The sequence below is a fragment of the Myripristis murdjan genome, chromosome 12, assembly GCF_902150065.1.
Source record: "Myripristis murdjan chromosome 12, fMyrMur1.1, whole genome shotgun sequence".
Classification (NCBI taxonomy): Eukaryota; Metazoa; Chordata; class Actinopteri; order Holocentriformes; family Holocentridae; genus Myripristis; species Myripristis murdjan.
In genome coordinates, this window is record NC_043991.1 from 14,047,932 (window position 1) to 14,120,020 (window position 72,089).

Genomic DNA, 72,089 nt, shown 5'->3' on the forward strand with positions numbered 1-72,089 from the left:
TGAACATCACATTCGGCCAAATCCACCTGAACCACGGCATCCATTGCATTTTTGCTTTCTTGTTTTTATCATTGAATACCTTCTCATGAAACATAAATATCATGCTGGCATCAACTTTCCCTTTCAAATTAAACCAATATGATATTCGCAGATGCTCAAAGTCTCTCTCTCTCTCTCAGGCACCAAATTATATTTTATTTGTGCTATGTTCTTGACAATAACAGTTATTTAAGCATTGACGCCAATAAGCCATTTGCAATGTGCCAACATGACATACTAGCTTTCAGTTTATAAATCAGCAATTTTGTGCGTTTGCATACACGCTAGAGCATTTTGCATACCCGAGGCATTTTGCATCTCTAGTTGTTGTAAGATGGAGGGAATTCGTTTTGTAAGCTTACTCATTCTCTGTCCAGTCTTGTAATTTTTTTTACAGTGGTCTTACTGATCAGGACTATTGTCTGTGCTGCTTTCATTTTCTGGTCTCTTCTACAATATTTCTGTCATTTACTTTATGTGCCAATTACTTGTGATGGGAATTACAGTTCTTTAACCGGAACTAGCTCTTATGGCTCTGTTCCTTCTAAAGAGTTGTTTAAAAGATCAGGGGCCCTATCTTGTGCCACCCGCTACCCGTTGCCACTACCCGCTACCCGTGAATTGCGCATTTAGGAGCTTCTGCTATCCCTAAACGGTATCTTGCGCCCATGCTACCCGCTATGCATTATGCCGACTCCGTTATTTGCGCCTGGAGGTGTGTCCGTGGGCGTGTTTTATGCGCTATCCCTAAAATTGCTATCTTGAGCACACACTTGAGGGAAAGCGGATAGCGGGTGGTCCTGACCACCCGTTACCCGCTTTTGGGCTTTTACAACAGCGCGCCCAGGCGGCTTCAATGTGTGCCCCGACGGTCGGACTGATACCAGGACACCGCCGGAATGGACTGAGTATTACTCATATAGACTGTTTAGAGGAAAGACTGTTTTAACTTGGACACTTACGCCAGCACGTTTTATTGTTTTATCATGAGCCAGCAGCTGTGCTATATTTTTATTTTTAATATTTTATTTGCCCAATCTACCTTGTCAATAAATTAGTTTACACATAGTTCCACCTCTGCCTCTTGTGTGTCTGTGGTGTGGCCCGGGGATTTTACTCAATCAGTACAACCTTGTGACACGTCCACTTGGACACATGTGGACATGCACATGCGGCTCCACCTCCCGAATTAACTCGCCTATAATATATAATATGTATATATATAAAGCCACCTTGCTTTAGCCTCAGTTGAACCCCTGAGAAAATCTACCTCTCTCTCTCCATCACGGGTTTCGGTTTGCAGATTTAGGATAGCGCAGCCTGCCCTTAAAGGCAATGGCACCTGGCACACTGATTGGTTTAACTGGTGTAATGCCCAACCACACCTATGCATAATATAGAGGGTAGTGCAGGTGTTTTACGGATAACGGGAGGTGCGCAAGATAGCAACTTTTGCGGGGGAACGCCTCTTGCGCAACGCTAAATCCCCAAATAACGGGTTTAGGGATTCTGGCGCAAGATAGGGCCCCAGATCTTTTGAACCAAAATCGTGTTTTTGATTGCCCTTATTGCTGAGGTGCATCCAAATTCTGCTACATTTTCTCATTTTCTTTCTTTTTTTTTCTACAAACACATTGTCTACCTTGGAGTCTGACTGCGCTATCCCATCTCAGATTGCAGTAATACGACTGGTTATAGTGCTGGTTGCCTCTCGTCACATCCATTGATTTAGGTTGGGTAAGGGTACACTTATGGTAGGGCTAGGGTTAGCCAGTCAGAGGCAGTAGGGGTGGGTCTTCCCTGAATTCCCGCAGACCTTGTGACTGTGCTCAGTCACTTCATGAAAAGGGAAGTTGATTAGGGTAGGTACTAGGTAGTGAAATTTCAGCACAGCAATAAAAAGAACAGCTCTCATCTACGACTCGGTTCCCATCGTTTGCTGTTCAAAAGACTTGGATCATCTGCAAACATAACATCACTACCAGTTACTGTCACTTGTATCACCCTGTGAAACAAACAAACAAACAAACAAACAAACAATAATTTCAGACATAAACTGATTCCAGTCAGGAATTATTGATTTGGTGTAATCAAATGAATGAATGACATATGGTGGTCAGTGACATGTGGTCAGTGGTTTCTTCACAATTGATGAAAGGTGAATAATCAGTGTAAGAAATGGAAAATGGGAGTAAATGGCCACAATGCATGTAATATAGCTGCTTGGTACACCAACTGAGAGCAGAGAACTGATGGCTTTTATCAGGATGTGTAATGTATGTGGGTGTCGTAGTGTTGTTTAAACAGTAATATTGACAGGAAGCAGGAGGCAAGATGATAGATTTTAGGTTCACACTGTTCATTATAATTTGTTAATTAACTGACTGATATTTGCCGCTACCAGCTGTTGTTTTACAGACCAAATCAATAAGATTATTATGTGACATAATAATCTTGCATTGCTTGCATTGACACAAGAGTGTGAGAGGAAATACAGTGTAAAAATGTGAAATCACTATTATTCATGTGTTTATCAAACAAATGCCACTTGATCTTATGACTTTGCTCACCTAATAGACAAACGTTAATGGTCATTGTTTAAATTATCATGCCTTAAGGTTAAAAATAATTAGCCCTCTTGGTCATTTCATCGTTCTAGCTAACTTATTTATCCAAAGTAACAGTGTTGTTACAGGGATTGGTTAATATGCGGTTTTACTAGACACAGGCACCCAATAAATTAGTCTCTATTTGATCCCGTGTCAGGCCCTAATGCCCGGCATGTTGACTCTGCTGTCAGGCAGCCAGTGATCAAGGCCTAATAGAGGCTTTCTGCTCCCATACCCGCTTCCAGCGACCCTGGGTCTAAGGCTAAATCACGCCAGTGGAGTTAGACAGGAGAAGGCCAACAATAACAACAAATATATTTTCATTTAGACTGCAGGCATTCCTCTGGAGAGTAGTGGGCAAGGGAGGGTGGAGGAGAGGAGAGGAGAGCAAAAATCACCAGTTTTTGGGCTTTGGTCCTGCTCTGGCTCAGGCTCTGGAAAATGTTTCATAAGTTTATCAAAGTCTTGACTATAAGATATCACTGTACATATGTTTACATTCTCAAATTCATCATTGTTTCAGCATATACATTAGGATGAAACACAGACTTTCTGAATGACTGAAATTCACATATTTTGAAGAGCAGTGTACCAGGGGAACTTTCCTGAATGTTTCTCACTCCCTCCTACATGTCCAAGCAGTGAAGCTGCTGGAGCCCTATTGTTTTTCTTCTCGCTCTCCTTCTTTCTTCTTCCTTTTCTTTCTTATTTTTCTCTGCTAACAGTGTTTTTGCAGTGAAAACCATAAGACCCAAAAACATGAAAATTGGCAGGTGGGTTGCAAATTCCAACCAGTACTCAGGAACACAAAATAACATGCATTGACCTTAAGACGGCGCTGTAATTTTAATGATTTTGAAATTACCTTGAAAACGGCTTGGCCTGGCATCAAAATTCTTTCATTTTCATCTCTCAAATCATAGGCATCTTTCCTCAAATGGTCCTCTGCTCTAAAAACGTCAAATTTTGCAACTTCTTCTCGATTTTCTCAAAAGACTATTTTCAGTCTCTCATCTGAAATTCCAGTGTCAGTCCATTTTGATTATATAATCATTCAATATTTATCAAAATAGCTAGTTTTCAAAAATTTGCCAATGAACAATTATCAAACTTAACAATGGTTGGTCAATTCAGAGGTCAATCACTCTATATTTTTCAAAATATACAAAATCAGTTAACATGTATACACTCAGTGGCCACTTTCTCAGGTCCACCTGTACAATCTAATGCAGTTCAGTGCAGCAGCTCTGCCATAAATTCTAGCTTTAAGAAAGTTTGGGCTATATTGCTCAGTTTTTGTTGACCTTGTTGATCTGTTTATTATTGGGGTTGTAGTTTGCAGAGGTCTTGTACTGGACTACATTATACTGAGAGGTGTTTCCAATGTTTTGTCCTCCTCATTTATATACATAAGGGGGGACAGAATAGTACGAACAAATACAATTCAGTCCAGTACAATAGCAGCACTAACTATGAGCTCAATGCCAAACATAGAACTGAATGAATACCTCTATTACTGTGACAAAAAGAAAACCTGGGCATTACAGGCATCATAAAAGTAAACTCTATTGCACTTGTATTGGATTGTATTAGATTGTAGAGGTGGACCTAATAAAGTGGCCACTGAGTGTATCTCCACAAGTCTTCACTGAAATGCTACCAAAACTGACACAGACACTCTTTAAACGCTATGTATCAGATGTTTCAAATGGTATTCAGATCTGTCAAACGATGAATCAGTCAGTGACCTTCACTGTCTCAATGCACATTTTCTATTTAACCAAATGTTTGAACAAACTTCACCAAAGCATCTGACAATACACCTCATATCAGCAGAATGTAGTGTAAATTTTTGTCAGAATTTTTTTCCAACACCTAAACTGTTGAGAATTTTTAAAGTTTAAACTGAAAAAATGCTCCTGTTTGTTCTGTTTTTATTTGAGAAGTAGAGATCTTCATGGGTCCACCCAGTCCCTAGGACCTGAGACCCGACCCTGGACCTGTATGGGTTCAGATCCACATTTTATACAGTCAGTCTGGTCTGGTTTGGGTCCTGTTTTATTGCTTCTATTACTGTTTCTATTGTTTTAGTCAGTTCTGTTTAACATTATGTGTAATACCCGACTGGCTCCGAGAAGATCTGGCTGGTTCGGTTCTGGGTAGTACATTTCTGTGTCTTTGGGTTCAGGCATGAACTGCTGGACCTGTGAAGACCTCTAATGAGAATGTCCATACCTGAGGACACAAAGGTCCTGGATTCAAGGCCTCCTTGTGAACACTGTTAATATTATCTAACCTATTTTTCAAGCTTTTCAGCCACCCTACATTTGAACTGACACTGATTTGAAAATCGGAGAGCTCCTAGGCTTTGTTTTTCCACTAAAGTTTACAATCACAAATTTCAGAATTCATAAACTCTTGTATGTAAGTATCAAAGCTCCTTAAGTTCCCATGCTACTTGGATCCCGATCATTGCCGCTTGTGGCTACATTCTTTTTTTTCGTTCTTTTTATTCCTCTCTTTGCCCTCCTTTTCCTACCTCTTCTCACTCTTTCCGAATCGATAAACAGAGGCCTTACCTCAGTGCAAGCCAAGGCAAATGTTTGAGCCACCTGTTGCAGGAAACCTGAAGCCCTCAGGAGATGTGAAGATGGAGCTGGAGCTAAGGCTGTGCTCCAGGTATTGGTCGCCTCTGGACCAGAAAGAGAGAAGGAGGTGTGTGTGTGTGTGTGTGTGTGTGTGTGTGTGTGTGTCAGGGGGTGCACTGTATTGGACCGGACAGGACAGTTCTAATGTGTGAGAGCGCATTCGTGACCGAGCTGGAACGATCCTTCACATTTCTATATATAAACTTCAAGTTGCCTAATTCTGCTGTCACCTCATTAAACGAGGATGAGAGCAAGAAGATGAAAGCGAGTTGGAAAAAAAGTGAGATTTACCCTTCAAAATGTGTTATGATCTCTGATACTTTGTTTTTCTTAACCTGGAATTATGTCACTGCATTGGCAAATAAGTTCATTTTTCAAGAGACTCTGACATGTTTTAAAACAAAAACGTTGCAGTGATACAAAGATCTGACTTTCTCTCAACAAGGCAAACCTTCTTCTTCTTTCTTCTTCAAACAGCTATAACGTAAAGTTTGTAATTCCGAAAATACAAGATCTTTGACACTATACAAGACAGAGAATTTAGGAGGACAGATGCTACAAAGTGAGCAAGACAGATAATGATAAATATGACAGGTATAAATGGGAGTAAACGGAAGAAAAAGAAAGAGAAGCGATGAAGGAAAAGGAGACGGTTGGAAAGTGAGAGGGAGGAAGAGGAGAACTCCTCGTTTTCTGATGTGCCACACTCTCACCTCCTGGGTTCCAGGAACTCCCTTGGTCTGCTTCCAATGATGGCCCCCAAGCCCCTTCACCCCCCACCCCCCTGCTCTGCAAATACCCCCTCACACGCCCCCACCGTCTCTGGCAACTTCTTTAATCACCCCCATCACCCCCTCTTCCTCTCAGCCACTCACCCCTCCTCTTGGCATCCCATCCAAAATACCCCCACCTTCTCTGCCTCCTCCTCCTCCTCCTCCTCCTCCTCCTCCTCACTCTGCCTCTGCAAACATCTCCCCTCCTCCCTCTCTTTCTCGCTTTCTCCCTCGACTGCAGTAAATGCCCCCAGGACTGTGGTTCTCTTAGTTATTCACCTCTCCTCCAAACCCACACGTCTTTCTCTGATTCAAAGCTAGCAACCTCTCTCTCTCTCTCTCTCTCTCTCTCTCTCTCTCCCCAGGATGTAAAATATTCACAGCTGCTGCTGCGGTCAGGTCGCACGGCCACAAGTCTCTCTGAGCAAACAGAGGAGCTGTGAACGTGTGAAGCCGATGGTGTACGTTTCATTTGAGGTCCGACACAGGTCCGATAGATCCTGATGTAGTCAAAACAGAAACCGCATACTGAGCCTCACCACATGCCTCAACAAACCAAACACTAACCAAACATACCCAAGCACAACACTAAAAAATGACATTGGCAAACAGTTTTTAGAAACATGTTAGAGGTGCTGGAGAAACGGGAGAAATGGTGCGTGGCTCGACGCCGCTGAACGGGCTAACGCACACATCACAGGGCCGATAATCGGTGTAAAACATCTGCCTCAAATAAATGCCCCGCTTTTTAAGTGCAGGCATGCTCGACGTAATGACGGAAGGTGAGACAACATTATTTCGGCCTCAACATCATTTAATGTTGAGATAAAGTTCTACAATACAGTGTCACATGAGGGCTCGATTCCAAAATCCTAAAAAAAAAAAAAATGTAATTCCAAATTTCCATGTTTTAACACTGGCTCAAATAGTGAGTCTAAACATATAAAGATCTCCGAAGTTGTACGACCAAATAATAAAGACATCTTGGCTGAGGAATGCCAGCCCTTGAACTTTATGGGGTGGGGTGGGGGTGGTGGTGGTGTAGTGGGGGGCGGAGGGATCAGTGTCTTGAACACATTTCAAAGTAATTGTACTTGATATGTCGTTTACAGAACACCCAAGTAATCATATAAACAAAGGACTGGATGCCCCGGGAGGATGAAAGGAAATTTGAATCTCCCTCATATGCATCATACTTACTCACGTTTTGACATGACTGTTAGACACTGAGGATTCCTGAGCACAAAAGAGGATCTAGGACCTTTCTGTAATAAACACAGCGGGATGGACCGACTCTGGTGGATTCCATCATACTCAGAAATTACCACGCACACACACACACACATGCGCACGCACACACACACACTCACGTACTCACTCACAGGAACAGATGGCAGAGAGTTGAAAGTGATGGATGCAATGCACAAATTACAACGACTGCATGCAGCCCTGGGTGGAGGCAGACTGTGTGTGTGCGTGCGTGTTTGTTTGTGTGTATGTGTGTTTGTGTGTGTGTGTGTGTGTGTGTGTGTGTGTGTGCGCGCGCGTTCTAAGCTTGCTCCAGGTCTGATCTCGCTAATTGCTGGAATGGATCTGAAGGTTGGACAGGAAAGGCAACAGTTTGAAAGGGGGAAAGAGAAGATAGGCGAGTGAGAACGCAAGAGCGAGAGAAAACACAGGAGCGGCGCAGTCGACGGCAAGAGAGAACGAGTTAAAGAGCAAGAGAGGGAAAGAGGGAGAATAAAGAAAACATGACATCATCGTTAATTAGAATCAGGTGATAAACAGGGGAGTGATATTTACGTTATACCATATGCCCTGCTCCATGTGTCTCTCTGTCTCTGGGGGCACAGCAACAGGTTTCAGACAAGCAAGGTCAAGGAGGAGGCTTTTCCCAGCTGCTAGACCACACTGATACACACACACACCTCTTTACTGAGCTGCTTGTGCGTGTGTGTGTGTGTGTGTGTGTGTGTGTGTGTGTGTGTGTGTGCGTGCATGTGTAGGCGATTGCTAAAGCCTGTTTCGTCTTTGTTGTTCTCACATAAAAGACATTGTTTATCCACTAGGAAGCCATGTTTGCCATGTGTACTTGTAAAGGAGAGACGGTATGAAAACCCTTCAACTCATCCACCAGACTCTCTGCAGGGACAAAGAGGCTTTTTCTTTTCTTTTTCTTTTTTTTTTCCTTTTTTGTTTTTGTGTTTTTTGTTTCAAAGGTCTACAGTAATGGCCTTAATAGGCCATTGTACGGCCTATTAAGGCCATTGTAGGGAGAAAAAAAAGAGTGAGTGGGGTGTGGGGGTGGGGGTGGAGTTATATTCCAAGAAAAAATAAGCTGAATTTCTGATATTAAAGTCATCAATTTACAGGAAAAAACAAAGAAATTTAACACACATACACACACACACACACACACACACACACACACACACACACAATGGCACTAATACACCGCTGTAAATCTCTCCCTCACTGGCTACTCAATTTTAAAAGCAATCCAGTGCAGTGCTCTAAGTTGGTAACATATCCTCATTACTTTTCAGTTATTTTTTATTTTATTCCATAATCATAAATTTTGAGGTTCTATTGAACTGACAGTTAATTTCAATGTAGCATATAATTCTTTTTCTTTTTTTTTTTTATTCATAACCAACCATTGCCATTGCGTGATGTTGCATAAATTTCCCTCCCCTGTTTATCACATTGCCATTGTCTAACATGATGTTTTCTTCATAGCTTCATAAAATGTGGCTGTCAGCCTATTAGAAATTCCATATTTGGTGTCATGTAATCTATTTAGGCTAGTTTCCGTATTCTAGCAAATTACAGTAAATTTGTTTTTCATACAACAATATCATCACATTTGCTTTATTCATACCAATCACATTTCTATGGTAATATTCATAGAACAGATACATATTGTCTTGGATCAGTTACTTAAAGGTGTTCTTTGAATGTTTATGTAGTATGTGGTTATTTGTAGCTCTATGTTGTGTTTGTACAACAGGGGAGAAGTCTGGCAGTCAGACACTGGTTTGTATGTTAACTGGTCCAGTTTCAGTCCAGCGTCTTCCAAAACAACTAGAGTGAATGGGGACAGTTTCTTTAGAGTTCCAAAAAGTGAAAATAAATAGATATATAGATAAAATAAAATCACATAAGCCATGTCTTGTGAAGCCAAATGATTGCACCATGGGTCCAAAAGTCGACAAGACATGGGATTGGAGTTTGTGCTAAGCAAGACCTAACCTTAGTTAGCTAAAGGTAGCTAACCCTATTATTAGTGAATGTTAGCTAATGTTTTGTAACATTAACCATGACTTTTTCCTAACCATAACCATTTAGTTTTGGTGGCTAATGAGGCAACACCGACTATAAGTCTAAATGTTGATATACAACATATTTTCGGTTCAGAAACGCTGAAATTTCAACATATTTGTTGGTGTGCAGAAACATAAAATGGTAACATTTTATTCCAAGTGGCACAAATTTGCATACCACTTGGTTTACTGTAATATGTTTATGGCTATAAGCTGCTGTATATGTGTGGGAACCACAAATTAAACAAAAACTAAGAATGTCACCTCTTAGCGTCTTGGGTATTACTGTATATAAAATTTGACTTTCCAATTTGTATTTACCATTTATTTATTCATTTTCCAATTATGTATTGGGCCACTCATGCATACTCTACCAACATTAGTATTACTGACAATATATGAATGCAGAGAATTAAATAGACTTTTAGACCTAATATCATAGGCATACTTTGGCATTTGCATTTTGTATTGTATTTTGTCTGTATATTCCTGCTCATGGCCCATGGCTGTGCAGGACATTGGAGGGAGTCGTGCGCTGAGCAGGCTGTACAGTACGCCTGTTAGAAGACAATATGAACAGCTGAGGCTGCCAATAAGGCCACAAGTCTGACCGCAGTGTAATAACTGTACTTTGAGTGATTCATGCACAATCATACACACATTTACTAGGTTTATGCAGTATTCAACCATAATGCTACATCAGCGTTTCTTTACATCATCAAAGGAATAATCACATGACCAAAGCTTTTCAGACCAATGAGTATAAATATTGCGATTTGTTGGTATTAAAAGTGTCACTAAACACAGCGGTGCCAAATGAAAAACAGCAGAAATTTAGGATGAATAGCATTATGTTATACAAAAACACACACACACACACACACACACACAATATATATATATATACACCAACAGCTTCGCATGCTGACCAACGGAGATTAAGACAAGCAAAAAAGTGTTTTTTTTTTTTTTTTTCCACTTTTTTTCTATTTTGACAAAATAATTGTCCAGGCTTATAGTTTTGTTTTTGATATGCATATGGAGTAAAGTCATTTTTATCATAGCCGGTAAAGCCAATAAAGAAAGCCAAAACAAAATGGTCAAACTGGCCATAGACTACAGGATTAATTAATTTCATCAGTCCACACCACTGATAATTTTCTCTAATACCCACCTTTATGACATGTTTTGATTTTTGGATTAGGTTCTCGTGGGGGGAAAAGTGACACACCAGTCTGTAAACTAATCAAATTACAAGTGGCTTGTGGCCAAGAATTCCAATGTATTTCGATACAGATGGAGAATAAACCTGATACCATTTTTTTATAATATGTTTACATAAGCGGTAGACTGGATAATAGAAGGTGGTTTCATTTGTTTAGAAAATAACATGCAGTGACATGTATCACCGACTAAGGGTCAAACTACAGAAGGGACCCGAAGTCTGCCTGTGTGTATTGTGCAGTTGTTTGGCATCAGCACACCTGGATTATGCAATCTGGAGTAAATTATGGTCATATATGTTTGCCCTTTTGGCTGCTTGGCTGCTATGCTGGCCAGGTGTGTTATATATATACAAGCTGACATCAGGGTGAGTGAATTATGTCCAAATTTTTGGTCATCTGAAAAGAACAGAAAGTCAGTCAAAGAAGTTAAAGAGAAATATATTTACTTTATTCATGTTTAAATGATAGATTAGTATTCAAAAAGAAAATGATAAATGTTAAAAAAAAAAAAAAAAAAGAATTTGTCCTTTCCATGTTTTTTGTCCTTTTGTTTTGTTAAATAATACACAAAATAAATAATTTTTTAAAGCAATCAGGTGAAAGGAATAAAGAAAAACCCAATGCAGTGACTGTTGCAAGTTAATAAGTGTTAGATTGGTTTATGTGTTGGTGTGTACTTGACTAAACTCTTCTGAATCTGACTTATTTTGCGCTCTTAGACTATTGCTAATCATCTCTCTTCGCCTCTCCTGGCTTTTCATCTGCTCCCCTCGGTTTTCGCTGTCCCACGTCTTGGCCTTTGTCCTCCTCCGACACCCGGCTTTCTATCAATACTTCCTCCTTATCTCCCATCCTCCTTTTTTGCCTCCTCTTTCTTCCCCTTCATGTTATTCTGTCATTTGTCCCTGGTCAAGTGCTTCCAGCAGGTGGCAGATGTATTGAAACTGAGTCATTCACATGGATACAAATCTGAAAATCTGCTCCATCCTCATACGAGTTAGTACAGTATAAATAACCCATAGGAGTTAGTATTGTATAAATAACTGCATCCACAGATCACACATTTACATGTAAAACACAAATTATACTCTTTCCTCATCGCCGAATTTCTGTCGATAACATTCTGCATCAATGTCCCTTAATCCATCTCTCCATCTATTTCATTCCGACTTTTCATCCACATATAAAACCGCGTTTTGGCACAGAATTCCTTTTTTCATATTTCCCCCTGTGCCTGTGTACTTTATAACTTAAGACAGAAAATAAAATATAACTTTTCATGTTGGTATCAGTTCTTTAACACAATATTGCCTTTCTTTAAAAAGTCTTTTCAACAGAAACAGTTTGATTCCTCCAATAGTGATAAAATATCTATAAGTTCCCGTTCCTTTTTCCTCAGTGCAGCAAATCCTTCTCATACAGATCTGTCCAATGTAACCACTACTCCAACCCACTGTTATTCCAAAAATCTTCAATAGCACGGTGGATCTCGAATCTTTCCAGTTTGCAGAGCCGTGCCATGGGTAATATGTTCGATCATCGTGGCTGTACGACAATGGGCAGGAAGTGAGTGGCTGTATTTTTCCTACGCGTCTTCTTCCCCCTCATTGGCTTGCCATTGGCGCTGAGTCCCACAAACATGTGTTTCTTCTTGTTACGCCACACGGCCGAAGCATAGGTGTTGTATTTGTTCTCCTCGATGCGTTCAATCAGGCGGCAGTCTGGACCAAAGTCCCTCTGGAGGGAAGAAACAGAGAGTGTAAATGGATAATATGCAATCAGACAAATCATAGCAAAAGTCCAGGTGCATAAAGAGTTTAGCCTCCTGGAATGATATTATTTGGTGCTCTCTGCCCATCTCACTGCAATGCACACTCATTGTTTGCAGTGCTTTTACTCTGTGTGTAGCAATGTGATTAGCACAGATGTTTGGTTCTTGGCGGTGTAGGATACTAAATAACATCAAACACAAAGGCAGCCGTTTGTGTATACCTGACTAATGAGATCAATTTGTTCGGTGGGTTGTACTCTGGATTGACAAAACTACAGTGAAAAGAATCATGTTCCCTATTTGAATGTAATTTCATCATGTGTATTTAAATCCAATCCCCTCTTTCATCAAAGAAAAAAAGATTCATGATAGCTGGACCAAATCTGCTACTTGAGGGATGATTTGAGTTTCTCGGTAAAGGTATTGAGAGAAGATAGAGAGAGAGAGCCGTCAAATATCACTGAGGAACTTTCTGAAAGTATTCACAGATGGGACAGAAAATGTAAGTAAGGATATAAAGTCTATGGCGGTCAAGAGCTGACACTATAGTAGTACAGTGAAAGAGCATAATCTTGATCTTAGTGCAACTTATCTCACATCTTCTGAGCCTTACTGAAGACCAAGAGCCCTATTTCTCCCCCACCAGTGACAAGATATCCCCTTCACTGCCCTATCCACTACTGATAAGCCCTGCTTTCTGTTTTTTTCCTCCATCTCTGTGGTGTCAAGATCTCTCACACTTAATTCAAACATGGGCATATGTATTGTGCAGAGATTGAGACACTTTTGGCAAGACCCTAACAGCAAGAATAAAGTCTAACAAGTACTTTGCCTGGGGTGCAAATTAAGGAAGTAATGACAGTGAGACTGTGGGGTCCACAAAACTCAATACAGGATAAACATTATGCCTTCAGATAAACCAATTATTGCATACAAAATGTGTGTATTTATCACATACATAATATGTGTGTGTGAAGCCTAGCAAGTACTTGTGGCCTCTGTAATGTTGGCAATTGGGCCTAAGACAGCTACCCAGGCATTGCCAGAACAATTTGCAAATGCAAATTAGACTGGAGTCTATCAGTTAAGGCGTGTCATCATTGACAGTCAATTGACGTTATCAATGGCCGCGGACCAAAATGCCTTTGGATAGAAGTGGATAGATCTACAACCAGTCAGAGCAACATGTCACAAAGCAGTGAGCAGCCACTGAACCTCCATGATGCTCCTCTGTCAGTCATCGTATCAAACCCGAACCATATTAGACAGATAAGGACACAACTGGATAAACATACAACCAATCAGAGGAGCAGAATGTAACACTGAGCGACCGTTAGGGTTAGGGTTAGCCTCAGTGCCTCAGTGACATCAGTCATTGTATCAAACCTGCCCCATATTAGATAAGTGGTTGTGACTGGCCTGAGCTGGACCAGGAATGGTAGGGGCACCAGACCAATCTGCTAGGGCAAATAACATGACTTTGCAGATTTGTCTGGTTCCCAGGCTATAAGAGAGCCTAACCAAGATTTTTTTTTTTAAAAAAATCACCAAAATTTACCACCTCCAGCTAAGCAATGACCAGATATCCCTTCACTTTCCACCACGTGGATGTCAGGGATCACTTCCTCTGTTTTATAAGAAAATTCCTCCTGTCTTCTCCCAGTCAGAGTTTTCGGGCTCTAGTTTCCCGGCGCAGCGCAGGGTGGCGCAGTGAGGCGCACCCCGCGCAGAGCTAGTTTCGACCAGCGCAACGCGCAAGGCGAACGGTTTCCAAGTTTCGCAGACGGATCTGCGCCGAGATGGGAGTGGCGGCGCAGCAGGGGGAGGTGTCGACAGATTCAGCTTGGCGCAGTGACAGTTTCGTGCCAAAAGGCTTCGCCGAGGTGCGCCAAAAGCTCGCCTCCTGAAACCACGTCTACTTTCGGCGCAAGGCGCAGCGTGGCTGGCGCAGTGGAAGTTTGGCTGACAGGCGGGCAGTGCGCACATGTCACCAAAACTTCACAGGCAGGTTTCCAGAATGTCAGGCACATTAACAATGCAATAAATACCCACAGAAGCCACTATTCAATGCTATAATCTCAGTCTGCACATAAACGTATCTCCATATCGACTGTGCCGTCACAACTGATGTCAGATCAAAGGAGATTGGCACCGTTTGGCAGCGTAATGGAAACCCAACCTGATCACCTGTCAGTCAAACAATGTGTCCCATACAGTGATGTCTTTTTTCCAGTTATGGTGTCTGGCGCTGCCCCTGTTAACTACACAGTTTTTCTTCCATATATATTTAAATATTCCACTCTGGGTTTTCGTTATCCGGTAATCACCGGACTATGACTGGTAAATCTGCCAAAGTCCGGTAATTTTTAAATGTCCGGTGAAAATATTCACAATTTTATTAAAACAGTCAATTTCCACGTAATTTTATTTATAATTTAAAAAAAAAAATAGACTGCGTGATCCCTGTCTCCGGTGTACCAGAGGTTGAGAGAGGGTTTTTTTCTGCAGAACCGGATCAAAACAGCAGCGAAGTCGCCTGGGGGAGAACAAGGTCACAAGACTGATGTGCATTGCAAGTTGCGGAGAGACACTTGAGACTTTTGATTTTAATTCAGCTGCTGAATTAAGTTTTTATTGCATCTATTTGATTTCAAGTTGGCAGCACGCCGCGTTATTAAAATGATATGAGCCAGTTTTTGTGTTTGCAAATTGCAGTTGCAATTGTTTGCAATTGTATGCAACGTTCATGTTAAAAGAGCACAGGCTTGTGCAATATTTATTTATTTATTTTATTTTTTTATTTATATAGTCAATTGACGGCACTCATTTAATTTGATACAGCCTGCTTTTCAATAAAAAGATTACGCTATAAATTGGCATGCCTTGATATCATTCTTATATAGCCTGCATATAATTTTAAGCTCAGTAAATTCAGATAATATTTGACCGGAATTTCAAACATTTGTCCGGTAAATTGAAAACCTGCCGGTCACGTTGTCCGGTGCCAATTTTTTCTAACGGAAACCCTGATCCCACACATATAGAAAATGTAAAATGCATCGGTTCCTTGCCAGACACTGGGCGTTTAGAACAGCGAATGTAAAAGCTTTCATGAACCGGATTTTGTTTTAATCTCTAGTGTGTTGTTGCATCAGTAAGTGATGGAGTCGAAAGTTGCAAAACAAACATGTAGGCTATTTATATGAATATGGCGAGGATTATCCTTTGAGGTAAAAACATTCATTAAAAATGGGGGCTTCACAGTAAAATTTATATTTGCTCGTAAAAATCAATAACTTTAACAGACGGTGACAGAGCTGGAAAAAAAGAGATGCGAGGCAGGTCGGTAATGGAAAGACAGGGGACTCAGGAAGACAAATTTAAGGATAGATGCATGGATGGATGGGTGGTTAGATGGATGGGTGGACAGATGGATGGCAGGTAGCTCCAGCAACATTGCAGCAGCCAAGACTGGCCTCACTGAGTGCGTGATGCGGCTGCTCTCTTCATCCATGTCAAATGTGTAGACTACCACTACGCCTTCGCGCAGCGCATTTTAAAGGCGAGGACAGGGGCTCATTTGATTGGTTTAAAGTGAATCGGCTGTGTCAAACCCACTCTACGCCTTCTCTCCTCCCTTGCGCCGGTAGGAGGAACGGCGCAGTAGTTGCGCCAAGGCGCACGGCGTGCCAAACTTGCAAAATCCACTTGGACACACCCAGTTGGCGCAGCGCAGCTGCGCTGCGCCCGCGCCTCGCCAAGTCTGCGAAACTAGAGCCCTTCATGTTTCTCCACCCATTTGCCAAAGTTCAGGGAGGCACTTCTGAACTCTGGGATCTCTGGAAAGAGATCCCAGCTCCTTCCCTCATTTACAACCAGACAGATCAGATTGCTCCACCATATCTCCAGAAGTCCAAGGGGAGTTGAATCAAGGGCAACTGGACTTATTTGTAGATTTTTGAAGACATTTCACTTCTCATCCAAGAGACTTTTTCAGTTCTTCAGTTGAAGAGCCTCTTCAGAGAACAGCAAACCCAGCTGCTGTCGATTCAACCCTCCTTAGACTTCCATGACCCGGATGACTGAGAACCCTCATAGATATATCTCCAGAAATTCTGAGTAGGGAAGGGCCCTCACACTAATTCCAGAGTTCCCAGTTTTCTCCACCTCAAATCCAAAGTTCAAAGTTGATTCCCTCATCTTTCCAGTGCTCCCAAAGACACCGGGTCTCTTTTACGATTTCCATTCCAAGACAATTTACTCTGTTCAGCCATCAGTTGACACAATATAAATGTTCTTTATCCCATCTGACTCTTGTGTCCCTACATCTTACTTTCCTACGTTCTTTACGTGAAATTAATGATGGACTATCAAACGCAATTTTTCACATTGCACCTGTCCTTTCAGTCTTCCAACATTTTCTCATTGTGAGTTTATGCAGCAGCTGTAGTGATGGAAATATTGCCTTTTGGAGATGCAAGCAAGATCTCTCATCATGCAGTTCATCAGAAAAATAAAACAATAGCATCAACTGTTCCAAAAACCTCCTCACATTGCTCTTTCCTTGTTCATGACAGGACACTGTTGCTCATTTCCTAGCTCTGTTTAACTCTTAATGGAACTCTGGTCTTTCTAATGCTACCTTATTGTCTATCTTACAGGAAAGATTATAAAAGTAAGATTTGCCTCCTTTACATTGGCTGTTAATCGATTTTGGAATCGGTAAGATTTTATTTCAAGGCAACTCCTTCTGTCCAGACACGTAGTTTCAGATCTATAGATGAACCTCCTTGGGCTGTTCCAAAACCTAGATTAAAGACAGATGATCAAGCAAGTCTGATCAAGCTCTACAAACACTGGAGAAACCTCAGAGGGGGAATACAATTAGTAAACATATGTTGTCTTAGAACAAATGCTGAAAAACGTAGTTTCATAAACTTGTATTTAGCTGCTAGCTTGTTCTTACTCATGTTATGCTTTTGATTTTTTTTTTTTTTTTTTTTCTGAGTGGATCTTCACAAACCTGAAATAACAGTTGTTCTTTTGGCTTCAGATCAGGAGCGTAATTAGCAGCAGATACTGTATATTGATGTGCCTATGATACTTTTTTTTGAAGTTATGATAAAAACATATACTCTGATTCTCTTATTTCTGTTTTGCTGAATGGAGCCAGCAATAATCCTGGTAGTCTTCTTGATATTTCAACTTTTTTCAGTTTTATTATCATTATTATTATTATTATTATTATTAATATTAATATTATTATTAAACCATTTTCTCTTCTTTTTATGCTTGTTTGGAAGCCGCAGCAGCTGTTTGATTACATGCTCCTAGTGACAACATTGATCCACAAATGGTCAGCCATTGCTTAAGAAACTGTTGTCAAATCCCCAGCGTAATCAAGGCCAATACTACAAACTCAACACTGAATTGAATTTGTTAGGGATGTTGTTTGTGTGTCACTCGGGGGAGGCAGAAGGAACTAGGGGCAGAGAGGTTAGGATGAGATGTGAGGTCTTAAAGGTTTGGGCTTTGTACCAGCAGGACCATTGTGACACTATGTTTGCGGCTTACATTACCACAGTGACCACCCACTGATAAATGAAGAGAAAATGATCTAAGAGAGTAACATTTGTCAGTTTACTGGAAGCTGCCCTGGCGCTCTAGGCAAGCGCCACTTAACCAGCCAGTTAACTGGATGCAGTTGATATTCACAACACAAGAATGTACCTTCCCTGAAACACACACATACACACATACAGTATACAAATTCATGTACACTCGTAGAGACACACACACACAAACACGCGCACGCTCTCTCTCTCTCTCTCTCTCTCTCTCTCTCTCTCTCTCTCTTTCTCCCTCTCCCTCTCTCTCTCTCTCTCTCTCTCTCTCTCTCTCTCTCTCTCTCTCTCTCTCTCTCTCTCTCTCTCTCTCTCTCTCTCTCTCTCTCTCTCTCTCTCTCTCTCTCTCTCTCTCTCTCTCTCTCTCTCTCTGGCCACAGCTGTTCAAATTGGTTCCAGAAGTAAAACTGAATGTTCCCAAAGCAAAATGAGAATATTTTACAGACACTGTGCAGCTTTTTAACTAACTTTGGTCTCGGTAAGACCAAACAGTGAGTGCTGGCTGCCTTTCAATTAAAATGGTGTGAAAAAGGCTTGTGCACAGCACAAAACTATAATCATGACATCAAATTATGGCAGTTATAATTAAGGGGGGAAAAAATGTCAGACCATACAATACATCATCCATCTTTCATTTTTTTGACATTTATTGGTTTACATAAATCCTGATTACAAACTAAAGGCCGTCATTATCATTTGTGTTACTCACATGTATCAATCTGGCAATAAAATGAAATAATGATTTCATTTGATTGCCACTGAATAAAGAAGGTACTGTTTAAATTCATCAAGTGTAATTGAATCCCAGCCCTTCACTAGTGTGCTACTATGGCTAGTGTTGCACCGAGTAGAAGACGTCATGGGAATTCAGTTTCAGGACATGCAACAGAATGCCTTTCTTTCTTTCTACCGTGTGTCATTTCATCTGTGGTGTGGCTCCAGAGAGCCACACTGAAAGTTAGGTCTTTCAAAGTAAGGAGAGAGAAAATGAGAGAGAGAATGAGATGAAGAAAGAGAGAGAGAAAAAACATGAAACAAGGGCTGCTCTCCCCAGAGGGACCGAAGCAGAATAGAGAAACTGAAGGATTGTGTTTCCTGTTTCTGAATGGAGTGGAGAGGAGAGGTAGGTAGTGGAGACGAGAGCCCGCATTGACTAGCTGTGGTTCCTATTTCTGGAATAGAGAGTCTTGCCGCCTTGTCCATTGTTTTAAAAAGCATTCAAGACAACTCAGAGCTGGGGAGTCACTGGTGTACAGAGAGGCGGGTATCCCTTTGCAAGCCAGAGACTCTACATTTACATGACACAAAGAGGAGAGGAGAGCAGAGCTGTGGATGTCATCACCTGAATTAAACAGTCCGAGAAGGATGTAAAATGGCTGCTGCAAAATGGTTATGGGACTTGTGAAATCTAATCAGAGTGAATGATAGCTGCTGCTGTGCTACCAAAAGGCTTGGACGGAGAAGAGAGGAGCTTTGTTTTGTTGTTGTCAGAGCGGACGAACAAAGAATAGATCGTACATAAAGAGAAGGAGATCAGGGTGAAATAGTGCTGAAGTAGCACTGGTGGTATGTGAGCAAGGTATCTGCGGCTGTACACTGGTAGAAGACTGAGGTACAGTAGGTACTCACCGCTCCATATAGCTCTCCCTTCTTGCTGATTGCCAGGTAGTAGTTACTGCTGAGGCCCCTGATGGCCACCACTCCCACATCCACTGACTTGATCTCCAAAACACCTGGATCAGGGAAAAGAGCAATAGAGAGTAGTTAGAAATCTCAGACAACGTGGAGCGATCATCGAAACTGAATGGGGGAAAAAAAGAAATTTTATTTCTATGGGTGCAATGCAACATTTTGGCTGGACTCAGCTCTGGTCCCAAAGATTGCATGGCCCTCGTTGATCTGACCTGACAAGTTTCAGCATTGTTACTAAGGGAACCTGACCTAGAGATTTGTGAGATCTGATAAAAAAATACCCCATATGCAAGTTGGCACACAAACGTATAACATAAAGGAACCCAGAATATTAAAACACCAACCGGAGTCAAGCCCTCTCCTGATCCTGTTAAAAGTCTGAAAAGAGAAATCCTGGAGGGCTTCTTTTATAACTATATTATCAGGATGTTCTCATTTTGCAGAGATGGCTTTTAAAACATCAGAAATTAAGAAACCTGAGTCATCTCAGCTTAATCCTCACAAGTTGAACCCCAGCCTTGTCTCTCCTTCTTCACCTCACTATGTGACAGTCAGAAGTCAGACCGGCCTCTTGCCCCCTGCTCATTTGCTGGTTAGCTTGTGGGCTACATGCCCTGGGACTGAGGTGTAAGCCAGGAAAAACCATTTCTCCGTCCCGTGTTTGTTTTTCTGACCAGGGGAGCACAGGCAGGCAGGCACATGGACAGGACGGAGAGAGGCCTTCTGGCTGCTTGACTGGCAAGGCGTCCGTATCAGTTTTCAGGCCTGAACCAATTACTGGTGTAAGCTGTGTTTGCCGGCCCTTTCTTCTCTCATCCTAAAGTCAATTACACCAAGCCATAAAGCTATCAGGGGTTAGAGAGGATTAGCTGAAGGGGCCTGGGCCGGCAGGAGGTGCATCTTAGTCGCAACAATGGAAGGAAGGATAGATTGAAGATGAGAAACAGGGAGATTACACGTAACCAAAGGAAAACAGCCATCACATGTCAGAAGATTTTGTAGAAGCCTATTATTTCTATTGATGAGCTATGCCAGCGTCAATATGGGCAGTTAGTGAGACATTAGACATGCTTATTTGACAGCTAACAGCAGTGCTCACATGCATTGCCCAAATTACCAAACAACTATAATCTGTGTGCTTCTCCCATGAAGAGAGAAAGGATGCACAGAAAAGGATATGGTTTATGGAGAGGTTTCAGAAATTGAAGGAGGATGGAGACAGCCTTTGGCAAAATACATTTAAATATTGTTCCACATAAGTGGCCTTGGTGCATTCATTTTTTTTTCTAGTTTCTTAAAAATACAGAGCCACTTCTTTGGAGGGAGTGAGTGAGGCAGCAAAGGGAAGCAAGAAAGATGCAACAAGAGAAGCAAGGAGCAGGGCAAACCGAAAAGCTTTGCTTTGCGCCTTGAATCTCAAACATACCCGACCATTCTCTCTGCCATGCCCCTTTCCTGCCCTTTCTCTCTCTCTCTCATTTTCATTTTGTGAGGGGAGAGACAGAGATTTGTAACATCCTGCAGCCCTGGTGTGATTTTATGGTGGCCATGAGACACGCAGACACTAAGGGACCAAGCTTTAGGAGGCTTGTTGCACCATTCTTTGATCAGGACTAAGCCATCGAGGCATTTTGAGGCATCCGGAAGCATCTGGCCACTAAGTGCTCTGTCTAACACCTATAAATCCTCATTTTTAATCTCTTTCCGCTGCTTTTCTTTCCCTCAGACTGTCTCTGAATGCCTCTTTATTTCATTATCTCTTTCCTTCTCTCTTTCTTTCCCTCTGGTTGTGCACAAGTGTCAGGAGTGTGTTTTATGCTGCTATGTTTTGTCCTTTCATTTTTTTTTTTTTGCTCCTTTGATTTCCTATTGTGACACACATGATCTGATCTGAGAGGAGCAGCAGCCCAGACTCTTTCTTGATGAGTGCAGCTCACCTGGCATTATATTGTCAGGCGGACTCCTACGCTCTTAGACACTTTTCTCTGTCTTGAAGCCTAAGGTGGACACCATTATCAAAGAAAAAAGGCCAAACACTCTCATTTAATCAATTTTCTCTCATAATCCAGGAAAGATAGCAATGTTTGATCGGGGGAAAATGGAAGAATTAAGCACCAATTTTGGTGCAGCTGATGTTGGAGCCAGAATAAAGGTTGATATTGCCTGTTACATTGCAATGAAAGACCTTCTCATCTTTGAAAACTCATGGATCTATAAGGCAGCTTTATGGGCTATGCGTGTCGTAAGTGTGTTAGTAGACGAGGGGATGGATGGGTGGATTTTTTTTATGTGTGTTTTGTTTTTGATTTAGTTTTGGGGTTTGCTCTTGTTGGTTGTTTATATTTTGTTTTCATTGTGTGTGTGTGTGTTTGGGTTGTGTTAAACATACTGCTTAGATAAAGGAAATCAGCTAAAACCCTGTCCGCTTAACTGGTCCATAAAGGGGTGGTCACACTCATTGTGTCTCTCTCTCTCTCTCACTCTCTCTCTTTATCCCTTTTACTTGCTCATTCACTCTCGTTCTCTCCTCTCAGCACATCCCCTGAACCCACAGAGCAGCACATAGGGTTGTTTGTGTTGTTGTGTACATTCTTTATCTGCACTGCTGCATGCTCCTCCATTTGTCAAATTGTCACAGTCTTGTAAGTGCATAGTTCTCTAAGACAGTGGAATGCAGAAAATGTATGGGGGGGGATCATTTTAACATTTTTTTTTTCTTTCTGGTTTAATCTCACCACGATTTGGCAGTGCTCAAGCAGACATCGAAACAGTTTCACTCTTTAAAACTTGATCAAATTCACCTGGTTTCCTTCAAAACATCAGTGAAAAACCAAACCAACTGGCACCAACCAAAGAAAAGAAAAGAAAATTACCAGAGAATTAGCCCCCACTTAAAATGATCAAACGCAGTTGTATTTTATGTTTTTACAATTGTATAATGTTTATAATTATTAATATGATATTTAAAGGTCAGATCAGTGATGCTGGACCAATGTCAGATTTCTTGTGTTTAAATTGTTGTAGTATTTAATACTGAACACAAACCAAAACATCTCCTGATATAAGGGTCCCTATAGGGCACAATCACTTCAAATTGGGGGCCACAGAAAGTCAACTTGGAGGTCTAAAACATGCAAACGTTTGAAGACCTGTGCCCTAAGAAAGGCAGCACTAAATACACACACAAATGCACACACACACACACACACACACACACACAAAGGGCCACAAGCAGTTACGACAACACAACACAACACACACTCCATCTTGCCAGCATCACAACGGACCTTCTGAGCTGAACTCTGTCAAAATAAAATCAGCCTGTGCCGTGCCGCGGGCTTATCCACCTGTTTAAACCCTTTTCCCTACCCCTGTTTGATGTGGTGTGCCAAAATCAAAGCACAGGGCTCTTTTATGGCCCGCTTTCCAGCCACCAGAAGCAGCCCATGTGCCTGTGAGCTGCAAGGCCAGGCGGCAACAAAAAGGCTTATGTTGCAACAGCGTGACGGGGGGACGGCAAGAGGACACAGAGAAGCAGGACCGGAGCTTGCAGCAGAGACATGCGCATCAGGTTTCTGTGGTCAAACACGCATACGGATCCAGGCACTTGCGCACATTAGGCTCTAAATGTTGTACTGGCCTTGCGGTACCTCGTTTGCAGTGGTCTTGCATTTTCTTTTATTTATTTATTTTTTTTTTTTACTCATTTTTTCCATCTTTCACTGACTCAAATCAAAATTTCAACCCATTTCCTCAAGTTTCAGACCTATCCTTCCTGTAGCGATATCTTACAACAATCAGTCCGTTCTGAAATGTTGCATGTTTCCTTTTCCACTTTTCTTGAAGGCAGGGGCCTGCAGGTCACTGTGCTGGTTGGGGAACAGTTTGGTCCACAGAGGCATATCTGCAAATCTACATGCTGGAATGTCTTGAATTTTGGTGACAACATTCATGTCACCTAGAGGATGAAACCGGGCAGTTTTGGTGAACCCACGACCTTTGCTTCATGTCATTCCCTGTCTCTCCCCTGCCTCTCCTGTTTCTCTCCAATGTTGCTATCGAAGCAGGGAAAAAAAACAAAAAAAAAAACAAGTGAAATGGCAAATGACCAACCTTTCGTCTAGCGGCATCAGCAGCTCAGTGGTCAAATTGTTAATGTTGCACACAAGTACTTGTAAAGGTTTTTGCATTGCCATGAAATTTGGTTCCAGCATTTAGGTTGGTTTGACGATGATAGTTGTCAAAAAAGTGTAAATGTAAGTTTGGTAAACAACATTTTATATTAAGTATTCCCTCTGGCTCACTTGAAGGTGTCAATGTGTGTGTTTGCGGTTTAAATCTGCAGCCTCGGTCGTCAGGCGAGGAAGCAAGAATCCAGAAAATGGATTTGTGGTGGAAGCACAGCAGTGATAAAGCTAAGAACCAGGAGAAAGAAGAGAAAAGAAGCAAAAACAGAAACAACAAAAATATTTCAAAGGAGGTACATTATTGCCAAAAGTTTGAGAACCATTTCTCTAGCGCCACCAGCAGGCCCTGCGGGGGTGTCAGAAATAACACGCCTCTTTCTTTTCATTCCAGCATGTCCTGTTTTACTAAACTGTTAAATGTACTTGTAAGTGTGAAGAAAAACTTTCATAACCAATGTTGAAAGCACAAATAAGATGTGAAAAAAAGGCTCTGATATTTCCACTATCAACATTTCTGAGAAATTACTGAAGGCAAACACCTGTGTGTAACAGGGCAATGCTACAACTTTCATAAAAACAGGTCAAGCGGGGTCTTTGCTGGTCAAATATAAACCGTAACACTGACAGAGCTTCAAGTAAAAATAAACAGAGCCTGGCGTTCTAACTGTAGGAAACTGTTCATGAATCGCTTCATAAAGCCTCTAACATCAGTTTCTGACAGATATCGTAACTTCAGGATGAATTACTGAAAGGGTAAGCCTCCGTCAGTTTTACACTGAACAGAAATTTGGCTTAAAAGCACCGTGGCAATTCAGTCTCAAGCAGTGGAACACAGAAAATCAAGTGCCAGCCAGGAGCAAAGATGTAGTTTTCGCAAAATGAAGCCATTTATCAGTTCTGCTTTTGTAGCTTTTATGGGTCATAGCACTGGTTACAATATTGGCCGCACGGTGAACGGCATTGCTTTGAGTTTGCTATTTTTTCATGTTAAATCCACATTCTACGGGTGGTCGCCATAACTTTGTTGTCTGGTTCCCTCAGACTTGGCTTCTAACCTCATCTCTGTAGGTGGGATAATTTCTCAACCCCAGTTTCTCTCTGCACCTTCCTTCGTGTCTCTCTATTCATTTTTTCCTATACTCTTTTCTCTTTCTTTCCTCAGCCCTCCCTCTCAACTTTTCGCTCTCCATCATTTCCCTTGAGTACCTCCACTTCTTCATAGTGCAATGTTATTTAAACTTTACACTCACTCGCCTTCAACCTCTGAAATCCATTTCCTTTTTATCCCGCATTTTGTTCTTCCTCTCTATTCTTCCCCGTCCTTTTTTCTGCCTTTTTCTCTCCTCTTCAGCTGTCATCCTGTGGTCCCAGATTTTAAATATTGTCACACAGAAGACATTAAGGGTCATGTCCTGATTGACTTGAAACTGCAGTGCAGCCTTTCCATAAAAAATGTCCCATTTTGAGCTTCATAGTACATGACTAGAGGGCTTCACACAAACACAGCAAACAGGAGAGAGGCTTTTGCTCCTCACCAGAGTTGCGGCCCAGATCAGGCACAGCGCCTGGGGCCCCACCTTCCTCGGTATGGGCCACCACAACCGATCCATTTTATTTGTTTGTTTGTTTGTTTGTTTGAAAGCTTGAGTATTCCTTAGAAACTTGAGCAAATTCTCTTTATTTCTTAAAAAAAACAAGAAGAAGTAAGAAATATCCTGAAGGAAAAAAAAAACAGAAATAGAAAATTATCCATAATATAAAACTATATTTATAACTATTACACTTATACATTTGTCTGATATTATAGGAAAAGACACTATAAATTGCCACAAAGTTGATCAAAAATTGTTAAAAAAAAAAAAAAAAAAAAAGACAAGAAAATTGCCACCCCCAGCCCGCACAAATAGAGGAATTTAAGAGGAAAAAAAAAAAAAAAGTGAATTTTTTTAAGGTTGCTCATATTTTGGACCTACAGTGATCTATTCAAGGCAGCAGTCAGTAAACAGTGCTGCAGACGCTCCATGTTGAGTCGCCTGCTCAGAGCCTCGAGAAAGGTAGCAGAGTGGCTAAAATCCTGAGGTGGATGGCTTCATGAATATGCCACACTGTAACACAAAACATGCGCTCAGTCCTTTCACTGACCAGTGGGTTTGCGCAGTTAAACAGGATCCTTGATGGCATGGTAATGATAGTCCATAGATGAGTCACAGTTTCTATGACAGACTTCCTGCAGACTGTTTTGCAATAGTTGGAGAAAATGGAAAAGTAGGGCATTTATTTATCCAAATATTAGATTTACTCGAAATGAGCAAAACATTCCTTGCAAGATAAAATGAGTCAAATCAACATTTTTGCGCTATGGAAAATAAACAGTTTTTGCTCAAGACTGCTGTAGTGGTGAACACACACACATACACACACACACTCCCCTCAATTCAGTTTAGTTTTACTTGTATAGCGCCAAATCATAACAGAAGTAATCTAAAGGTGCTTTACAGAGAAACCAAACAATTTTTGTTCATTCCATGACCCAAAATCCCCTGCATGAGCTCGCACATGGTGAAGAAAAAAAAACCTTTTAACAGAGGAAAATCCTTGAGAAGCCGGCTCCGGGTGGGCGGCCATCTACCTCGACCGGCTGGATTAAGTGCACAGGTACAGTGCAGACACAGATAACAGCATACACTATAAGCAGGCTTACAGGCAGGCAGACACAGGCATACATGAATATGGTTACACACACACACACACACACACACACACAGAGACAGACGCGCACAGGCACACACATGCATGCAGACCTCCCCTTGACCTCGTGCGTGCCCCCCGGCCGCCCCCTGCCTCTAAGAACATGGTCAGAGACTCCAGCTGAACCTAAAGGTTAAGGGAGGTTGTGAAAATGTTTCCACTGTTTATCCAAGGGCTTTTTTGAAGATTATACTGCGGCTGTTCACATTGTGACCTCTACACGGCGAATAGCTACGAGTGGGTCTACTGCTTTTCCTGCAGCCCGGAGAGGTCTTGGTTTGTATTGTGAAATAGCTTCACTTGTGTACTAGTTCATAGTGCTATGAACTCTCAGGAGAGAGGAATAGAAATGAAACGTTGTTGTTGTTTTTTTTTCCTTTTCTTTTCTAATTCCACTGCTCAGATATTGAGAATTTGGAGGAACCGCGGACTTTTCTGTGTTTTCCTACAGCAGGAAAGTCCTCCACGATTTTCGCTGTGAAATACAAATGTGACAAACGAGAAGCTGCATTTTTGCTACACCAAAGCTGCCCTGTTTTCTTTATAATATTAAATTTGATTTGCAGCTGAGGTCTAAGCACAAAGCTCGTTTTTCCTCTTTGAAACGATCGCAGCAGAGTGACCGACGGTGTGACACATTCACTGTGACATGGGAGTTTATGTCCTTGTAACTGCCAGAGACTCGAGAGGAGAGAAAATCGAAACCAGCGGCGGAGACAAAAGGAGAATTGATGAATTCACAGAGGAAAAATGACACTGTCACTTCCTCACGGTGATGAATCAGATAGTGAAATGAAAATATGAAAGGTTTCCTCTGTATTTGCGGCCAAAAATACAAATAATGATGAATTAAATGTTTTTTTTTCTGCGCACAAACCAACAGGTTTCCGCCACTGCAGCCTGCCAGCCCACCACTGGTTTTAACAGGATTAAAGTATTTCCTTTACATTATTTCTTTCCCAGAATGGGTAAATATTTCCCTGTGTATAAGATGTCGGAGAGAATAAACAACATTGTGGTGTGTACAGTTTGCTTGGTGACTGGTGGTGAAGATATTGGGTTGGAGTAGAACTGCTGTATATTATGTGTTCTGAGAAGTGGTGAGGTATTGGTTTAGACTGATGTGGTTGACAACAGTATCATCCTGCACTAACAGGCCACATCAAAGCTGCCCTGGCCAATGGTTTTGACCAAAGCTGAGAAAACACGGGCCTGTTTCTGATTTACAATATGGCCAAATTTTTTTTTTTTTTTTTTTTTTTTTTTTTCAGAGTTTTTGGTAAACTGATTTTTTTTTTTTTTCATATTTTGTTTTGTAATATTCTAACACCTATTTAATTGTTTGGGTGTAAAGCACGTATTCATGGAAAGCAGCTACGGCATCTGTTCAGCTGTCTGCATGGAAAGGGAAAGGGAGCATGTCAAGAGATGCAAAACTATTCTCTTGATTAACAAGATGTTTCTGTTTGACCTGCACTCGCTGTACTATTTAACTTACTCTTGCGTACATAATGGTTTTATTTCCTCCCCTGACAGGAACACTCACATCACTGTCTTTCTTGCTGGACAGAGATAGCCAAAACCGCACTGTTCAAGCTGTGTGTGATTTGAAAATTGGCCGAGGAACACAAAGAAAAACAAGTCCAGATTATTCAGAAACAGACAGAAACAAAACAAAATGGATCACCTGAGTGGAAAACCTCGGCTGAAAATACCAGAGGTCTGTCCTGCAAGCCAACAGATAGCGTTAAGTTTCATCTGCCCCACTCATCATTCCAGTCTACATTATTTGAGATCACTTTACAAAGTGCAATATTACCACCTTCACCACCGCAACAAGTTATGTCACACACATTTAGGGTAGCTGGGAGAAACCAAAAGAAATTCACAGCGATGCAAATGGTGAGATGATACAGACAAAAAAAAACAAAACATGCAGCCACCTGAGATATTGTGATTCCTCTAATGCGGTTGACTTTGTAATATGATAAAGTGCCAAGGCTGCCAGTTTCTGTCAAAACATTTCACAGGCCACTGACAGGCCAGGAATTATGTTTTCAGGAGAAAGTGCCATGGCGGCCGTCTGCATTTCGCACATTTTTCATTTACAGTTGAATTGCCAACGCAAAATTGCCCAATTGTTGTGGTTTGAGTTGCTGGCATTCAACTTTTTAGTTTTGGAAAACCTGTCATTTTACACCACAAATATTATGCCCTCACATGCACACACACTGCTGTCACACATCTCTCGCTGTTTATCTCTGTCTCTCTATCTAACTCATTCTCTCTTACACATCCCTACACACACACTCACACACATTCTTGTCTTTCTATCTTGGCGAGGACATTATATAACCCTGACTTCCATTCATTTTTTTACAGCCTTCTACAACCTTTCCCTAATCTAAACCATAACCAGCGCATGGCTCAAACAAACCCTTACCCTAACTTTAACCCAATTCAACTGCCCAGTAGATAGACAAGGCAGGGGGCGTCTTATCACTCCCTTAACCTAATCCTAATTTTAACTTTCCCCTACCCTTAACCTAAGCCTAATTCTAACCCTCGTATCTCAGAATCTAACCCTAACCTTAACCAACAAGCCTTTGTAGTTGTGAGGACCGGCCAAAATATCCTCACTTCCCAAAAATGTCCCCACTCTGTTGGTTAAAGATGTGTTCTGGTCTTCACTATGTAGTATTTACAAGTACACACACACACACACACACACACACACACACACTCACACACACAGATCTTAATTGGCTGGCATTCCTGGCCGCTCTGTTCAAACGGCCAGGCTGTCCAGATGCCTCTCTGGATTCAACTCTGGGCTCTCAGCTCTACCTTTGATGACTCCATTAAGACCCTCACCTCTCTGCACACACGTCTATCTGCCCCAGTGTGTGTGTGAGCACTTGTGTGTGTAACAAGGCAAGAGTGAAAGCATGAAAGAGAGGCAGAGGGAGAAAGAAGGAGCGAGATGTGTGAGGTGTGTGTGTGTGTGTGTGTGTGTGTGTGTGTGTGTGTGTGTGGAGGGGAGAGGGGAGGAGGGGGGCTTTCCTTAGGCACCTACTGGATGTTATCTGTCACAGATGCTATACTGCACCCCCCGCTGCTTTACTGGCCACGAACTCTGCACATTCCCATAGAGGACCGACACTGGTGCCAAAACCAAAATGACACACCAATATTTCAGCAGAGCTATAAATACGGAGAACCTATATCAGCATCTTTGCTGGAAGTAGGAAGTGCCCCCTCCATTACATTGCTGCGATTACACTGCGTTACATTCTTGCGATGAACTGGTGTAGAATCACTGTTTACTTAGCGATGGCCATGGAGCAAGACTGTGGTGCTGACACTGCTGCCAGCAAATACTGCAATTTCCAATTCTTAGCTGTAAATCAACGAGCTGTGGTTTCCACTACAAGGCCAAGCAGGGGATCATCAGAGCTCGCTCTTTTTTTTTCCTTCTTCATGTCACTCTGTTTACTTTCAGGCAAACGTTGCTGTGATTCTATTTTGCAGCTTGTTGTCAAATATAATGATTTGTTATTTAGACAACACTCTCAAATAAACAAATTGTTGCTGAACGTTTTGATTATCCCCGGTTCTGTCATAGCCATGCTTCGCCCCTCTGTGGAGAAACAGCTGTTGGCTTGTTGGTACGCTGCACAACGGCCTGCGCTGGCATCTATGAACGCCTCACCTGAAGAATGACTTAAAAAATGACTCTGCGGAGTAAAGACTGTGGGCATTTAAAAAAAACAGGTACTTCAGCATTAGTCTCAGATGTGTTCAGAAATGTAAATGAAAACTTGCAGACAGCATCAGGAATGCAAATATGAAAATGGCTGCAAAACACACACACACACATAACAGAAGAAGTTTGAAGCGCATAAGATAGAACCAACAGTTCTCCACACTGTTGTTTGGCAGTCTTGATAATGACTCAGAACCAGTCACAGGTCATAGCATCTCTCTTCCTCTCTCTCTCTCTCATTTTGTCTCTCTATCTCTCTTGCGGGATGAGTCGGCCAGGCAGGAATCCTCCACACAAAATAAACAATGAAAAAGACACTTTGTCAAAACAGAGATGTCCAACTCAAGATTCTTGCGGATAGTAATCGACTCTCGATGTTTGGAGCCATTTTCTCCTCGGAGGAAAGCGCAACAAAGCAGCAAAGGATCTGACATAAATTCAATTTGCTGCTGAAAGACTTTTGTTTAAGGTGGTGCCTGCCTGGTGGGGTTAATGGCATCGCTGCCTCGGGTTGCCTACAGAAATCTGGCTTTTATTTCAGTCGTGTCGATGCTGACGTATTAATAGACAGGAGAGTGAACTGATGGTTGAATATCAAGCAGCGATGACAGGGAATATGTAAACAGCGATCGAAAACCGAGACGTCCCGGTTCCGTCCTTGTCCCCGGTGACTGTGGGCAAAACGTTTAGCTTTGAAAAGTATGAAAACTACATTTTAACAATGAGGAAATGTCTTAACAAATATGCACTTGAGTAATGGGAAACTTAAAAAAAAAAAAAAGGAGAGAGAACTGATCAGGGACGGGTGATGGGTGTCTGTCTTGCTGCTCTCACCAGCATTCCTGACACATCCAAAGCATGAACACACACATGCTCCGTAAATGACCCTGTACTCTCAGTAATGGGGTCAAAGGTGACTCATACATCTGGACCTCTGGACCTTCGCGCTCGCCCCTCTGCGTGCATCTGTGTGTGTGTGTGTGCATGTGTGTGAGTGTGAGAGAGAGACAGAGACCTCAGCATAGTGCCCAAGAATGAGGGGCTGGTAGAGGTTGAGGTTGAGGCTGAGAGGTTAAAAAGTTAAATGACCAAAATGGTTTCAGGATGCTCTGTAAATTTCAATTTCAGATGTGAAAATGATCTTTCTCGTTCGGTCTTTAACCTGAGCCAAACTGCAGTCATGAAGTAACAATCGAAAAAGTACAAGCCATCGTGCTGCACATCTTGCCAAGCTGCAGGCGAGCGAATTTATTGCATAATAACTTGCATGGAGCCTTTGAACGTTTTGAAAGGAGAAATCCCCACGCATGTCATGTCTAATTTGTTCTAAATGACAATGCTGCATTGCAAATGTCTAAAACAAGTAAAAGCAACGAATGCCCACTCCCATGCCACATGCTTGTTGTTGTTGTTGTTGTTGTTGTTGTTTTAAATTGGAACCTGTATAACCGCACATGCAGCCCGTCTCACTGCAACAGGGAAAGTTTCCAGAGCCAGCGTCTCGTGAAGATTATTCCCTTTCTAGACTCAGAGGGCTTGATTTCCGGGGCTGAGCTGAAACACAATCCCAGACTGATCATCTCAATCAGCGGGAATTCTCTGTCAGAGTCATAATGATGTCATATACGCTGAGTGAAGTGATAAGATGCTGGACTGGTCTCCTTTTTAATGGAATAAATGAGAAAAACTCTTATATTTTATAATACTGACAACATTATCATTAATTTGACTTGGCTTCGTTATTCATGAAATATTATGGAAATGTAAGGGACAGCGCCATTTGTCAGTTACGGGAAAATGATAATAACATTACGTAAGATAAAATGATTATTTTGTGGAGGACACTGACAATATTTTTTTCCACGGACTTGCTATGAAACAAAAAATTGGATTGTCTAATATTATGCACACTTCTGGATTTGAAATGCCAACCAAATTCGATCACAAAGGGTGTCACAAGAAAAAAAGAATCATTTGTGTGAATTTTGTGTGAATTCAACAGCATAGTTCTTCACCACTTTGCTTAACAAACAGGTAGAGCCTGACTCACTTTGTACTTGCTGCCTCAAAATGTGACTTGCCTCTTTAGCCAATTACCTGAAGGACGAGTGCGAGGGAGTCCCTGTCTTTCTCATCCGTATGGGAGGGAGGGTGGGAATGTGAAGGGAGTGCGCTATGAGTCTTTATTGTATGTTTTCAAACACTGACCCAGTGTAATTTTTTGATGTCATACTTGGCTGTTGCAACTTTAAAACCACTCACTGATAGTTGATAGGTATTTCTGAGCAGCTTTGAGCTGTGGCATTTGCACAGCGGCTTTATTTATGCTTGTGGGAGAAGCGAGTCTATGAAGATGTCAAGGTTACTTTGAATGAAAAGCAACGCTGACACTAACCTCTGGTGCATCCAGTACCTCCTCATAACTCTTTTTTATGGGCCACACTGTTACCTTTTCCCACGAGAACCCTAAACACACTCATCAGCCTGAGAGAGAGAGAGGAGAGGGAGAGAGGGAGAGAGAGAGAGAGCAACAGAGAAAGCAGGAAAGACTAGGAAAAACTCTCCAAGGAAATTTCAAAACTTAAAAAAAAAAACACATCAGGAAGAGCAAGGAGGACAGCTAATGTGAAATGAGGATAATTCTGCTCCCATAAATGTGTATTTCACGCTAAGAGCCGAAATATGCTTTTCATTCTTTCCCTGGTAGGAGCAGTTTATGTTTATGGTTTTTGTTTATGAATCATTCCAACATTTGAGTGATTGCGTGATGGAAGAGGTTCCAGCTATATGTTTAATGTTGTAGAGAGTCTTCCAAATGTAACCAAAGCATTTAACAGTAAAATGCAGTTGCTGCTGTTAACTGCAGCAAAAAATGTATGATTTATCTGTCATATAGACCAACTAAAAAAAAAAAAATGTTGAGAGTTGAAAGATGAACTGTGTGCCCTTTACTGTTTGTGCATTTTATCTGATAAATATTCCAAACATTTGTTTCTTAACTCGCCTCCTGAGCAAGTCGAGTATTACTGCTTGACTGAAATGTGTTTGAAATATTAATTCCACCTGGATTCTGCATGGCATAACATAAAGTAAAGTGAAACAAAGAAGTTTGTCTTCCTTGTAATGTGCAGACAGTATGCTGCCTATTAACATTATTATCACATTAGTGGCATTTATTTCAAATTAGTCTTGCCACCTAAAGGAACATGAAATATGCACATGCGTAGCCAGCAGAACAGCTTAAAGTGACGCAGTAACGCGCGGCGGTGACCTTTCCATTCGCAAAACTTCCTGACTTGGGTCAACAGGGTCAACCCGAGGGGGGCAGTTCGGTCTAATTAGCCCCGGCGTGGAGAAAAATGTGCTATCTCGGAGAATAATGTATATCAGAGCATCTAGCCACGGGTTGTAGCATGCTGAATTCATGCATGTCAGTAATGGCTGTAGTGTGGTTAGTGTTAACAAGAACATATAACTGTGGCATTTTTTTTACAGTCTGGGTGGCCACAATGAGAATCAAAGCTCCATCTGTAGTCATGTTGGCACCATTCAGTACTAATTGTGCCATGCAGTACCACAAGGCTATGGTCAAACTACAAACACATGCCCATTTCTTTCATTGCTTTATTCGTTTGTTTGTAAACAAGATGTGACAGTCTGTGGACAACATAGGAGAGGAAAACAAGGACGGTTTTGTTGCTTATGGTCGGTGGCATGATCAATGCTAATCATGCGACGGGCCAGCAGAATTTCCATATTAAGATTATAAGTGCCCCATTCTGAACAAGGCGGGAGAAGGACAGATAAATGATTTCACACACACAAACACAAACACACACACACACACACATGCAAAATGGGCCTAACCCTCAAATGATGCACTACCCTCAGCTTTGACAACATGATTAGAAAGGCCAGGCTGTCAGGGGGAGTCCCGTGCAGCACCCAAACCATTGAGCTAAACCTGCAGCTTCACCGTCTCCCTAATCACCTTTGACACCATCTAATGACACTCATTTGCAATGCGCCCCTCTGAACACCACCAGACTAGAGTCTACCCTCTCTATAATAACCAGACAAGGGTCTGTCCCACCATAACATTTGCATTTGATGCTTCCCTGGAAGAGTGAAAGAATAGCTCTTTTTTGGGTGGATAAACGTCTTTGAGTCATCCTACTGATGTGTGGCAAGAACCTCTGGAAGCCCTGTCTTTATTTAGCATACTCTGGTGTGTGTTAGCACTTTTTAGCACACTGTGTGATAGAGTACTTTTAGTGGATGGTGCAAGGTAGTTCAGTATCATCTCACAAGCATCATAGGATACATAATACTGAACAAACTGATATCAAACGTATCAGTCTTCTTGGAAAAAATGGTGGAAGACAGATTTTTCCCCAACAAGTCTGTGTGTTTCTTTTAACGTGCCTGTCTTTTTAGGGACAACACATGTTGTGGCACTTTTCACACTCACATTGTGTTGTTACGTTATGTTTTGATCCTAACTAGACTTTACCAACTATTGCAGAAATGACTGAAAATGAGATAACTTTACACTGTGAGATAATGAGATAGTCAGCTGGTAATCTGCGAAACTGAATTTAACTAACTTGTCTTTGTGCATCTGTGTGAAAAATGCTTATTGGACCATGTTAACTGATTGGTGGCTAATTCTTACCACAGTGAGTCAGTGGGTGGGACTGTGATGTGTCATTTGGATTTTTCACTCTGATAATTTGAGGTGGACATGATGGAAATAAGTGAGAACTTGTTTTCTTGGTGGGCAATAGTGATAATATTACTGAAATTGAATATATATATATATATATATATATATATATATATATATATATATATATACTGTATACATTTTGAGGATTAGTGAATCTATGGAAATGATTGGTCAATGGACATATTTTATTTCTTATGAATATTAACATCATTACTATTTGTATTGTAGTTGACTGGCAACTGTAATATTAGTGAAACTGAAGCAATTTTTTGCATATTTATATATATAAACAGCATTAAGTGAAGGAGATAAACAGCTGAGATGTGGGGTGTGAGAAAAAACAAACATATAAAATATGGAAACAAACAAATTGAGAGTTTTTAGAGAAAACTCACATGTGCGTCTGTGCACACATGTACAGGCTGCACACAGACAGCCAAATGTCTCCTGATGATCAGCAGGTTTCCATCGCCCCATATAATTCTGCCTGTTTGATCTGAAACATGCTAAACATCTGTATGTGCTACCTGGTAAATATGGGCTGTTGAAATGCCTACTAAATGCGTCACCAAGACAAAATATGACCCGTAGCCAAGACCTAATATTTCAGTTTTTTTTTTCTTAAAGAATGTTCTTACCTGTGTAAGAGCTGCTGAAATTGATTGATTGTGCCTTTAATGCCATGACCTGATGCTAACATAGTCAGTGACTCTATCTGTGTGCATAAGTGTGTGTAACTTGCACCGACATCATCTACAACAACAAAACTCACGTCATCATTTTGTCTCACACTAATTTTTTAAGAACCCTGCACTCGATGAGGACATTACCAGCCTCACATATTCTGCTGTTTACTGCACGTAGCATGGCATGACAGCATTGGTGAACTTTTAACAGAAAACATATCACCTCTTCCGCCTCCCTCTGAGGGAATGTGCAAGCGTTCCTGTGTCAAACCTGCCATGTTCCACCTGTGTGATAATAACCCTGTTACGTTTCCAACTCTCTGCTCTCACTCCAGATGTTGTGAATGAGGGGCACTGGGAAGTGTTTGTTCTGGAAATAGGCTGTACATTTGAGCATAATCTGGAAGAAGCCTTTACTGTATGACCAGGGTCATTAAGAACCAACCTCTTGCTCGGTTATGGGTGCAAACGATTAGTCTTTGTATTTGGCGGCCGGGGACATGTGCACAGACTGGTACTGAGCCTGCAGCTGTTGACTGCCAAAAGAGCGGGCTAAGCAGTTGGCAAGATACAGCTCTGTCTTGCCTATTATTTGCAGCCGTCACATATGGAGGAAATGCTGTTATTTGTATTAATAAGCTGTTATTGTGGTCGACTTGCTCGTGAGAGACGGCCACAGTGCCACTGGGCAGTGATGTTTTAGTGCATCTGCTTCATCTGCACCCTTAGTATTTATGTCCTGTATTGCTGTTTTTTTATGTGAACATAAATACATTATTGAAAGGCATTTGTGTGTGTGTGTGTGCATGTGTGTGTGTGTATGTGTGTGTGTGTGTGTGTGTGTCAGAGGGCTGCAGGGGAGGGAGGAAGAGACGCTAATTGAAATTCCTTCAGCCATGTCTGGCAGAGCCTTGGTGTCTGAGTGGCATACACACACACACACACACACACACACACACACACACACACACACACACACACACACACACACATACACACTCACATGCACATGCATATACACACACACACACACACACACACACACACACACATTCACACCGGCCCTGGCCCTAATAAAAGTGGGCTTTGCCATATGGAGGCCATGTGCAAGACTGGCCCCTCTGTGCTCAGGCGTGTGTGTGTGTGTGTGTGTGTGTGTGTGTGTGTGTGTGCGCGCGCTCTCTCAGCAGGAGAGCCTTGTATAGCACCACAGATCCACAGACAGATGCATGATGATAGGTGTAGGTCGGTGTGTCAGTGATAAAGATCAGATTATGAATATGACATCCATGTGCTTCTCAGGGAGTGAAAGACTCTCACACACACACACACACACACACACACACATGTGCAGATCCTCGGGCATGTGGCGCGGCAGCAGTCAACGGTAACATGTTTGAGAAACGGCCTTGTGTTCTGGATGTCACTCGTCTTATTGACTGAGCTGGCAGGGAAAATGTGGGCAGGTAAAGTGCGGGAGCAGCGTTCTCCTCTCCCTCCGCCGCGACTGTCAATGTGGCCTTGAGCGCGGCGGGCAAAGCTGGATCGCTCCAAGGCCAGAGGACTGTCTGCACTGGGCGATGTGTTTAGCAAAATGTTAAGTATGTGGATTTTACAGAACTAACATTTGACTTTCTGTTCTAGTTTAGACAAAAATATTCATAATTCAAAGTGAGTGAGTGTTGTTTTGGAACGATGAACCAGAAGCTGAAGTACATATACACAATAATAAGGTAACTAACTTTATCATGGTCCATTAATGTAGTGATTAATTGCAAAAAAAAATAATCGAGTAATTATTTTGTCTATAAAATGTTAGAAATAATGACAAATGCCCATCCTAGAGTGAGCCTAATGGGATTACTTAGTCTGGCAAACAGGCAAAACCCCCAAACTATTAATTTTATACCAATACAAAAGGGAGGAAAGCAAACCAGCCTTAATATTTGTGAAGCTGCAACCAGGAAATATTACTCGATAGATGACTGAAACAACTGTAAGATTGTCAACATGATAATCATTGATTTTCCGTCATGATTAATTCTCTGGCTAATCGTTTGCTAATCCATTATTTGACTAATCGCTCCAGCACTAGTATGTAAGCTGTATTCAATATCAAGTTTGTCGCTGAAACAGTTGATTCAGAGGCTCAGGGTTTGCTTTTTGCCACTACACAGTCGTAGTACAGTGAGGTTTTTAAGTGGTTGTAAAAATAAAGGTATTAATTTATATTTATGCATATCCTTAGTGTGCTTCTTTAGCCATATTATCTTTTTTAAAAAAAATCCACAAAGTATACGCTGTCATCTTTTGTCTTTTTAGTTACTTATTGGGTTATTTTTGCTTTCATTTGGTTCTGCTCTCTCCTTCCCTTAAAAACTGATGTTGATGTTCCCCGGTTGCTCCGGTGGAGCTGCTCAGTGACCAGCAGTGTAACTACGGTTGTACTGAGAAGCTACTGTGTGTGAGTGTGTGTTACTCTCTGAATGTGAGGCGGGATGGTGCTGACAAAAGAGCATGTGTGTTCGGCGAACCATATCTGGATAAATGAAGGTTAAAATCATATTTCACAGCCCGCAAAATGTACAAATAAAAAAGAAGCCTGAATCTTATGGTTATTACTTTACATCTGTCTCTGTATAACCTCATGCTTAGCATATGCCTACCACCATTATATCTACAATACAATAGCAGCTAGGAATAAGTGTGTTTGTCATCCTCCCCAGAGGTTTGGTAATAGCTGTGTTTTAGATATTTCCTCAAAGAGGAAGAACTTTCTCTGGGCGATGTCTAATTGGTTCCAGTATATCATCTCTTTCTTTCTATCTGCCTCAATTTTTCTTTTTGCCTCTCTCCTCTCCTCTCCAATTCCCAAAAACTCTACTTGTGGGCAAATATGCCTACAAATACTCATGGTGACAAGGCTGAAAAGCACATAGCAGTTACTTGTTTGACTGCCAAGTCACCTGCCCGCTAAGATTCATTTCTTAATGCATTGCATGGTTGCCGGGGAGGGAAAAACAAAAACATTACTCACAGAAAACATACCACAGAAACCAAGTGAAAGACAATCTCACATGGCCCACACTGGGTATCTTCTGCCACAGTGCTACCTCTGACAAAGACGAGCTTGAAAGCGAATCACAAGTGGAACTGACACTTTTAAAGAGACTGCATGAAATGGGTTTTCTTTCTTTTTCACATTGCTCTTTTCAGTGTAACTTTACGTTGAGTTACTAAGGGAAACTTTTTGCCTAAAGAGCCTCGATGGATATTGGCAAGAGAAACCATGACTCATCTAAATGAAGCAGGAAGCCTCTGAGTTACTTTCCCAAGGGTAATGTACTCTAAATAATGTAAAGAACAACAAAATACATTGAAAAAGATGATGTGCTGAACACGGTGGACTTACTGTATGGGTCATCCTCACTCTTGGTACCATTAACTTTTCCCTTCTTGTCAATGCGTAGGAAGAATTTCTGGTAGGAGAACAGTTTCCTCCTGCGCACGTCTCCTTGCAGATGGTTGTAGCTGCTCCGCACATGGCGCCCGACGACCGTCGCAGAGGACGAGGACACGTTTGTCGCCCGCGGCAACCTCGCAGAGGACAAGGCCGGCAGCGGCGGAGGCGAGGATGAAGAGGAGGGATGCTGGACGAGGAAATGCGGCTGGGTCCCCCCTGGTGCATTGTGGTCTCGCACAGAGTCTGACGGCCACCGCGGCGGCGGCGGCGGCGGCGGCGGCGGCGACGGAGATGGCGGCAGCGGCGACAACGACAGCGACGAGGACGGTGAAGGCCGCAGCAGCAGGAGCAGGAGGAGGAAGGTGAGGGAAAGGAGGAATGAAGGAGGTCTGCAGCAGAGGCAGGAGGAGGACCAGGCGACCGGTGCACCTTGTGTCACTGTCCATCTACACATGGTAGTGGAGCTGGGAGAGCTGTGGAGATGCTCAGGGGCTGGGGCATGCTGAGCGGGGTGCAGGGAAAGGGAACAAGAGTGGGAGAACCCCCCCTCCGACTGACCAACCAAACCTCCTCCGTCTGGGGACCCACAACCTCACCGGGACTGTAGGTGTCAAAACGTGTAGAATGGCCTGTGGCGCTGGGGGTAAAACTAACAATTTGACTTTTTGTTGGCTGTGGAGCTGGTGATTGGATGATTTATTTTAGCAGACGCGCAGGAAATGGAGTGGGTACTGATGGTCGGGTCGTCGCTGGTTTCGCTGCTGGTAGTGTTGCCGGTGGTGGTGCAGCTGGTGGCGTTATTGGTAAAGCCTGTAGCGCTGTGGCTGACGCTGCTGTAGTCCCCAGTGCTGTTTATTCCTCAGCAGTGCCGCAGGAATGTGTCAACATCCATAACTCAGATCACCTCGCAATGAGAACAACCGGGGGCTCGCCTCAAAGACCTCTTGCCACCTCCTCCCTCGCCTCCCAAGGCAGCCGCTCTTTGCTGCTTGTTACTCACTCCCCTAACACACTCTCACTCAACTCCTTCCTAAAGTTTGAATGTACTCAAACCATCCAGTCTGTGGCTATCTTTACACTCGCATCTAACTCCTATATGGAGACATGCACCGTTCACATGCGGGGTAATAGTTTATGCACGCGCATTACTAAAATATAGTCCACGCACATGTCCCCGAAACATGTATCTTCTGCATTCCAGTGAGATGAATGAGAAAAGGGCAGAGGAGCTTTCAGTAAGAGATGCCAGACTGGTAGAGAATGAATAAATAAAAACAGGAAGTCAAAAAAAAAAAAAAAAAAAAAAAACCTAATGCTGCTTCTCATAAAATGTCCAGAGAAATTCCACACAAGGCAGGCAAGAAAAAAAAAAAAAGTCACACAATCCAAACTTTCTTCCTTTCTTTTCTTCTTCTGTTTCTCTCTCTTTCTTGTTGTGTCGGAGCTGGTTTGAAGTTACTTGAGTGTGTAACTGAGCCTGCGAGCTCTCGTCTTTCTCCCTCTCTTGTTGTGTGTCTGTCAGTGAGCTGAGCTCTCTATCTCTCCTCTGTCCTCGCTCCTCGGAGTCTGAGCGCTACAGCAGAGCGGCTGCCTCTTTTCGTTCCTCCTGTGTGTGGCTCCCTCTCATTTGGCCCCCTCCCTCTTTCCTCTCTCTCTCTCTCTCTCTCTCTCTCTCTCTCTCTCTCTCTCTCTCTCTCTCTCTCCCTCTCTCTCTCTCTTATCTCTATCAGCAATGTTCTCTGGTTATCTGGAGTTTCTCTGAGGTGACTGAATCTTGTCTCTCCTCTCACCTTATTTATCTGCTGCAGTTCCCCAGATGTCATCTCTTAGTGTAATTGGATGTCTATGAAAACCACTTGGCTTTGAAGAGCTGTGTGCGTTTATGTGTGTGTGCATGTTTGTGTGTGCACATGTACATATGCGTGTGTGAGTGTGTGTGTGTGTGTGTGTGTGTGTGTGTGTGTGTAGGGGGGATTCTGCCCCACCCCATTCTCTCTCTCCCTCCCTCTCCCCTTTTCTGTATTCCCTCCCCTCCGCAGACCAAACCCTTTCCTTCATCTCTCTCCCTCTCCTTCCCCTCCTGTTTCTTTCCTGTTGGGTCTCTCCTTATCTATCTCTATCTCTCTCCTTTTTTCGTAACTGTATTTTTATCCTCTCTAAGATAATAAGATGTATCTTTAAGGTTACATCTAATTTTTCAGTCATTAATGTTTCCTCATGAGACAAAATAAATAAATCGGAGAGAGAAAAAGAAAGTCTTGCCTATTGCTTAATAACTGATGATTCCAGAGAAATACACTCATGAAACTATGTTTCATAAGGTGCCAAGAGTCTGCAGGTTTTCAGGGAAACCAAACACTCGAGGTGGTTTTACTGATTAGGTCTTCCTCTCTGGTTGAAGTTGTGCTAATCAGTAAAATAACCCAGTCAAGTGGTTGATAGGAATGAAAACCTGCGCCCTTTTGGCACATGCTTTCCTACCCCTGATCCTCACAGAAAAAAAGTTTTCTTTTTCTTTTTTTAATACACGCAGGAGGCTTTGCAGCCAAGTCTAGCTTCCTTCAGCTGTTTTGATAGATGCTATCTAGCTAAGCTATTTTTATATCACTTACCTGGATCATTTATAGCTTAATATTTAGAAAAAAACATCCCTTTTTGTTTAAGAGAGACAAGCAGGACCTTCTGTGTGTTGTTGCGTTTCACCTTAAAAGAATCTAGGTCTTCTGTCTGGTTTCAGCATTGTTTAATTTCCTTTTCGCATTGTCAGACAACAGCCATATCTCCGCTGCTGCCTCTTCTCCTCTCCTCTCCTTATTATTTTTCCTAATTTATTCTCCTTAGCTGCTGAGGTGGTTCAATATCGCATGGATCCCCAATATTTCAATTTCTTATAGTCAGCACTGTAACTATGAACTCTTAACCTAGTTATGCAGGTTGGGCTATTGAGTTATCCCATCCAGCTGTGGTTCTTCCTACATACGTGACAGTTCCACAACATGAAGGAAAGTCCCCTGGACCCTTCCTGCCCCTGTGTAGTTGTAATATCCAGACAATTCCTTACACTTCCAACAGTACTGTAGCAGTGAAGTAACTATGGAAAAAGAGGGGCTTGTACATCTGTGGCCAACCAGCACTTTATTTTCTTGTAACTGCCAACAATCCCAACTTTGCAGGCTTCCCTTTCTTGCCGAGGTCCAGACTTTGCAGGTGGTACAGAATGATTTGAACCAGAGTATTGTGGGAAGAGCAATTACTGACCAGTCAGAATATGACTGATTGTGAACATTACTGATTGCATGTTGATTCATGTTGCAGTTCTGATTCAGGGTGCAGTGTTTCATCTCTCTGATGTACAGATGACCAGTGACTGCACAGTTTTACTACCCGCTTGGTGTAATTGGCTGTGGGAGAGCAAGAAGTTGAACACTGTGTGAGCATACGTGTGTGTGTGTGTGTGTGTGTGTGTGTGTGTGTGTGTGTATGTGTGTGTGTGTGTTTACATGCATTTGTGCGTATATTTGTTTTCTCCCTATTTCACAGATCTAAATGATTCTGCAAAATATACAAGTCCTTGAAAAGCTACTGACTGAATGAACTTCAATCTTGCTTTTGTGTGTGTGTGTGTGTGTGTGTGTGTGTGTGTGTGTGTGTGTGTGTGTGTGTGTGTGTGTGTGTGTGTGTGTGTGTGTGTGTGTGTGTGTGTTTGTGTGTATGTGCACATGTGTGTGTGTCTGTGTGTGTGTGTGTGTGTGTGTGCTTCGAGTGAAGCTAGATTTCTGTTTATATCCCAGACACCCAGTCACTGCTACACTTAACTGGATCATCCATGGTAGACATGACAAATATCATTTTCACACATTAGCCACAATACGATATCGACACTTATGTTTGTAAATGTGAATACCTGTCAACAGCATTCAGCACCACGGACAGCAGTCAGTTGTCATACAGAGAGGCCTTGCCTCAGGCATCAGAAGCTCTCCTGAACGTCTTGTCAAGTCTGGTAAACCTTTCTCAAGTGTATTTGACAATTCTGTAGTTGGGACAGACATCACACATTTCTGACGTGAACCCACCGCACCCCAACACACACACGTTTTGCAGAGCTAGTTATTGATGAAATGAAACTGACTTGCCTCCGTTTGAACACCTATTGGTGAAGTTAGATTGACTGAACAGCCATCCAGCAAATCACAAACATTTGACCAGCCCATCAGAACAGAGAAGAGTAAACAGTTGGAGTAAGTCATGTGTGCATTCAGAGATGCTGCTTCTCTCACTCGCCGCTGGCTGTGATAACAGATCAGAAGTATGAAACACCTATTTAACTAATTAATGATGTAGCAATCTGTGTCTTGTTATGTGATGTGTCAACTAATATTAGTCATAATCCTACTCATGTAATTGGAGAGCTGCGTGCGTGCGTGCGTGCGTGTGTGCGTGCATGCGTGCGTGTGTGTGTGTGTGTGTGTGTGTGTGCGTGCGTGTGTGTGTGTGCGTGCGTGTGTGTGTGTCCAACCATTTAACCCCTTTAGCTTAGAGCCACTGATCACAAAGTTGACATCTGAGGGTTTTTAGATTTGCAAAGTTGATTGAACATGGTCCCAAGACAATTGGACCATGGGAAATAGTTGGAATTGGCCCACGGGCTGTAGGCAGAACCCCCTATCTCAGGAACCAAAGATTGTAGAGACACGAGACCAAGACTCGTGTTCAGATTCCCTGAAACTCTCCCTGGTTCTGAGTCACTATGAGGTTCTGTTCTGGAGGTCCTGTGTCCCAGAGCCAACTTTTGTGGGGTCGCTGAATGTATGGAACATGGTTCCAAGTTGACTGGACGGCAGGAAATAGCCAGAACTGGCCTATGGGTCAGAACTGGAACCTATGTCCTGGGAGCAGAAGATCATAGAGACATGGGACCAACAAACACAGGCTTGTTCTGTGTCTCTGAAAACCCACAGATACTGAAAATGAAAATGAGAATCTATCCAAGGCAGATTTGGATACTGTCACCTGATAATCTTCTGTGTGGTTACGGAGAAAGCTGACCCAGCAACTCCCATCTCATACATAGGGGGTGTAGAACCAGTATGCTATCCACCAGAGAAAAACAGGTTGTTTTCACTTGGGGGATATTTCACAAAACAAGCTTACAAAATCCAGAAGCTGAAGCTAATGTCTCACTTGAACTGTTGCCAACATTCAATCCAGGCTCAAGCACCTCCACTACTCCAATGGCGGTGCCAAAAGTTAAAGAAGCTTCTTCACGTTTTACTTAGCCAGTCCTCATGAGCTGATTGCATGTGAGAGGCAAGGCGATCTTCGGCTACACTACAACATGAACATGATTGTGAAGCAGCTTTTGTTTTTACTGACTATCAATGATCAGTGCAGAATGTAATGAGATCATGTGTTTATGGTTTCACAGTTGTCTTGAAGAGTTCAAGGAGATGGCGGCCTTTGCAAACCTGCGACAGCTTTAAATAAGTCATAATTATTTGCGAATCAGCATTCAGGAGAGCGAAGGGGCGTATGTTTGTGGCGGTCATGTGTGTGTGGGTGTCACGGGTTGGGGTGGGTGGTTCACATGCTGTAGCATAACAATAAATGTCACTGTTGAAGTTAGACAGCAATATAGTGGTGAAAGTTGATTGCTATTTTTGCTGGTATGTTTCATCCAGTTATGAGCCGCAGTGTTGAAATAAACCTTATGGCTGCCTTCATGCCATACCCCCCTGCAGTGTCTACGGTGCTGCAGGCACATCTTCATTTGGGTTTGGTCGTGGTTTACAAACCCACCAAAAAAAAAAAAAAAATGTAAAAAATAATTTGTGTCTCATTTTTTCCACATGTGCAACTGAAGATTGCCTACTTTTAAGGGGGTGGGCAGGGGCAGCAGCCAGGGGGATCAGGGGCAGGCCTGGGGTGAAATGCACAGAGTAAAGGCAGACACGCCTGATGAGTGCTGTGCTCTAGTTATTGGAGGGGACAAGAGTAACTGTTTCTAATATTGGGGGACATGTCTTCCCAGTCCCCTGCTGTTCCTACACCCGCTTTTGTGTTCTCTGGCATTTTTAAGCATGCAACAACTGACATCGCTGAGAGCCAATGAAAATTAGGAGAGAGCACAAGTGTTAGCAAATCAGATCACAAGGGGGGCAGATCTGTCTCTGCCTGCACTTATACCTTGATGTGAAAATAGGCCAAGGGTCACAAACTATTTTATTTTATTTTATATTTATTTACTGTATTTATTTTTATTTTATGTCCATGTGGGCCTATTTTCAGGTCAGTATGGTCTGCCCAGTGAATCACAACCCAGCGGATGGACCAGCAGATGAAAAAGGAGGAAAAAATGCTGCAAACTCTGAGCCGTGACACACATCACCACCTGTGCCTGTGCCTTTGCTTCTTTTCTTTTCTCTCATTGTCTTTCACAGCAAACTAAGAAAGCTCTGTCTCTGACAATGTCGAATCTCTCAGGATGACACGATGACACCGTTTCACCGCTGATCTATAACATATTTCTTTAATGTTTTTATTGGCCTAAAGGTCTTGATGACAGCATGTTTCTTTAGACTTCTTCAGAATGAATAATAACTCCTGAGTCTGAGTCCTTTTTGCAACTTTCTTATTGAACCCTTTGTAGATGGCAAATGATTAATTCACATATGCACGCAATAAAAGTGGCACAAACCTGTTCGCATTTACGTAAAAAAAAAAAAAAAAAAGTCTGAACATTCCCCCTTGCTTTCAAAATGCTGACTACACTCTTGTAACCTTGTTGGTATGTTCAGGTCTTACATGTTTTGGTCCAATTCATGGGTTAAGGTTGTGGGTACAGTGCCATTACATGTGAATTGTGGATATGGAGGCAAAGGAAATTATTTACAAAATAAACGTTTCAAGAAAATGGGCAGCCATTGAAAGATTAGTGTGCAGAGGTAGAAAACAGCACTCTCAGAGAAATACTACAGCTAGGAGGGAGGAAAGGGGAAGGGGAGATGAGGAGATGAGGGCGGGAGAGAGAAAAAGAGAAACAGATAGCTAGAAAGAAAAAGAGACAGAGAGTGAGAGAGAGTGTGCGCGAGAGAGAAAGAAAACATCTGGTCAGTGGCGCTGTGGCTTGAATTCAGGGGTGTAGAATGACAATACACACACACACACACGTGTGTGTGTGCGTACATTCACAGACACACACATACAATGCAGCAAATGGTTGTCAGCGTCTTACTAAGTAACTAATATTTCAAAGGTTTTAATCAGAGCTATGTTGTAATATTTAGCATGAATTACTATTAGGCTAATTATCAATCACTGATCAATTATTGACTGAGCTTGTCTTTGCCTCGCCCTCCAGTGCTGTTGTTATGTGTAACAGTCCTAACGAGATTCAGATGTTTGAAGTCAGTCGTCCGTGAGGGAAAAATGTTTCGTCACACCAGAAAACAATTTGTTGGATGTATTGATGCACCACATATTCAGCTTTTCCCTCTGAACTACTTAGGAAGGCTGCAGGGGCTTCCCTCTCTGGAGAGGATTGTCAATCAAATGTTATTTCCTATCGAAACAAGAAAAACACCATTAATGATGCAACGTCATCCTCACTGGAAAGGAATGCCAGTCAATTTAAATTTGAAGAAATATAAATGTGATTTGGTGAAATCATTTTGCTATAGCGCTGCATTTGTTAATCAGTTGCATATGGATCACAACGCCAAAACAGTACCTCTAATGATGAATATAAGCGTTTGGATGCAGGCACATTTCTTAAAAGCTTTTTTTCCCCCCTCATTGGAAAGAAATGAGTCAGTCTTATTGTCTGGTGGTTTTGGCTTAAACTGCCTTTGCAATCTGAGGCCAAATTTCAAAGTTCTGCATTGCAGAAGTGCTGATCTATGGTCAGCACCCAAACATAATGACTGCGATCTTATTTATTCCAAAAGACCAGCTCTGGTCCGAGATCAGTACATGTGAGAGACTTTGTGGATTCGGACTCAGATGAGTTGATGCAGATCCCCTCTGGCTCGCTTGGTCATGCCTTGGATAAGTCTTGATTGCTCATGCCTAGAAGGAGAAAGCCATTAGGGACCAGCAGTTCAGCTCAATGATTCTAATTGTTTCATTGCGGTCGAGCTGGTGGCTTTAAACACATTATGGTCTTCAAACTAGTTGTGCTGAAATGGCCCTGGCAGTTAAGTGTAATTACAGACACATTAAAGCACTTATGGACAACATGGAGGACTTACGATAAGCTAACTTACAGATACACTACAGTTACGGTCAAGCCTCTAAATGGTTAACTGTCATAGGCTCTGAGCTGCATTCATTCTCGATGAATGCAGAACATCAATGAAAAACATAATCGTCCACAGCACTTTGATTACAATCTCCTTTTTGTCTTTTATACAAGCCTTCAGTTTTACAGGAGAGGCAATTTGCTTGTGCAACGCGTACACAATAAACAATAACATATTTTAAAAGTTAAAATAGAACAGTAAAGGAATAGTTCACCCACAAAATGAAAATTCACCCATTATCAGTACACACTCACAGCAATCAAAACACTAATGTTGCCATTTTACATTTTTGCAACAAAAATATTGATTCATCAACAAATATATTCATGAACCAAAACTACAATACATATCAACATTTAGACTTGTAGCTAATGCAGCGGAGCCTGTGTCAACGTCACCTGATTAACTAACGTTAACCTGTTAGCTATTTTTGCCACTCTAACCACTCTCATTTGCCTCGTTAACTCTGTTGGCCACCAAAACTACTTGGCTAAGGTTAGGAAAAGGTCATGGTTAAGGTTTGGAAAATGTCATGGTCAATGTCACGAAATGCTGTTTCCTAATATTACCTAAATAACATCAGCTAAAAATAAACACTGCTGTTGCTTGACATGCATATCAAACCCCAATCTGCAGAAGCAAAGTCTTTCTAACAGGAAATAATAAGCTTACTTGCCAAGCTCAGGACATAATGAAGTATGTAATGGAGCTTTGGACCAACAATGTGATCATTTGGCTTTAGAGCACATGTTGTGCAAATGGTGAAGTAAATATATCGTCATTATATGGTCATTTTTGTGCTTTTGTTTGGTGAGTGTTCACACCAAACACAAAGCGAGTTTTCGTGCCATGGACTGACTTATGTATGACTGTACATTCTGTGCTTGAGTTGAAATTTTTCAACTTAAATGTTGTTAGCATCACCCATGTGAAACTCACATTTGGTCTGAACACACAGTTAGAACTGGTTCAGAACAAAGATATTTACATTGTTTTTTAGGGAAATGTCACTGTAGAGCTGCACTACCAGACTCAGTGCAGCAAAATCAGTCTTTAATCTTTTCTGACAAAATTCATCAGTGTTTTAACTGATATGAGAATGAGAATTTTATTTTTGTCTGTCTTTTGTGTGTGTGTGTGTGTGTGTGTGTGTGTGTGTGTGTGTGTGTGTGTGTGTGTGTGCTTGTGTTTTTGGAGTGAACTATTCCTATAATGTTGCCAAGACTGTATTTTGATTCATCTGTAATTTTGTTGTTCTTGTATTGTTTTTTGTTATTCTGGACTCATTGGAAATGTCAATTACTGTAAAATCACACAGAATAACACTTTTTACGCTCCATAACACAGGTGAGACTGCATTCTTTCTGTCATTCTGTTAGAAAGTACTGGATGTACTTGAAAAGCACAGCACACTCATATCAGCGTGTTCACCAAAGCAGAAAGAGAAACACAAGTAAACACCTCTTTCTCAGGCAGCCTCAGAGAGTATGCCAGACTCCTGAGTAAAGACACAAGACCTTCAAATCAAATAAACAAAGATGTTCTTAAGACACAAGACAGTGACATACAACAGCGAAACTGGTGCTTTGGTTTAAGGACTTTCTGTGATTCACACTCCAAAGCATTTCCGACGGTCTCCTCATGGCTTATTCTCCAGCCGGTCCGATACAGAAGAGGGACATTTCTCACCCCAAACAAGTCTCGCCCAAAGCTACAAACAAAACCGCCGAGATGAAAGCCGTAATATCTTCAAGTGCGACTTCCTGAGGGAGACGGTGAGACCTGCTTTGTGCACACTCATAATCATCACATATTAGAGTCCTGTTTCTCTAGTTTCTTGCATTGAAGGAATTTTATGTTTACATATTAAACTATACAAGAACATATGACTTATTTAATCTCCTTTTTTTGTGGCCAGGGGTGTACATATGGATATTTGGCTGATCGGGAAAACAATTATTAGACAGAGGTATCACGAAAAAGTCTCATGTGGGAGTCACTGAAATAAACTCTGTGTGATCAGTCACAATGAATGTAACTTACTGAGTGTAAAACTCAAGAGACTGGAGGCTAATTTTCATACGCAAACAAACAACACAGGGATCGATCCGGTTCAAGGCTGCTGTTCTTTTTCATCAACCATCATCCCCCCTAAAATCTCACGGAGGAAAGAAGTAGTCTATTCAAGGGCTGTGTTGAAAATTATGACTCAAAATGAAGTCATAATAGGTCTAATTATACATTCAAAAGAAAGTGCTGCCATACTTTGGGTTTTTAGACACTAAAACTCCCATCTGTGAAGCAGACATAGCTCCCTGACATCTGCCGTACAGATATATCCATACACCAACAGCCCTGATGCCATAATAAGCCATACAGTCAAACAAACAACACGCAGAAACACAAATATATGAATTGTGTACATCATAATTACTGCTCTGGATGCCCCAAAACACAACTGATTTAAAATATTGCTTCTTTTTTTGTGGTTGTGTTGACTGGATGAGGTCGACATAAACTAAATTAATGTGTTGATGCTTGAAATGCCTTATAATAATGTTTTTATGTCACTATCAGTGCTGATATAAGAGACTGCACTCAGTCGATGGATGAAACAGGTGCTTACTAGTTTTGCCAACCTCCTTTGGTACAACTGTAGAAGTAGTAAGTGATCTGGTGTCCTACTTTGGACCAGATATCCACTAAAAGCAGAAGGTGGTCAAATAGCTTCATACCAGACATCTAACATCATCGACACATCTCAACAGATCCCTCCATAAACCAGTTTGATAGTTAATTTATTTCTGCTGCCATAAACTTCCAACATTAATCACCAGATCATCAATCGGTTAATTATCCTGCTCCCATAACTTTGGGAAAGGCTGTCAAGCAGCGAGACTCTGGTAACACTGCCTCTCTGTTGAAGCTAAGATAGCTTCCACTTTAATAATGTTACATGGAAGTGATTATTGTGCGGCCCGTGCAGGAGACTCAAAAAGCTGGAATGTTAAACACAATTGCCACTGGAATGCTAATTCAGATGATGCATTTGCCATGGTAACAAATCACTTTTCTGCCTCTGGTACACCAAACCAATGCACATTTCCATGACAGGCTCGCTGTTAACATTCTGACAGCCACCTTAATTTCAACCTAATCACTATTTCAAAGTTTCAAAGTTGGACTCAGTTGTCCCCTCTGTCCTTAAATCTCTCCTTGATTGTCATTCCGAGTCTAGGAATTCCCAGAACTGCATCATTCAGTTTACTACAGCAAATGTTCGGTGATACTTCAACTCTCTGTGATGAATGATTGTAACAATGAGCATTTTACACTCCATGACCTTGAATACAGTAGCTGGACTAAATGCAAAAGCTCTCTAAAGAAACTGCTTTTCCTCTCCTCCTGTCTTTTGGATGTCAAACTGCTCCGTCAGGGAACATGAACAGTAAATATGTGATAAGCCTATATGTGTACATATTGTTAGATACATCCATCCACATCCACCCTGTTGAGTTTATCTATCCTGTTAGATTTTGAAGCAAACCAATATACCTGCCTCCACCTGTTTAAATTTTGAGGAAAATTCCCAGCAGTCTAGATTTTGTCCACCACTCTGTCCGCCCTGGCAAAGCCCAGGGTCAGCAGAGGTGCATGGTCTCCACTGAAATATTGATGCAGGGACTGGGAGTGTTGGTTCTAGGTGAATAATGCAACAGGCAGATTAGTTCTGGTTTCAGAGAAAGCGAGGGGATGGATGAATTAATGATTGCACAGCTCCTTCCATCCATCTACTGAACAAGATGAAAGGAAAGGCACAGGAGGGACGGAGGGAAAGAGAGAAAATGCTGATCTCACAAATTTGCATTCACAGACACATTGACATCGACCCCTACTGTTTTGGGTCGAGCACTAGTTACACACCAATTAAACTGCAATTGCCAGCGAAAAAAAATCATAAGGAGATAACTTAATTGTTAGAATATTTCTTTAAAAAGTGAATGCCGCCTAGTCTCAGAGATTACACTCGACATTACAGTATGTACAGTAGCAGCGGTCTGAACCAGATCTTTTGCATTTGTTCGCCTTCGGAAAAACAGATTACTTTTCGAGATTTATGTGACTGCCGCTCCAACATTAACATGACATGTCTTTGGCAGTTAGCATGTAAGCATTAGGAACTGTTTGCATGTGATTATCCTTCATCTATTGTAGTCTGTCACTTTTAATGGCCCAGTAAAAATTTACTATGTTATATTTATGTGACATAAGTTTATACCTGATGGAAAAATGTTTTACATGAACACAATGAAGTTTGACATCCAGCATGACCTGGCACATGTATCACAGTCCAGACATGTGAGAAAAAAAAAAAAATACAGAGAGAGAGAGAGCTCATGTATTAAGTGCATTGTGTTAAAACCAGACAATGCATTAGTATTCAGCATAGCATTAGTATAGCATTTTCTGTTTCTGCAAACCAAGGTTACAGTGTCATATTTTCAGGTTTTGTGACATAATGTAAACCGAGTGGAAAACACACAATCCTGTGTCTATTTTTAGCAAACATTAGATAGCTAATATTAGCAAACGTCAGCCAATGTTGTGTAATGTTAAGGATGACCAATTCCTAACCTTAACCACGACAATGAACATTTTCCTAACCTTAATCACGACCTTTTCCTAACTTTATCCATGACAATTAACTTTTTCCTGTTGTTGGAAGGCTCCAAGTGCTCTCATTGTGTTGATTAATAATTCTCTTATGGCTTGCTTGATTATTTCCTGTGACCAGTCAGTTGTCATTGTTAAATGGAGGGATGACTGTCAGAACCAGTTGAACAGTAGATTATTAGAGGGCGGGATAAGTACGAGGTAATGATTCAAAGGTCTGTAAAACTCTAAATCACAGCTATCCAGTGTTCCCTGCATTCTGAGTGCTACATGGTCAGCGTCTCCATGTCAATTATTGTTGTCACTGCCCAAACAATCACCACATACATTACAAACTGTAATATCTCTTTTCCTACACTTAAGCTTTTTGCAAATGTTTTACCTTTCTGATTGAATGAATTCACTTTCACTGAGAGAATTTATCACTGGATCATAAACACAGTTATGATCCTTTGACCTAACGAACTGAATGGAGAAAAACAGGCAAAGCCTAATTATCAATGGCATTCCTTTTCCATCTGCATCTGCATGTCACATACAAACTCCCACTGATGGGAATACACAGTTTGATAATATCTGTTTTTCATTTTTATTTATTTTTTGTAGGTTTTATGAGGGGATGCCATGTTTCACGTTAATAAAAGTTCACTTAACAAGTCCTGTTTTGGGCACAGGATGTGTAGCAACTCCTACGATGTGCCAGAGGTACAATGGAGGCCAGGTGTTCGGTGCAGGAGTGGAGACTTGAGGGTTATCAGACCAAACTGTTCCCAGACCCTTTCAATGTGGAGAACATCCTGCTCTGCACAAAACACTGTAGCAGACTGTTTCATTTCACAAATGCACACAACCATACACAGTGGCTGTTCATGGGACTTAATGAACCCTAGGACACACAACACATGTCCAAATGGACCCGTATTCATTTCCTATGACATTTAATCATAGCTGAGTGTCTCTTTGTTACCTCTTTTTACTTATTTCAATTACTTATGTGATGTTCAAAGTAATCTTTAGTTATCTTGTTTTTGATTATTACAAATTATTACATTTATTGGAAGAAGAGACATTGGGCTCTAGTTTCGCAGACCAGGCGAGGCGGGGGCGTAGCGCAGATGCTCTTCGCCAACTGGGTGTGGCCAGGCGGATTTTCCAAGTTTGGCACGCCGTTCTCGGTGGCGCAAGTACTCCGCCGTCCCTCCTACCGGCGGAGGGGAGGAGAGAAGGCGTGGAGTGGGTTTGACACAGCCGATTCACATGTAACCAATCAAATGAGCCCCTGTCCTTGCCTTTAAAATGCGCTGCGCGAAGGCGTAATGAAAGTTTACACAGCTGACATGGAGGTCTATTGCCGCAGGCGGAGCGGAGCCCAGGAGACAGGCGCGGAGCGGAGACCGGTGAGCAGTGCGGACACGTCACCAAAACCTCACAGGCGGGCTTCCGGAATGTCAGGCACATGAACAATGCAATAAATACCGAAAAAAACACTATTCAATGCTACGATCACAATCAGCACATACATATATCTCCATATCAACTGTCCCGTCACAACTGATGTCAGATCAAAGGAGACTGGCACCGTTTGTGCTGATCGTGAGGTTTTGGTGATGTGTGCCAGCCAGCCAAACTTCCACTGCGCCGGCTCCGCTCCTCCTTGCGCTGAAAGTAGACGTGGTTTCAGATGGCGAGCTTTTGGCGCACCTCGGCGAAGCCTTTTGGCACGAAACTGTCACTGCGCCAAGCCGAATCTGTCGGCACCTCCCCCCGCTGCGCCACCACTCCCATCTCGGTGAACCTCCGCCTGCGAAACTGGGACACTGTCCGCCTCTGCCGCTTCACCGGTCGAAACTAGCTCTGCGCGGGGTTCGCCTCATTGCGCCACCCCACGCTGCGCCGGGAAACTAGAGCCCATTGTGTCTCAATGGGACCTTCCTGGTAAAATAAAGGATAAATAAATAAATTATTTATTTTACCTCTTAGGTTTTGCATACCAATCACTTTTGTATTGCAACCCCAAATCTGACACTATGGGTCATAAAGGATCCATGTTCATTTCCAGTGTTATTTGATGTAATGGATGAGTGTGACAGTGTGTGTGGGTGTGTGAAATATGTTGTCCACAACAATTAAAGCAGCTAGAGAGCAGCTTGGTTGCATGTAAACAGAAGTTTTAAGCGACTGGCTGTCTATAGGGTTTTCTGTGCTGCTTTCAACTTTTTTCAACCTGCACACAGTCAGAAAAACTGCAGCATCACATTGTTCTGCCGCACTGAAAAAGCAAAGGTGCATTGTTCCATTGAAATACGTGTAGAAATGCATGTTTCTCGGAAGCAAAGCGCCTCAGTCTGAACAGCCTCGTAAACATTCTAGACACACGCTTAGACGTGAACACACACACACACACACACACACACGCACGCACACGTACATTTGCATAGAGGTCGGACAGGGGTGAAAGGTCAGAGGAAACAGTGAGACATGGGAAGTTCTATCAGTGCCTTGCTAATGTTACTGACACATGCACACGCACACACACACACACACACACACACACACTTATATGCACACACACACACGTACCACTGCACCCCTACTGCCAACTCTCTTCCATTACCTTGGCTGTGGTTGGAACCAGACACCTGTCCTGTGCTGTGTGCTTGGGTTGGATTTCAGGTGTCAGGTTTAACTGGGCCAAAATCCACAATTCTGATCTGTCACGCACACGTGTGCACACACTCTACACCTCCACCCCACCCCGACCCCCACCTCACTCTCTAAACACACACACACACACACACATTAAATCACTTGAGCATGCTTTTTTGTGGATATGTAGATGTGTGTCTGTGTGTTTTTTGGTGTGTATTCTTAACCAGCAGAGTGGAGGCATTTTTGGGAAGTGAGGACATTTTGGCTGGTCCTCACAACTACGAAGGGAAAATCTGGATTACCGGTTAAGGTTGGGATTAAGGTTAGAATTAGGGTTATGTTAAGGTTAGGGCTGAGGTTACAATCAGGGTTAAGTTAAGGTTAAGGGTTAGGGTTTGGCATACGTTGGTTATGGTTAAGATGATCACTTATTGTTATGGTTGAGAAAGGCTGCAGAAGGCTGAAAAAATGAATGAAATATAATGTCCTCAGAATGATAGAAAAACGCAAGTGTGCGAGTGTGTGTCTGTGCGTGTGCGTGCATGTGTGTTTATTTTCGGCCCACACCACACAATTACCAGATGCCGTGTAAAAAGGCAGTGTGGTCTGTCAAACCTATCAGGTTTACCCGCAGCTATACAGCAAGTTTAAACGTACAGCACACTCCCCTCCACGTGTGTCATGCAGGTAAAGACTCCTCTTCAGCCCCCACCTACCCACAATCACACACACACAAACACACACACACAGACATACCACCACCATCACCACCAGCTTCCTCTCCCCACATGTCACTCAGGAGCAGAGAAGAGAACGAGCAGAGTTGAAAGGCAGTTATGTCTGGTCTATGATGAGAGAACAAACCCAGCCAGACAAAGCCCTGTGATGTGGTGAAGCCATCCAACCAGCCCCAGTTACACAGGTAGACAATAGATAGAAAACTCAAAGCCCTGCGAAAGGTATTCTGTCTAGACACGCTAACAGACCAAAGCAGAAAGAGTCCCCGCAGAACCGGCAGAGAGAATAAAGACGTTGGTAGGTAACACAAGAGCAACAAGTAGGCTGGGAGCACTTTGAAGCACTTGAGCTGCACTTAAGCACTCGTCTCAGTCGAGGGCACTTCATTTGCAAGCAAGGATCAATCAATCACATTGTAATGCCTGATTAATATGTTATTCATGCTCTAACAAATACTTGAAATATGACCATTTATAATTTTCTGTGTAAAGAAGGGCCAAATTCCAGATGTAACTGCAATGTGTCTTATCCTGATTCTTTGGAGAGTTGAGATTATTTCCAAATAATAGTCTTGGAAAGTGAATTCGAATACGACTATTTACTTCAGATGCCATGAATGAATGCCTCTCTGGTGTGTCTGTTTTTTTTTTTTTTTAAACAAGTATCACCATTTAAAACCTTTAGACATCAGAGAAGCCAGCTCACTAGATATCTTTAAAAGAAGACTAAAAGCCTACCTTTTCACTCTAGCCTTTAACTAGCTCCTATTTTATTCCACACTGTTGTCTTTTATTGTTTTATTTGCATCTTTTGTTTTATTTCAAAGTTCTCGTTTTTAGCCTTTTCTTTTTAATTCCACCCTGTGCTGTTTTTAATGTTTTATTTTAAGGTTTTCAAATGTTCTTCTTTTTATTGTGAAGCACTTTGAGCTGCAATTCTTGTATGAAAGGTGCTATACAAATAAAGTTTTATTATTATTATTATTATAAATGAGCACAGTTTGATTGTTATGACATATCAAGTGGTTTTGGCTTCACTGAACCTACATTCATAAATATTATCCCCATAGCAGCAGTGGCTAGCTTCAGTGGACAGCATTATGAATGGCAGTGGCACCATCAGGCTCCCACTGACAACAGACTACTTCTGTGAACCTCAGGAGCCAGAGGTGGATCAACATGAGACATTTTGTTCAGCACTCAGGACAGCAGTTGTCTAGATGGTGTTCCAGGTATATTGTTGTGCATGATCAGCTGCAGTGTGAAGTGTGAACTAACTTACACTAGCTAGTGTTAGGAAAGCACTGATGGCATGTTAACATGTGGCCGTACATAAATCACCGTAACGTAGCTGTAGCCCAGTCATTGCCTAACTCACATCTTTCAACTTATGATAGAATGAGGCTGCAGAAACACCTGGGTCAAATCTCCTGGAAGAACCAACAAAACAAAGATGCATTCAACAAGTAGAAGCAGCAACAAGAGTATGAAAGTATTATATGGAGCAAAGAGAGCGCATCTATCAACAGGGATGCTGCAGAACATAACCACCCACCATCCATGTTCTCCAACCTGTCAGCAAGTTCTCTCATTATGTCTGTTTTCTGTTAAACCTGACATTTTCTACCCACTGCGCTGCTTGTCATGCAGCTCTTTGAAATTGTATGTTGACGCATTTTTAATTTTTGCAACACATGTGAGCAACAGCAAGTTTTGAGAACCAGATTTTTAAATTACACAATCAGTATTGAAATGATGTAATTAGAAATATCACACAGCATTGTAGCACGACAGTTTGCAAGAGGCCAAAACATGCTTGGACCAATCAGAGATCCTCTTCTACAGGGCGACAACAATCATTGGTTGAAAACACGTAACACTGCAAAGTATGAGCAGGGAGACCACAGGTTCTTTCATTTGAATGGCACTCCATGGAGGAGATGCCTCAGTACGCTGAGCAAACAACTTTTTAAACAAAATGACCTTTTCTCCACTCACGTCCAACGTGTTCCTCATGACATGTTAATTCCAGAGAGCGCCATGATGAGTCTGTTAAGAAAAAAACAAACATTATTGATGGCTCAAAACAATGTACCTGCATCAGCTGGGCACCACAGTCTTGTCAATGCTGAAACGCATCAGTCTCCTATCAATTTCCGATAGAAAATCTCTGATAATCAACACCTTATGAGGAACTGCAGACCTGATTTCGGTGATGACAACATGAGAAGCTACAGTGCACTGAACTGAGGAACAGAAACAACAGGGCATCAGTTTAGATTTTCCTTTACAAGCTAGTTAGGTAGTTCAGCAATACTGCTTACTCAATTTCACTGCAGCAGTTGCTGCTTTTGTTTAGCTACTGTATTGCATACAACCATGCAATAAAAATTCTACATGAATTAATTCTCCAAATTTGTCAGCGCTAAGCTTATCCATAAAGGTTTACATAATCAAACACCTCAGGTTCTATGTGACATGGTGAAAACACTTCAGGTTTTTGGCTTGGAGGAGTGCTGTTCTCATCACTAAAGTTAGAGGTGAGGTTGTGCTATGTATAGTTATAAATGATGGTTATAGTTATAAGTGATGGATATCATTTATAACATTTTAAAATGGCCTGGGTTAAAAAATACAGAACCTATCCTTTAAGTGAGTACACCCACATTACCTCCCCCTTACAATTCCTACCTCAAAAACCACTACATAATTAATGGAAATGTAGCCATTATAGAAGTAAATGTAATTTGCAAAGACATTTACAACTGCTACCAATTGGATACACTTAAAAACACTTCTCTGTCCTTTATCCACTGTTGTACACAGTGGTAAAGCTTTTTGTCTAAATTGGCTCTTGATGGTTGATTGATGATATAAGTTGTCATTTGTCCGTAATATCTGTGTTACAAGTTTGTACAAGGCAGACATGAACACCTGTGATCATGTGCTCCAACTTGCCTTGATGCCATGCTGGGGCTCACAGCAACAAATGACTTGCCATTGTTTACAGTGTTAGAACCGCTGCTATCACAGATCACACACACACATAAACACAAACACATACACCAGCCCAGCTCCAAACCCACAATAAACACTTAGCCCAGAACTAGTCCCATGTCTATATGTAGTGTTTTCTCCTGTTTAGACTCTCCTGTAATGATAGAGCTATTAGACATTAGACTGGGTATCACATGAAAGCAGACGCTCATCATCTCAACAGTCTGCTGCTGCTAATGACAACAGTGAGCTCGGGGCTTTCCCTTGTCTAGTTTTCATGGCTCTGCTCGTGTACTCCCATAGAGGCTGTACCTCAGATGTATTGATTTAAGGTTTCTATATTGAGCGCTGTACTTGGAATATTAAATGTGATGGAATACGCCAATGTTTTGGGCAAAATACTGTTTTTCCGACTTACCCAGACTGAGACAAGATGTTCAATACCATTTTAACATCTGTACATGGTTAGTGGTGGTGTAATATAAATCACAGAGTGATAGAGGCGTGTGTGTCTGTTTGCATGACAAACTGTGTGTGTGTGTGTGTGTGTGTGTGTGTGTGTGTGTGTGTGTGTGTGAGACAGAAAGAAAATTGGCTTGGAATAAAAAGTCTTAAATGTTTTAAAATGGCGTGAAAGCTTGATTCAAAATGTTAAGTTGGATGTATATTGAAATCAGAGATGGAGTGTGTGTGTGTGTGTGTGTGTGTGTGTGTGAGAGAGAGAGAGAGAGAGAGTCACTGAATGAGGCAGAGTAGAGGAAAAAAATAATTAAATGCAAATCAGCTCAAACAAGTAAATGGCAGGCTGCTCTACAATGGGAGAATTAAAGTTATTAAGGTTGTACGGTCAAATATTAGTAAGGTTACTCAGAAAGGCAGGCTACTGTTTTATTCTCACTGGAACACGGTTCAGTGGAGATTTACTGTATGAATGAACAAATGCAAAATTCATTGCAATTTTTTTTAGAAAAGCTGCCGTGAAATCAAGCATTTTAGGCAAGAGCAATCCCAAATAAAGTCAGCAAAATCCTAGAGGTACTGATAAAATTAGATAATATAAACAAATCCTATTTAATTGGTGGCATGGTGGCCAGAGACATCCAATAATGATCCACCCTCAATAATGTTCCTCTCTTTATGAAGATGCGATGATGTGAAGTGTCTCTGGCCTCAAGCTCAAATATTCTCTAAAAAAAAAAAGATGTCATTATCGGTATAGAAATACAGAAACTTGTTAAAACAAAGTGCTGGTCTTTTATTTTCTGAGTGCCTTTCAAAAGATCCATGGTGACTTTGTTTTGTTCATATTCTGCTGCACTGAAGAACTGGGTCACTGGTTGAAATACTGATTTGGTCAGTTCCTTGAAATATATCCTCATCTTCAATTATGTAGATTGGAATTTCTTAGAAACAAATAACATTGTTGGCTATGATTATGGTGACAACTGCTGTTTTGTTTTGTTTTGTTTTGTTTTGTTTTTTTTCTTCTGAGTACAGGCATAGTCTGCCTCCCTGAGCTTTTTGTCCCTCAATCCATCACAAATTTGACAAACACTATTTGGCTACCGTCATCCATTTTTACAAAACATCAGTGCAGTTCCCATGTTCATGTGATAGACTACAGTTTAGTCTTGGTAGTGGTAAAATACCACTATGCAGATTATAGATGCTACTATACTATACTACGAGATGCTACTACAAATGCAAATGTGTGAAAACAGGTGAATGTTCAGGTTGTGGGAAATGAGTCTTTCTTGTTGCAAGTGGTGAAATGGTTTCGGATGATTTGCTAAGAGAGACATTTGTATCTGTGTATGTGTGTGTGTGTGTGTGTAAGTGATATGGTAATCCAGCCACTTAAGTATATATGCTTAGTAGTTGTTATCTGAGCAAACTGGAGAAAGCAAAATAGCACAGACAGTGATATTGTATTCCAGACATGACAAAAACAGTCCTTACGGAAGGGACGGATCCCCCGACATATTTGTGTGAATTTCAAAGGGCTGCTCATATGGAGGCCAGGGCAACTAGGATGTTGTCTTTTCTGCCTTTGCCTATCAGAGCGTGTCGACTGTGGCCAAGTCACTCATATGGAGGCAGAATATACAACTGACATCTCCCTCTTGGCTTGATTGCTCCTCTTCCCTGTCTCTATATAGCTCTCTGCCTGTCTGTCTGTCTCTCTCTGTGAGTCCACAACGCTCTTTTCCAGTCTTTAAGAATGTTCCTGCCGAGGCCAAGTCCCTCATATGGAGGCAACAACACACAGAGATCTTTGATGTTTTGGATGCAGACCCAACTGAGTCCACATGTTTCCCAAAGAGATGATTAATAGCTAATAGAACAGAAATGGATTAGCAAGCAACACCGCAATATGGGTCGTGACCTTTTCACACAAGCAACAAATATGTCACATCAGATGTGTTTGTATAGCGGTTTTGATTGTTGGTTTGTCTGGGATGTTGATGAGCAATGAGACAACATGCGAGCTTCCAAAGAGAGAAAGGGGGTGTTGGTTACACATACACATGTGTGTTTTGTGCCTTGCGTCAGCATAGTTGAGATCATTATCAGGGTTGGGCTATAAATTATCCTTCATTATCTACATAAACACTTGCTATGCTCAGTAAATGTTCTCAATATAAGCTAAAAGCAGCTGACTGCTTTCCACTTGTGCCTAATACAGAAATATGTGGTCACAAGTTAGGCACTGCGATGCTGTACAAAACTGTGCTTTTGGGAAATTTGATGTCATGTTATTTATAGTGGGAGGATGTTTTGCACTTGCACACAATTTACGATTAAGAACATTGTTTTCCTCATCTTTTGGTTCAATAAAACAATATAGTGGGATTACCAACACCCAGAGAGGGTACACCTTTCTACCATTTTGCATCCATGATATTAATGGTCATGACATTTTTGTTTTGACTTATAACTAATTCTAGTGGAAATCATGAATAAAACATCAGAAAACAAAGACAAAGACAAACAAAGACAGACCCAGTTTTCAATTGTTCAATTGATTCAAAAAAAAAAAAAAAAAAAACTTGGAAACTAAGCGATTAAAAAATTTACACAATCAAAATACAGGAGGAGAAAAAATACCATTATGCAAGTGGGTTCTTTTCCTATTGCTAGACCTGAAAGGGGGGCTTGTAGGTTAACGCCTGGTCACGGAAACCAGTGTTGCAGGATCCAGTTGGGCTCAGGCTGAACAATCAGCATGGGTCCTCCTTTGCAGTAGCCCATTGGATGAAGGGGGAGAAGCAGATTTGGCTGTGGAAATTGACTCTTGGTACATGAAATGTCAACTCTCTGGTGGAGAAAGGGCTAGAGATGGTGCAGGAGGTGAAGCAATACCAGCTAGATATAGTTGGGCTCACTTCCATGAATAGTCTCAGCTCCTGAGCTGAGCTTGTAGGCTTAGCTCTTTATTTACTGGTTGATAGATGTTCCAACCATTTACTATGGTCAATAACTATGGATAGTGAGTGAAGGAAATGAGATCACAAAACATGGAGGCTGAAATGAGCTTCCTTCACAGGATGTCTGGGCTTACCTGTAGGAGTGGTGTGAGGATTTCACACATCCAGATGAGCTTGGAGCAGAGCTGCAGCTCCTCATTGAAAGGGACCAGGTGAGGTAGTTCAGGTATCTGATTAGGATGCCTCCAGGGTGTGTTCCCAGTATGTATGACAGGGAGGGGCAGACCCAAAACACGCTGGAGGGATTACATATCCCAGCTGGCCTGGAAACACCTTGGGTTCCACCAGCAGTAGCTGGCAGATGTGGCGGGGGGAAAAGATGGGTTGCCCTCCTCAGTCTGCTACCACCGTGATTTGGTCCAGGATAATCAGTGACAATGGGTTTATGAACAGTGAACTGGGAATTTGAGCTTGTTGCCCACACCTGGTGTAAGTGAGTATGCATGCATCTTTTTCGTGGGTTCAGCTCTGGGATGATGAGCTGAGTTGAGTTGAGGCGGGGCCTTCTTAACCGAGACCTATCAAACAGCCTGCCTCATTTACACACCTTCTCTTTCACACACTTCTGCTGCATTCAGGTTTTTTTGATCATATTTTTGCTGTATTCATTATATTTTGGTTCAATGATCACAACAGTCAGCTAAATGCCAAAATGTAAATGCAAATATAGTGTACTGTAATTATGATTTTTTTTTCTTTTATGAAATTAATTTCTTGCCGATGTGGAACAAGATGCAGCCCTTAACATAAAAAAAAAAAAAAAAAAAAAAACCTTCTAAATACGACACACATAGAGTTGTTTTTGCATGATATTGTGGAAATTCGGCTTTCTCCCTCTGCTGTGTTTTACTTTAAAAGTTACTGTGATTGAGGAGAGATAGCTGATGGTGAAAGTGGAGGAGCTGGCTTGTTTCATTCACATGGCCATTGCTCATTCTGACACACTCTGTTCCTCCTCTGCATGCACACTTGCACCACACACACATATACACAAACACACACATGCATGCATGCACACCCACACATACACACACATATATACACATACATACTGCACCTTAGATTCATTGCTATTAGTCAACATGATTATGACAAACCTGAGTTGTGTTGTGGTTGTCTAACCTACCAAATCATTTCAGTTGAACCACCACAAACTATGGTGGTGCAAATGTGGAACAGATAAAAGCACCTCCACAGTGGATAGGTTTGAAAATTGCCAGAGCTGCTCAAATTTGAGAATTGGAGAAATCCCCGGAGAGTGCAGAAGGCAGAGATGTGGTGGCGTTTTTGGAGGAATCGCTGCCAGAGGCCCAAAACAAAGAGCACTTTCCAACAAAAAACCCTTCTGAGGAGAGCCCATATACTTCCAGAAGGCCTCCCCAGACTCCACAAAGGCCAAACCAATAATTCTTGTCATAAAATTTTAAATCATACACACGAAATCTGTATCATGACAGCCGCCCTCTCCAAAGCCAAAATGATGTTTGGAAAACCCCAGGTTCATTTTTTATGACTTCTCGATCAAGGTGGAAAAACAGCAAAGAAATATGATGATATGACGAATACAGCTCCACAAATGACGAATGCAGTACGACTGCTCGTCTCTGTAAAACTGTAAAACTTTGCCTCCAAGGGAAAAAACAATTTTCAGTGAGTCACTAAGGGGACCTACAAGATTTCATATGCAAAAAGTCAAAACTGGACCGAAGAATATGTAAACAATGGCTTCAGAGGTGTGGTACATGGTCAGATAGACACTAGAGTGGTAAACTAATGTGACGTTTTGTTTTCTACTTGACATGAAATAATGGATTCTCCGATTTATTGTTACCTAGCAATAAACTTTATTACTAAAATTATGGTGTGTTACATAATTCTAGCATGAGAAAATTTCTGTTTGATTTCTGTTTTCATGGGTTACAAAGACATGAATCATTTACTGAGTTTGTGGTGCAACAGCAAGTTGGTAGATAAACTGTAGCCTACATCCTAAACCTGTTATGATCGAATGGATAAGTTGTCTGTATATCAACTAAATCCTTAGCGTTAACAATAAATGGCAGGGATCTGAGTAATCTGGCTAGATTAGACTACAACATAATTTCCATTAATTAATTTTCTTTGCCTGCTCACAGTAATACTCTTCAAAAGGGACTAAAATCTATCCTATCATACACTGGGTAGAGGACAGAGTAACACCCTGGGTAAATCATGAGTCAATCACAGATAGAATGTAGACTACAGTTTCGTCTGAACTGATTTCCAAAGAGTAGGTGTAAGATTACAACACCTCTTTAAGAATTTATTTGAATAAAATGTCTTGTTTCTCAATCAGTGATTCACGATGTACGAGTAGCTGACCAAAACCTTTCTAAAAAAGAGGTTAATTATTGGACCTCAAAATAATTATGTGTATTATGTGTGGCTTTTTCAGATCCAAAAAGGTACATCTATATTCTCAAAGAAAAAAAGGGTACATATATGTACTGTTTCCTCTAAATGTTAAGGTACAATATCAGGAGACAGCGTTTGTTCATCTAAATACAATGACAATATCATATACAATATCAAAATAAATAAATAAATTAGGTAAAATATCAATTTAATGTAGATTTTAACTTGTAAGCTATAGCTGGGTAGCCTTGAAATGAAATAATTTTAGTTGATTTGTGGATATGAAAAACAGGTAATACAATTATCCTGTCAATATTGTAGTTATAATATAGATAGGCACAAGACTGGCCCCTATAACATACTAACAACAAGGGCACAAATAAATACCAAATGTCAGGAGTACAAAAGCTGTACCTATGTGTTTTATTTTCTGAGAGGGAAGGACAAATGTTGCCTGGTCTGAGCACGGACCTGCCTACTTCCCGGTAAGGAAGCAGATCTGCGTCCAGAGATCCTCGGGGACAAACATCTGTTGCAGTCACAGTCTGCTCCCAGGACAAAGGAAAAGCTCTGCACTACTTATCTCATGGCCACGAATTCACTAAAATGTGGGAAAGAGTTCATCAAATTTAGGGAACAACTTATATCTTGTGGCCATTAATTACAAAAATGTGGCCTTCCCTTTTTTCAATGCATAGTGTAACTCCTCCTCTTCACCCAGGTGCATGTGAAACACACTTGGATGTGCCAGTTGATTCCATCAAGAATGCTGGAGCTGGAAAATGAATAAATCAACAAATGCATAAATAAAATAAAATAAAATAAAGAGTGGTTTGAAGAATAAAAGTGAGAGGAGGATAAACCCACTGCTGCTGTTGTCCTGTTAAGCTTGTTGAATGGTTTATTTCATTTGGGAAAAGGGAAGATCTGTGGCTACTTTGCAGTTTACCTAAGGTGGTTGAATAGAGGCAGACTTGCAAGAGAAAAAGATATTCAGCTATAACTGAGTTGATGCTGGAATTGGGAAAGGCTTGTGTCAAATTATCACTGTGGCTGTGGAAGACAAGTAAAAAAGGATGTGAGGACATACTACTATTTGTAATGTGATATAAAAACTTGTTCATATTATTTTTCCCTCCTTGTAATCTTCAATGCCATGAGATATTAACATAAGGAAGCATTAAACAACTGAATTTGTAGATGTTCTGAAACAATATATTTCCTCAACCCTGCACAGTAAAAGTGAAATGGCATACAGGTTTTTAGTATGTTTTTCTGCATTTGTAATAAATTTATAGTGTGCTTACAGTGCATTTCTTTTGTAATTTGCAGAGGCTGTCATATTATTTAGAAAAGAACAGGTTAAAAGCTGGAATACCAGGCCTCCCTGGGTGCTCAGCATAAACAGGCATGATTTGGCACCAAACTCAGTCAGCGGGTCAAGAGAAGAGGGATCCTCATGTGGTGTTTCTGGACCTTGCTAATGCATTTGGGTCTGTACTACATTATGAATTGTGGGAGGATTTTTATTTCTTTAAGGTTCCAAGAAGCATTAAGAATCTAGTTAGATCTTGTTATTTTCAAGATATGCTTCACAGTAACAGGGTTTAATATAGCATTTTGAGATGGGAATTATGGCAGGGTGCACAATTTCCAGCTCAGCTTTCAATATGGCAACAGGTAATCATCAGGGTATCGAAGTGAGTCGTAGGTGGTAAAGGCAGCAGAGCGGGTTTGGCCTCCCACCCATTAAGGCATGTTTAGGATGATTCTCGAAACGACTGCAGCTCCTTATACAAAGAGAAAATCTAGAGAGACTCATACTCACTGGCTCAGAGTCCCACGCTGTCTTAGTAGTGTGGCTTTGTATAGAAAGGTTATTATTGCACTACGTATAGCTAGCACTGGCGATGAGATAAAATGTGCAAAGTTAAGGTTGGGGATAACACTGACTGAATTTAAGGATTCAACAGTCAGGAGAGCTGCACCTATAATATTGGCAGGCCAGAAGTAGAACCCAAGAGAGGCAGTCCAACAGGCACAGTCAGCACTGACTGATATTAAGATATAGACCTGGGAATATGACAATGTCTATGAAGTGAAGCAACTTCTTCCAGGAGGAGACAAATGGTTGTAAATCAACTACATTGACAAGAGGAGCCTTGCCCTTAAACAGAACATATTTCCTATGGTCTTTAGGCAAAGATTACAAATCTCAAGATGTTCTCTGGCAATGCCAGCTGACTCAACTTTATCTCCAGCTGGTTGAGATTTGGACTCAGGAAGGTGGGGCTCAGCTCTGGTCAGCTCCAGCCCAGTTTAACCCCTTGGTAAAGCCTCCCTGTGCCTTCCCCTGTGCCTTACCAAGCAGTTAGTGAAGCTCAGACCATTAATGTGTTGACCGGTTCAGCTGTATTTTGTGAAGACCAGTAGTGTGGACTGCAGGTTGACACAATATTGTTGCTGTACTGAGCAGGACAGATTCTTTTCCAGCAAGCTGCTGTGTATCATGCAGAGCAGCAGAGCTCCTGAACAGGAAAAAATGGGTTCATTAAGGTTAAATTACTAATGTGTGCATCCATGGAAACTATGCTAGACTGAGGCAATGGTGATATAACACTCAGGAAACCGCAGGTGAACTCAGACATTTTTATTACAAATGGGATTAGTCACCTTTATCTGCTAGAAGAGTATCATGATTGAATCTGTCACAGATTTTTTTTTTTTTTATCCAGTTTAGGATTATGCCAGTTTCAAATTAGCCATCAAAAAAATAAATAAATAAATAAAATAAAATACCTTGGAAGTGCCAAATATGTACTTGTTTGCATTGTCTGAATATTATGTTTGTCTGTTTCAATATGAAGGAAATGAAGCACCCTTTAGAGATCCACAAAATCTTTAAGAAAAAAAAATATTTATGCCATATGTGTCTTAGTATCCTTTCTTGGCACAGTCTTTATCCACTGATGTTGATTTTATTCATATATTCATAGAAGCATTCACAATAGCTATTAAAACACTGTGTTATTGGGAGAATTATAATTAATTGGGAGTGCAAGCGTTGAGTTCAACCATCTATGCTGATGACGCCATGTTTTATTTATTTATTTATTGGTCAATTATCTGGCACATTCAGTCCCAGCTGTATTGTGTCTTATTAAGATATAAGAGAGAGATATATAGTAAAGAGTAACTGTCTCAACAAACTCACATGCAGTTATCTTGAAAAGGCCATGAAATATGTTTTATGGAAATTTCTACTATTTCCTGTTTATTGCTCTCAGATTCACAGGAGTCATCTGAAGACCAAAAAATTAACTTCTGATAATGACAGGGAAATATTTCAAGCAATTTGCTGATGTCCTGATAAGCTTGCTGAAAATCATTTAGCAAATCATTTATTGATCAAGATGAATTGATTTAGGTGCATAAGTGCATCTGTCTATCTGTCGGTCTGTCTGTATTCCACTTATTTAATTTGTAGTGGCCCCACCCACCCTGTGCCTCACTCCCACCTACCTGTTTCTTTCTCTGTGTCTTTTTGTATTAATCTCTTTCTCAGTCTCTCTCCATTTATCTCTTTACTAAATTTATAGGGTCCCTAGGGTCCATGGCCTGAGCTCCTTTCACCAATAAATCAGACTCATCCAGACCCCACAAAAACACACTTTTCCCCTACACACACTATCTCTGAGCATAGCAACAGGAATAAGAATTTGGTTTCTTTACACACAAAGCACACATACCATTTTACAGTTCAATTTCAAGATAAAATCAATCATTTTCATTATTCATTTATTACAGACCAGTGATGAACTACTTTGACAGACAACATTATCTTCGGGAGATGTAGTAAACCAATTTTGTAAGTAGCACTACTGGGATGTTGAGGGTTTGCATGTTGGTAACCTCACCCAACCCCACTGAGACTAAAACAAACACACGTGATATGGTGACTACTCAACCTTTCACTGATGTGGATTACGGTTCTCTCCCCCACTGGGTTGTCGGTTTCAAACCTCATTATATCGTCTCTAATTATGGTTTTAATCCCAACTCTAACACTGACTGATGCATTGGACCGAGCCAAGACATCCGCTGACTCAACAGGAGGGAACTGGATCACAGCCCACTTTCAGTAGAACTGCTTGTTTTGAGTTTTTACCCAGTCTCAAACTCACAAGTCTTTTACCTGTGAAGATGATAGACAGAGATCCTACTGATCAAATTAATTAGTGTACATGCTTTGGCAATAACACTTCAAACTTCTTTCATATTGTACTGGAGTGAAACAGACCGTATTAATTAGTTACGAAAGTTGAAATATTGGAGTGAAATGGACTGGTCTATGATTTGCAAGGAGTTATGAAAGTTGTACAGTGTGAATGAAATAAGTTTTAGAACCAGTTAAGAGAGAGATTTTTTTTTTCTTTAAATGTGGAAATAGGGTGGATGCTGAGGAGCAGTTCTCCTAGCTGTGCAACCAGAGGACAACATTTGTAGTCATATCAGTAACAGTTTGAAAAACCTGGCACCCAACCACAGGAGCTCCTCATTCACCATTAGGTAAGATGCACTGCTGGGCCTGCTGGTGGCTCTAAAGCAAAGGTCATGGAGTCTCCAAAGTTGACAAGTATCATCATCTACCCAACATGAATGTTGTGACCAAATTTCATGGCAATAAAAACATGGTTTTTGAGACAGTGTGCAAGTCCAAAAAAATGTCTGCTGGTGGCACTATAGGGAAGGTCACTGGGTCACCAAAATGGCCAGGTTTTATCCTCTAGGCCAGGGGTAGACAATCATGTGCCATGGAGAGCCAAGAGCCTGCAGGATCTCATTCCAACTAAAAACTACACTGATTACCTCACTTTCAAGCAGAGAGGAGGAATTTCAGTGAAATCACATGGTGTAGTTTTTGATTGGAATGAAAACCTGCAGACTCCCAGATCTCCATGATACATGGTTGGGTTGCCTGCCCCTGCTCTAGGCATCATGAATGAACCAAAATTCACTCAGTAGATTTGGAAATAATGCCGTTGTGAACATGACTGCCGACCAATCAATTGCCAGGGTGATGTATCGGCCTCACGCTTCACAGCAGGACAAAAATTAAAGGTGACATTTTTTGCTGGTATAGTGCACGTGGGTTTCCTAACTTCTGTTGGGGCTGTTTCAAGCAAGAAGGGTCAGCCTCTACATTAGGTTTTAGTTGTTGAAACCAACAGTTAAAATGCTGAGTACTGTTGGGAGCCCAAGATAAGTGTAGGGATGTAGGGTAGTGTTGAAGACCACAGCTGTGTTTGGTGTATGTCTGGGATGCCAGCAGCCACTGCTCAGCCTTCTTGTGGTGTTGTTGGTCTAATTCAACAACAGATTTGTGATGGCAGGCGTCTACTTGACAACCACAGTGACAAACCAGTACTCACTTTATCCAACCCTGTAACATTTACATGATACGGCTAGTGAATAGTGCTGTCCACTTTCTGCGAAAATGGTAAATGATGCTGGAATTGAAATGGCTAAAGTTGATCTGAAATGCATCTTTTAGGGAGGTAATCCTTTTACAAATAAAAATGTTGATATGTGCTTTTAAGAAATTGTTAAGTCCTCAACCAAAACTTGCACACATCTTGTGAAAGACAAATTGAGTTAAACATGTCTCTTTTCTTGATGTCTTTTTTGAAAGCACATCATGAAATTCTAAGTTTCACTCCAGGAAATGTTCAGGTTTAAAGCCGCCAGAAAAGAAGCACTCTTAAAATATCAGGAGCAGCTGCAAAAATACATTTCCTAACATTTTCCAGGTGAGACATACATTTATAATGAATGTTTTGTTAGCTGTGAGTGCAGCACATTAAAACCATGTAAAAGCCAATGTCAGACAAGACAGCATGTCAGGACCTCGAACCACAGCTAAATACTGCAGCTGTGCCAGGCCAGGTAGCTCATTAGGAAAGGGTGACACATCATCACCAATGGGACTGGTTGGCAGTATTTAAAGGAATGTTCCTGTTAACTCTCTTTCTTTGTCTGTCTACTTGTCTTTTGCCTGCATCTGTCTCAGCCTTCTTCCCAGTGTTCCTTTGTCTGTCTTTGTTCACACACACACACACACACACACACACACACACTGATTGTATTTGCCCTATTTTACAAGACTCCTAGAAGCTTAATGCAATGTCCAATTCTGCATCCAGGTCTCAAAAACTCAAGTTCCCAGCATGCTCATCTGGTTGACCATTAACCCAGCAGATGTATCGCTTGTGGGTTGACGGATTTACCACCTTGGGGTAGTAAATCCGTCAATACGTCTGACGTTATATATGTCTGTCCACACATTCAGCATATCCAGCCACTAGCGTGAAATTAAGAGGAGACTACTTGATGTTGGGAGGTGGAAAAAAGGCAGTCAAGATACAAAATCCTCAACTTGTGATGGGGGCTGTGGTTGTTTTTTTTTAGCCTGAAAAGCAGTTGAAACCAGAATGCATTGTTTGTCTTACTTGTTATAACCACAAACACTGGCAGTATGGATCACGATTATTCTGAGGAGAAAAAAGTCAGGCAGCTACACGTTTCATAGTTCTGTATGAAATCTCATTTTTCAACTGATATCAACACTTTGCTCATACTAAATGAGAATGATTACAGGCAAGAAAAAAAAAAAAAAAAAAAACATGTTGCAGTTGCCTATATGACTGCCTCAGTTTGACTGGGCTGTTCTCAGAAAAAAGAGATTCCTTTGAATATTACATAAAAAGAGTAATTATCCTTTAAAAGATGGTGGGAAAGATGGTGATAGTGATACACTGAGAAATGACCTGAAGCTTTGAGTTTGGTAAGCTCTTGGGAGTTCAACATTATGTGGGAAGGAGGGGGAGTGTTGAGAGGAGTGGGAGAGGAAGCAGGGAAGGTGGGCTGTGATATATGCAACAAGGGCTGATGTCATGAAGGCAGTTCCTCTGGGAGATAAAGAGACGAGGTAAGCCTATTATCCAGAGAAAGAGATAGAGAGGTTAAATGTAACAGAAGTCTATCACCATTAAGATACCTCGCGTCTCAGGCTATCATTTGTTCACGCTCGCTTGCAGTCAAGAGGGAAAATTCCTTGCGCTTATATTGTGCAGCTCAAAAAAACATCGCTTTTGTTTGATTGATCATGTTTAGATATTTGCTTTGGTAGGAACAAAGAAAGATGCCTCTCCTAATCAAATGCAGAAAATCTGTATATGTGATCATGATGACAATGTTGAGGATTAGGATGATGATGATTATTATACTGCTATTATTGTGTGTAACAAATAGGGCAAATTCCCATTGCTTTATTACATAGTACTTTATGGCACTTTAAGCTTTTAGTGCTAGTTTAAGTATCTGATATATACATTAATATGAACTAGCTTATTTATGCTATCATAAGAAGGCTGTTGATAGTGTTGCAATAGAACAGTGCTGTACTGTTTCTGACTTTGTCACTTCCTTGCAGACCAGAAAAACCTTGTAAAAGTCCAGCTGTGAAGACGAATTCCAGAGCTTCCAGGAAAAATGCTATCAGACAGC

The 72,089-nt window shown here is 41.5% G+C and overlaps 1 protein-coding gene across 1 annotated transcript; it reads right to left on the reverse strand.

Annotated features, from left to right (window-relative positions):
* Positions 1-11,239: 11,239 nt before the first annotated feature.
* On the reverse strand, positions 11,240-39,873 carry fgf10a (fibroblast growth factor 10a). Its single transcript, XM_030065416.1, has 3 exons — positions 39,234-39,873; positions 19,643-19,746; positions 11,240-12,355 (listed from the first exon to the last, which is right to left on the reverse strand). Exons 1-3 carry the CDS (start codon positions 39,736-39,738, stop codon positions 12,155-12,157), a joined length of 810 nt encoding a protein of 269 aa, XP_029921276.1. The 5' UTR covers positions 39,739-39,873; the 3' UTR covers positions 11,240-12,154.
* Between the last annotated feature and the right edge of the window lie 32,216 nt (positions 39,874-72,089).

Excerpts from the sequence above, each read along its gene's own strand:
- fgf10a (XM_030065416.1), bottom strand. The coding sequence starts at position 39,738 with ATGTGTAGATGGACAGTGACACAAGGTGCACCGGTCGCCTGGTCCTCC. Across the intron at positions 19,747-39,233 it reads GAGTGAGGATGACCCATACA|GTGTTTTGGAGATCAAGTCA; the intron begins GTAAGTCCACCG and ends TCCCTGATCCAG. Across the intron at positions 12,356-19,642 it reads AGGGAGAGCTATATGGAGCG|AGGGACTTTGGTCCAGACTG; the intron begins GTGAGTACCTAC and ends TCTTCCCTCCAG.